At 37.3% G+C, this 72,089-nt stretch overlaps 3 protein-coding genes and 1 pseudogene across 4 annotated transcripts; all 4 read left to right on the forward strand.

Annotated features, from left to right (window-relative positions):
• Positions 1-10,113: 10,113 nt before the first annotated feature.
• On the forward strand, positions 10,114-13,590 carry LOC149832261 (cytochrome P450 CYP72A616-like). The gene is made up of 5 exons (XM_090013207.1): positions 10,114-10,381; positions 11,180-11,400; positions 12,074-12,318; positions 12,531-12,906; positions 13,117-13,590. The coding sequence occupies exons 1-5, from the start codon at positions 10,114-10,116 to the stop codon at positions 13,540-13,542; spliced, it is 1,536 nt and encodes a 511-aa protein (XP_089869333.1). The 3' UTR covers positions 13,543-13,590.
• A 6,373-nt stretch (positions 13,591-19,963) lies between these two features.
• Positions 19,964-22,046, forward strand: LOC149832262 (cytochrome P450 CYP72A616-like; annotated as a pseudogene).
• A 9,422-nt stretch (positions 22,047-31,468) lies between these two features.
• LOC149832263 (uncharacterized) lies at positions 31,469-32,713 on the forward strand. Its single transcript, XM_090012399.1, has 2 exons — positions 31,469-31,699; positions 32,522-32,713. Exons 1-2 carry the CDS (start codon positions 31,478-31,480, stop codon positions 32,606-32,608), a joined length of 309 nt encoding a protein of 102 aa, XP_089868525.1. The 5' UTR covers positions 31,469-31,477; the 3' UTR covers positions 32,609-32,713.
• Positions 32,714-35,630: 2,917 nt separating this feature from the next.
• Positions 35,631-42,441, forward strand: LOC149832264 (transcription factor bHLH144-like). 2 transcript variants are annotated; one of them, XR_016433329.1, is made up of 4 exons: positions 35,631-35,797; positions 37,465-37,604; positions 40,130-40,290; positions 41,011-42,441. XR_016433329.1 is itself a non-coding variant. In XM_090014402.1 (2 exons), the coding sequence occupies exon 2, from the start codon at positions 41,231-41,233 to the stop codon at positions 41,990-41,992; it is 762 nt and encodes a 253-aa protein (XP_089870528.1). In that variant the 5' UTR covers positions 40,130-40,290; positions 41,011-41,230; the 3' UTR covers positions 41,993-42,441. The 2 variants fall into 2 exon arrangements, 1 of the variants encoding a protein (XP_089870528.1); XM_090014402.1 differs by lacking the exons at positions 35,631-35,797; positions 37,465-37,604.
• Positions 42,442-72,089: the final 29,648 nt, after the last annotated feature.

Raw genomic sequence — 72,089 nt, forward strand, 5'->3', positions numbered from 1 at the left:
TTGTCTAACATATCATGGAATGCTAGGGGTATCAACCATTGCATAATGACATGACAATCATAGCTCTTCAACCCATATAATAGTCCCTCGTCTATCTTCAAAGTCCGAGCAATGTTAGAGATGTATCCATCTGAAAATCTCAATTGTCTCAACCATTGACATACCTGCTTTACTTAATCTGGCCCAAGCATGTACCTTGCCTTTGGTTTCAGTACTTTGCCATTGTACTCTTTCAGTTCTAATTCTGCTCTTTTACATAATACTTTTAAATTCATACGAGCCTTCGGATTATCCTTCATTCTCCCTTTCACATTCATTACCATATTGAATACATTATCAAAGACATTTTTCTCTACATGCATGACATCCAAATTGTGTCGTATCAATAAGGTCGACCAATATGGTAGTTCTCAAACTATAGATTTTTTTTGTCCAATTATGATCCTTCTCAAATCCAATAAAGGGCCTCGCACTACGGGCATCTGTCAGTCCACATGAAAAGTATCACAATCTTCTTAAAATCTCTATGCCAGACAACCTTGTGGGTGGAACTTCCATTTCAGTTGTGCCTGCTCGAAACATAGTATTTTGTCGTCAGAACGGATGATCGCTGGGTATAAATCAACGGTGACAATCAAACCAACATGACTTCCTTCCATGCATCAATCTAAACGATTTTGTATTCTCCATGCAGTACGGACATGCCAACCTCCCATGTGTGATCCAATCAGATAGCATACCATATGCAGGAAAGTCACTGATTGTCCATAGAACAACAACCTTCATATTAAATTTTTATTTTTTATGGGCATCGTACATGAGAACACCGTCATCCCACAGTATTTTCAGTTCATCAATCAATGGCCTTAAATATACATCAAGATTTTGGCCCAGAGACGTCAGACCAGGGATCAATAGAGTCAAGAAAAGATTTTGACGCTTTATACACAAGCTTGGAGGAAGGTTGTATGGGGTGACAAATAATGGTCAACAAGAGTATGGGGTTGATCTACCCCCAAATGGATTAAATTCATTTGTACATAAACCTAGCCTAATATTTCTCACTTCCAAAGCGAAGTTCTGATGAGTACAATCAAAGTGCCTCCAAGCTTCTGTGTCTACAGGATGTGTGATTCTGTCTTCATCATGTTGAACTTTATTTGCATGTCGTATCATTTGTTTAGCTGTCCTCAAAGACATATAAAGTCGTTGCAATCTAGGGGTGAGAGGAAAGTAGCGGAGTGACTTATATGACACTTTTTTTTACCTTGTGCTACCATTTCTCTTTGTCTTTGGCTTGAACCAAGGATGTCCACATGATGGGTATGATCTGCTATTTTCTTAATATTTGAAATGCAACATGCAGTGATTGGGACAAGCATCTATCTTTTGATACCCCATACCTAGAGCATTGACCATAACCTTCGCACGGTAGAGATTTTGTGGCAATTTCTCATCTTTGGGCAACATACTCTTCACAATAGAGTACAAACGGTCAAAACATGATTGGCTCAAATTATACTCTGACTTCAAATTCAGTAGTTAAAGAACTGTAGACAAGATAGTGTGACTCTCGCAACCATTCCACAGTGGCTCATCAGCATCTCTAAGTAAGTCATAAAATGTACTAGCTGCATCGTTTGTTGCTTCTTCCTCTACCCCGGTTGGTGCATCACTATGTCCCATAGCAGAACCCATTTCTGGTCCTACGACATCAAATATCAAATCCACATATGGATTATTGTGCACCACATTTATCCGTGCGTCAAAATTATTCTAAAATTCTTCACCATGGAGCATTCAATTTTGATAACCACTAACAAAACTCTTTCATTATAGGTGATGTCTAACGCCATGAGGTTCTATAAATCGATTATTCTTACACATCTTGCAGGGGCATCTGATTCGACCGGTGGGATCCACTGTACTGACACTTGCCGTTGCGAATTCAATAAAATTGTCAACACCATCCATATATTCATGCGATACCTCATTATCAACTATCCTACAGTACATTCATTCATGGTTTGCAGTCATTTTGTCCTATAATATTACAAATATTATCATCATCAGTTAAAAGAGAATCTTAATAATGCTATGATAAAACAAATATCTAATTTATCTATTAATTCTTGTTTGGTGATTGTTTGTGAGTAATTTTTTGTTTAAAGTAATACGTAGATTTTTGTGTGTAACACCATCACATCATATTTATATACATCACGAGGATATTTAAAAATTTAAAATCACATTATATAAAATGATACATTTATTTGAACAAAAAAATCATGATACAATTTCACATGGAATGCATAATCAAATAGAAAATAAGTTCATGCAAGCATTGATACAAACACATCAAACATTGCAATATATTCAAATCATTCATATTAAAACAATATCAAACATGTACCTGCAACAAACACACTTCAATATCCCGCTAACTACTACCATGCCTAACATGGAATCCGTACTCCAAAAATAAGAATACTTCTATTCTCATATATTAAAATCATACTCAGCATGATCTCCAAACTTCATCAAAGCAGTTCTAGATATCCACAACTAAGTGAGTGTGTGAAGAGAAAAGTGTTGCATCTAATAAATTAAATAACATGTGATGCGCTTGCATCAATTACTCACCACGGGTATATACCCGATTTGAATTGCTTTTGTCTTTGCATTTTTTTCTTATTTCTTTTTGCATTGCATTTTTAGTCACATGTGATGCTTAGCACTAAGCATCGCGCAATTAGCTCAGCAACATACCTGCGAAACACATATATACAAAAAAAAAGGGAGGGGGCTCAGCCCCCCTCCCTCTCATCCCGTAAGACAGGGGCGAAAAAAAAATAGGTTGGGTGCTCGGCCCCTCCCTCGCAAAAAAAAAGGCAAAAAAAAAAGGGGGAGGGGGTCGAGCCCCTTTCGGGCATCCCGTAAGATAGGGAGGGGGCTCGGCCCCTCCCTGGCGAAAAAAAAGGGGGAGGGGGCCGAGCCCCTCCCAGGCATTTTGTAAGACAGAGAGGGGGCTCGACCTCTCCCTGGCGAAAAAAAGGCAAAAAAAAAGGGAGGGGGGCAAGCCCCTCCCGCGACTTCCGTAAGACAGGGAGGGGGATCGGGCCCTCTCTAATAAAAAAAAATGGGAGAGGGCCGAGCCCCTCCCGCGACTCCCGTAACACAAGGAGGGGCCTCAACCCCTCCCTGGCAAAAACAACATAGGGAGGGGTCGTGCCCCTATTGCGACTCCCGTAACATAGGGAGGGGGCTCGACCCTTCCCTGATGAAAAAAACATAAGGAGGGGGCCAAGCCCCTCCCGCGACTCCCGTAACACAGGGAGGGTGCTTGGCCCCTCCTTGACGAAAAAAACATAGGGAGGGGGCTCGGCCCCTCTTTGATGAAAAAAATATAGAGAGGGGGTTGAGCCCCTCCCACGACTCCCGTAACACAGGGAGGGGGCTCGGCCCCTCCCTGACAAAAAAAACATAGGGAGGGGGACGAGCCCTTCCCGTGACTATCGTAACACAGGAAGGGGGCTCAGCCCCTCCCCGGTGAAAAATGTAATGGTCGGTCTGAGCATCGGGCGTCGGTGAAGGGGGAGGTCGGCGGAAAGAGACAAGAGAGTTTAGGGTTACCTGAGCGTCAGGCGTCGGTGAAAGGGGAGGTCGGCAGAAAGCGGGGGGGAGGTCGGCGAAGGGGGACCATCGGGTGACGGGGGAGCATCGGGCGATGGGGGAGCGTCGGGCGATGGCCGAGGGGCGGCGGGCCAAGGGGCCACAGAAGGCAGGCCGGGGGGACAGGAGGCGGGCCGTGGGGCGACAGGAGGCAGGCCGGGGGGAGACGAGAGGCGAGTCGGGGGTAGACGGGAGGTGGGTCGGGGAAACACGATGGAGACAAAACAGAAAAGAGAAAGAATGGGTAAAAAATTTGGGATTTACGGAGAAATTAGCGACGGATTCATGACGGCCAAATTTTGTCATTAAGTCATCGCTATTTGGCGATGACTTAGTGATGCAATAGTTCTGTTGCAGATCCGTCGCTAAGTTGCAACGAATATGGCGACAGAATAAAATCCATCGCTAATCCATCTCAACGTAGTGACGAATTATCGACAAAATATTTTCCGTCGCAAAAATCGCAAATAAATGATATTTTAGTGATGAATATCTTTCTCTCGCTACTCCATCGCCAATTTCAAATGGATTTTGTTTGTCGCAAATATCCATCGCTAATTAGCATTTTTCTTATAGTGATCATCACCTGCATCCCAATAAAATGGGGTCAGTACTCTTGCAAGCTGGTGAGATAGCCAATCAAGATATACGATTTTCAGATAAACATAAGGCATGATAGCAGGCATGACATGAATTAAAAGTAAACAGCAGGACTACGACTAACATGATAGAACAATTAACAATATGTAACCAAAATAAATGTGCATGCAAGCATATATATGTGCAACGTGCAACGAGTACGAGACTAGCAAAAGTAGAAATACAAAGCTAGGTGCATCAAGATGAGACAGTTAGAAACATACAGCCAAAGTAAAGCAACTACGGTATGTACAACGAAGAAAGTAAAGGAAGGAAACACCTTACATAGTTTTAATATAACCAAATAACTAATCAAGGTAAGTCAGCATATGATTGGTTAGTGATTATGTTCTTCTTGCTTACTCTTTTGGGTACGCAAAAGAACCTCATATTCTGTGAGACATGCAACCGACGTCTGTTATTCAATTTCTAATGTGATAACCAGAAACGCTACAGATCGATTAACCTCATGCGGCCAGCCCAAGGCTGAGAGAACCCTTGCATAGGTAATGGATTACAATCTACACTACTACAGTAGTGGAGGTACCTCAAAAGGTAACATCGATCTCCCTAACTTTGAGTGACTGAAGTCCAAAAGGACGCCTTTACTCTTATCAACGTGTCATAGTAACGACCTGTCACTCGGAGTTTGTACCACCCACCCTCTCCAAGGTGAACCGTTTTGTGAATGGGTAATTGGGTAGTTTATCTTTCTTAAGCTTGGTTTGACAATACACCTCCTTCCAAGGTGTTTGACACACATGCCTTGTGGTCCTCGCAGAGTCACACAAATGAGGTCTTGCCCGCCCATTCACGTGCTCGAGTCTTACACAGCCAAAGAAAGAGCGCATCGCCTAGGAAGGCGATACAACACCATTTTATCCTTTAGGGTATCGCAACACATGAGCTCTCTCATGAACATCGGACCATCGCCCAACAAGACTCTGGTGGAGTCGCATAACCTCAACTAGCAAATTGTGCAAATACCCTATGTGGTGCTAACTTCCCAACCCTTTATCGAGATACAACAAGTGTGTAGTGTGCTACATGCAACAGTGTAGTGATAGCGCACAAAATCTAAATACGACACTTGATGTACATAATAGACAGTTTAATTTAGTGTCTCGATGTGCCAAGGTGAAAGTGCAAAGCCATTCAACATATTTTTTATATTCTTGCACAATTATCGAATGTAAATGGCAACATTTACGTATATCACATTCAATCCATATTGAAATGTGCAAGTGAGAAGTATCATTTGGCAACAACATGTGATATATGAATCAAAATGCGTAAATCCACTAAGTTTTGTAATTATGACAACAAGGCAATATAACACAATATTCTATGCACGTGTTCATATGTGCGAGTAATGGGCGATGTTCTAAGCATTTAAAATGTGAATATACATATATATGCGTGCGACATTTCACAATCACTTCATCAAAGCTTTATCAATGACTATCGCGCTACTACGAGCGCTAACACACATACAACTTGGCATGTGTTATCGCACACAAGGGAAACTACGAACCAAGCATGACTAATCGCCAAAATACTAAAAGTAAGGGGCTGCATTTCTACAGACGTGCACATGGCACAAATGTGCAGGAAAAAGGGGCGCCAAGGCAACTCAACCTGCTGCCTTAGGCCAAACACCGCGACAATCTGTAGGACTACGAAGCACAGCAGCACATATGTTGCTAACACAATAGGGTTGTTGCCCTTCACACATGCTGGAAACGGCCAGCAGCAAGGCATGGCCTACTGCCGACACCGGTGGAAGCAAACGTCGAGGCTGCAAGGTCAACCTATTGTGGACGGTCCCAGACTGCTTCAGTCCGGGCATCCAACTTGAGGCTAATAAAAATAGGGTCTCCATCCTGAACCACACCCAAGCCTGGTCTAAACCAGGGCAATTCGGACCAGGGGGTGCAGTGCAGCCCACAGTCGAAAGCCCCGGACTGGTCTGACACCCAACACACCAGCTGGGTCTGGTCCATGCGGGACCAGATCTAGCTGGCCAACCGAAAGGGAAAGAGAGAGAGAGACCCTGATCTGAACCAGGGTGGTTCGGACCAAGTAAGACTAGGTCTCACTGGTGCAGCTATGGCCTGCACTGGGAAAGGGCACAACCCATGCAAGACCCGGGTGCAGCCTGCACCCGGTTACCAGCCTTTGCAAGGCTTACGACAAGGGGCCCTGATCGAACCTTGCTCGATCCAGGGTGACCCTGACAGAGCCGAGGACAAAAGGAGCTACAGCAGGCCACAGGTTGGGTGTTGTTGTAGCTCGACCATGGGCAAGGTAGATAGAAGGAGAAGGGGGAAGGTGGCCTCGGGCTGACCATCACTTGGTCGGCCTGGGTCACTGCTGCAACACATGCAGCCATCCCCTTTCTAACAGGCTGTGATAGCCCAAAAAAGAGGAAGGAAAAGATGGTTGGGCTGGGTTGCGAGAGAACCCAGTCTAGCCATGCAAGCCTCCTCAAACGCAACCCCTTCCAAGAAGCAAAAAAAAAAAGCAAGAACAAAGAAAAGGAAGGAAGTGCATTTGTACCAACGGTTAAGTGTGTGTGGGTGTTCAAAACGTGAACAAGCAACTAATCAAACCCATGGATGACCTAATCCACCAAAAATCCTTGCATACATCAGATGCAATGGGATTTTCGGCCTCATGCTTGAACAAATACCCAATCCACCATGAAAATGGTAAGAGAATGGGAAAATCTCACCTTGATCGGATGAAGGAAGGAGAAGATGATCCTTCTTGATTGGAATGAAGCTCCACCACACACACACACACAAATTCTTTTTGTAGAGGGAGAGAGAGAAGAGAGAAGAGAAAGAGAAAGAGAAAGAGAGAAGAGACCAATCGAATGGTGTCTTTCTCTCTCCTTCCCCTTCTCAAAAGCTTTTTAAAGCTTAAAGAAGAAATGGAGGGCTGGGATGAAGAGGGAGAGATTGATGGTTCAACTTGAACACCCCCCCCCCCCCCCCCTCCTCTTGACTTTTGAAATCCCTCCTTTAATGCTAACCACTCTTCTCTTTTTTCTCCTTAAAAATAGGTTGATTTTTGGGCTTTTTGACTTTTCATTCTTTTTCTCTTTTTTTTTTAATCTTTTCAAATTGGCATGAGCTGCACCCAAGAGTGCGCCCATGCCTTAGGAAAACGTTGGTTGTGTGCCAACCTTTCCAAGAATTCAAAAACCCTCTTTTTAATTTGTTAAATTTCATTTTAGTTCATTTTCAAAAAAACTCTTCTTTTTTTTTTGAATTTGAACCTAAAGTTTGAATACATTTCCAAACTTTCTATCCTTCTTAAATATTTAAAAGAAAAAAGAAAAACTCTTTTAATGTAATATTGTTGGTAATAAAAATCCTAAAATATTTCAAGAATTCGAATCAAATGAATATATATATATATATATATATATATATATATATATATATATATATATATATATATATATATATATATATATGCGACTACGAACGCAAACATTCACCTATATATATACATATACAGAGGCTCGTATATATATTTTGAAATTCCATCATAAATTGAATAATTTTATCAGAAAACTCGCGGGTCTTACACAATGACTTACCTTTGGGCAGAATCATTGTTTCATAACGATACACACAATCACAATACTGAATAACGCTCTCAATATAGTCCAAGAAACCCTCAATCAACATAACTCAAATCAATTTGGTGATAGCCAAAGTGAGTTGATTAAGATCTTTGACTGCAAACATATTCGCATTACAAAACATACCTATGCAATCATTATAATGCATGCACATTCATGATAAATTATATATTAATTCATTAAAAACATGAATTTATGCTACATCCTATATGCACAAATAAACTTTTGATGAAACACATCACATATGTCATGAATTTAGTCATAATTTATGGTTAAATATCGTGGATAACACAAAGTAACATCAAATGCAAGCAAAAGTCATGCATCTATAATAAAATTACACATATAAGCATAATAAAAACAACAAAGGCATGTTGTTACAAGTATCGAGGGTCCTAGTTTGAAACTGGCCATAAAATACTTCGAACCAATCTAAAACGGTTTTGAACTGGTCCTAAAACAGCCAAACCGGTTCGAAATAAGCACAAAAGCTTATAAACTCCTAAACCTGGATGAGAAAACCCTTGTTCTTTCTCAGCTATAAGAAAACATGATCTCCTTTTGTAGGAACTGGTGAAAAATATTTCAAAACCAATCAGAAAAAGCTATGAACCAGTCCTAGAATCCACAGAATTGGTCACTAAATTGATTCTGCTCCTTAAAAGGGTCAAACCGTGCATGAATCCTGTAGACAAAATTCAATTCCAAACTTGATCCAACCCAAAACTGTACGTGGGTTGGATCCTTCAATCTAGACCCGGCTCGGATCCATAACTGATTTAAATGGATCCTGATATTAAAGCTCATGGACCTAAACTCTATCTGAATCCAGACCCAAAACCATTTGGATCCTATTGATCAGGTGTAAATCTGGTCCACTTAGAACCTAGTATATTGGGTTTTAGGTACCAAATCGGGTCCTAAACGGGCCAGGCTTGGATTGGGTTGGATTGGGTTAGACTCAGTCTCAGTCCACTCGGAACCCCCAACGGGTTCCCATAACCCAATGTTAGCATAAAATGAATCGCGAAAAAGTCACTTACTGGATGTGGCCTTGAACGATCCAAAGGATGTTTCAATGGATGTGGGTGGTCAACGTTCTATTCTCTAATCGATGTCTTCAATGAGCCCATGCCAAAATGTCGATAGATGAGCATGACGTTTGAACCCAGAAAGAGAAATCACACACGTATGTGGCACTCATCAGATCTCCTATTTATATGAAGATTTGATAGAGGTTCATAATGGACACTAGTGAAGGTCTCTAATGGGCATGAATAGGCACTTATGAAATCCCATACTGTCATATAACCCCCACAACCCAAGAAGACCTATATATGTTTCTTGATGTGTCGATGTCAATATGAGTCACATTTAAGTTGAATCTGATCCAATCCAAAATCCAGTATCTCCTACTACTTCTTTCTCTCTTTAAGGTGCAGTCATCTCACCTCTCTCTCTCCTCTCTCTTTCATTTTTTCTCAATTTTTTACTCCTTTTTGTGTGCTATAAAAAAAGTGAGAATTTTTCATTTAAAAAAATCATATTAAACTTTTCATAAGAACAAAATTTATTGCTGGTAAACGTGCCTGTAAAATTGAAAATTTTCTTAAGCTCATGAACTCGATCATTATCCAAAAGATGCCACTAACGAGCCGCTACCAACTCCGTTGAAATCCGGCGCCCACAACTTTAATAAACTATATCAGAACAATTGAGACTTAGATGTGCCCATTTTTCTAGCCTTGTTATCACCTGACTTAAAGAACCGGTTTGACTTAAACCGAGACACAAGATGCAAGTATCATCTCATCATAGAGTTCACTTCGATCTCATTGTAGCAAATTCATAATGCCAAAGAAGGTTTTTTTATTTTAGGGAAATAAGAAGGTATTCTTTAAAGCACAAATTTCAATCTTTGCAAAAGTTGAGACTCAACACCAAGTTTCTGTCAGCAATTTAAGCCCAACACTTATTGGGATGCAATAAATGGCGTTCAGAACAATTATGCAGATTGCTTACCGCAGCAAGTTGAAATACATTATTCACTCAATGTTACTTGGTGACCAAGAAACTTGTACCAAATAATCCCATAAACACAAGCCATGTGGTTGTCCATTCCCATACTGCGCTCAAGCAGGGAAGACATGGTGGCAACCATTTTTCTCTTCATTTCTTCAGCACTGTGCCTTTCGTGGGCAGTGAAGATAGTATACTCAGTATGGTGGAAGCCCAGGCAGTTTGCAGAGGCCTTGAGGAGGCAAGGGATCCATGGGTACCCTTACAAACTGATCATTGGGAACATAAGGGAAGCACTGAGTATGCAAGAGCAAACATGGTCTAAGCCCATGGGCTTCTCCCATGATATAGTGCCACGTGTCTTACCCTTCTTTAATGAAGCTGTTGAGAAGTATGGTACGTTAGATTCTATTGGTTTCGTAGTCTATGCTTATCTCTGTTTTCTTATACTCCGCATGTTTCTTATTTAAGATTTTGTTTTTGTTTCATACTTTTATTCTAAAAAATAAGATCTTATTCATGTTTTCCCTTCCTCATTAAATCTGATTAGTTTGTTGAGAAGTATGGTATGCTAGATTGGGGGAATTAAAACCTACCCAATAGAAAACCTCTCAAACCTACCCACTAAGTAACATTAATGGGATTTTCGGTGTTTTTTCAAAATTCTGACCTTACAGATGTGCCCTTGTTTTTATAGGAATCAAAATACTATTTTTTTCATCCAAAGTGTCGGTTTCTAGTAAATCAATCATATTGAAAACATCTGTAAGGTCAGAATTTCTAAAAAACATGAAAATCCTATAAATGTTTCTTATTAGGTAGGTTTTAATTTTCCTGTTAGATTCTAGTAGTTTCTTAGTCCATGTTTATCTCTTGTTTTCTTGTAGTACTACTTAGGTTCCCTATTTAAGATCTTATTTTGATTCATATTTTTCTTCCAAAAAATAAGATCTTATTCATGTTTTTTCTTCCTCTTTAAATCTCATTTGTTTGTCGATTTTGACAAGCTACCATTTTAATTAGCCACTGTTTTTTGTGGATTTAAAATGTTTGCTTTTGGTGATTTATGGCCTTCAAACTGGCTTTGCAGGATTCAGGTGTGTGTGCGTATGTGTGTGTAGAGAGAGAGAGAGAGAGAGAGAGAGATGCTTATTGAGTTATATTGTGGTTAAGATTGGATTGTTAAAACTGCAGGTCGACTACCTCTCGGCTGGTTTGGAAAAACTCCACAGCTCATCGTTATGGATCCAGAGATGGTAAAGGAAATTCTTTCAAACAAATTTGGTCACTTTCAAAAGCCACCCCAACCCCCTGCGATGAAGGCCCTATCAAGGGGCATTGTTGGCTTGGATGGTGATCGATGGTCAGCACAAAGAAGGCTCATCAGTCCCGCTTTTCATTTGGAAAAGTTGAAGGTGGTTTGTTTTCTGGTTTTGTTTTTGCCTTGGCAAGTTTCCATGAAATAAGGCCACTCTTAAATTTCAGATGAACGGTAATTTTCATCATGACTGTGAAATTCATACTTCAATGCAGTTTATATCCCACCAACCCCAGAGCAATTGCAAATGAATTGGGCAGAACTCATTTTCTGACGTGGAAAATTAGTTCCATGGAACTTCTCAGAATCCAAACACAACCCTGATCAAGAAGAGCCTTGTTAAGGCTATGAAACAAAGATTCAGACCCAATTTTTTCCCCCAAAATGACCATTATCACAATTGATCCATCAGCTCCAATCATGTGGCCAATCCGTAAATGGTTGATATTAATTGACCTTAACCCATTTTCACTGTATGCCATAATCACAATCATCTTAATTTTTTTGAAAATAACGTTCCCTACTTCTTGTTTTACAATATCGTGATACACTGAGAAAAAACTTAGATGACAATTTCACGTTAATATCACTAATTTCCAGTACTATAACGATATTTCACTGAAAAGTTCATATTCAAAACATTTAGCGAATTTTCATTAAAAAATCTCCTAGCCTTCTGTGAAAAAAAAATTGCTAGATTTTTCATAGTAAGGGCCTTATGGCCATATTTAGCCGTGTTATTATGTTCTGTCACTGCTTTTGTTAAACAGGGAATGCTGCCGTTATTTTCTTCTAGCTGCAGTGAGTTTGTTCAGAGATTGGAAAAGTCCATTGAGCCCAAAGGATCTTGTGAACTGGATGTATTTGTGGAATTTCAGAATCTTACTGGAGATGTCATTTCTAAAACAGCATTTGGCAGTAACTATGAAGAAGGAAAGTGTATATTCCAAATACAGAAGGAGGAAGGCGACCTTTTCGTCCAAGCCATTCGAACGCTTTACATCCCTGGAATCAGGTAGAACATACTTGTTTGTTTTAAACATGTATCAGGAGCATACAAAGAGAAAAAATGCTTCTATACAGCAACAATGTTTTAGTATCTCTTCCATGTTGAAATATATTTTAGTCTTTGCAATTAAGCAATTGAACGCCGTGTAACTATATTTTTCTTTGCAGTTCACTATGAAAACGTAGTCCAAATTAAGTGTACATGCTACTGTTAAACAGGTTTTTGCCGACAAAGAAGAATCTTAGAAGAAAGGAGCTGAACAGAAAGATCATATCGGTTCTTAATAGTATAATTGAGAAGAGAGAGAAAGAGATGAAGATGGGGACTGCTAAAAATGATGATTTATTGGGCTTACTATTAGAATCAAATAATAACCACCATGAACATGGAAGTAAAGGAATGACAAGAGCTGAAGTCATAGAGGAATGCAGAGTGTTCTACTTTGCAGGCCAGGAGACAACTGCAGTATTGTTAACGTGGACCATGATTCTACTTTCTATGCATCCTTGCTGGCAGACGCAAGCAAGGGATGAGGTTCTTCAAGTTTGTGGGAAGAGCACTCCCTCTTTTGAAAGCTTAAGCCACCTAAAGACTGTAAGTTCCCTTCTCTTGTGAAGATTGTGAAAATAATTTGGTAGTAATTAGACATGTTAGGACGACCTCCTATTTGAATTGGTTCAGCCATGACTGCATCCAGATGACTAATGAAGCATATTGGCTGAAATGTTAGGTTGTCCAAGTTGAATCTTTAGTTCCAAACATCTTGCCAATTTTCTGCTCTGACATTGTTAAACTGCACCACAGGTAACTATGATTCTATATGAAGTTCTAAGGCTGTACCCACCTGCACCTTTTGCTTTTAGGCATACTTACAAAACAACGAAGCTGGGAAATGTCACCCTCCCAGCCGGAGTGCGTCTGCTGTTACCAATACTCCAGATTCATCACGATCGCCATTTTTGGGGTGATGATGCAGTTGAATTCAAGCCGGAGAGGTTCTCAGCAGGAATTTCAAATGCCTCTAACCATCAGTTGGCCTTCTTCCCATTTGGTTGGGGTCCCCGGATCTGCCTCGGTCAGTCATTTGCATTAATTGAGGCTAAGTTGGCGCTAGCCATGATTCTGCAGCATTTCTCCTTTGAGCTCTCGCCATCTTACACTCATGCCCCACATATTATCCTAACTGTACAACCCCAGTATGGAGCTCAAATCATCTTGCGTCGTGTCTGAGAGAAATCACCTCCCTCAGCTTTGTTTGACATAGTATTCCTGAGACTCCACGCGCGCTCACACACACACACACACACACCGGCGCAGGCGTTTGGTTGTAATATACATGGAAGCAATGTAGTCCGATATTTGGAGAGAAATTTTCATTGTTAGATCATTTGCTGTATGATTTAGGAATTTTCAACACCTTCTTGAATTGTAGGATATAATTTTAATTCACGGGCTAGAACCAAAAAAAAAAATTGTTCATGAGTGAGAGAGGAACAGGAAGAACACAATTCTTCAAAGATTATTCTCTTCAAGACTTAGTTAACTTGTATTTATTGGATAACATGGACTTTGAGTACATCTAAAGTCAAGAAAAACTTGGTCAAGTGGTAAGAGATAATTGGCCCACCTTTTCTCCATTGACTTGGTATTCATCACACCGTTTTCCTGTATCAACTTGGCCTGGTTTCCCTCTATATAAACTATTGCAATTGATAGCAATGCTTGGTTGTACTATTGGGTTTTGTCAATCAAACCAGTTTCTTCACCTAAACTTAGTCGGTCATTATCCATCTTAAAGTGAAAGTCACCGTGTGTTTGTTGAAACCTATGTAAATGCGTAGGTGCAACAAGTGTATATATACTTATTATGTATATACTATGGATATAACTGGACTTGATTAGGATTAATTGATTTAAGTTTAGGATAGAAATGGACCCTGTTGAGGTTGACTGCACCTGACACTACAGGAGCCATGTCCAAGTGTCGCACTCAGGTGTGTTGACCGTTTAGAAGAGTTAGTGTTAGAACCAGGTGTAGTGTAACAAGTAAGAATAATAAGTAAAAATTTAAAATGAAAAGTATCAAGACAAAGGTCAAAAGTAAGTAAGAATGACAGTCCAAAAAGATAGACAAGAAAAGTTGAATATTTTTTATGCTCAGGCAATTGGAATCTTGATGTATGCAATGCTTTGCATTAGACTTGATTTGTTGTAAGTCTAGTGAGTAGATATCAAAGTAATCCTAGGTTCTCTTACTGAGAAGCAGTGGAGATAATTTTTTGATATTTAAAAAGAACTAAGAACTCAAGTTATGCTATGAAACAGATAGTTTAAAGCTTGTAGGCTACTCAAATGTTGATTTTATTGGTGATAGAGATTAAGCAAAGTCTACGTTATGTATTTATGTTATGATGTGAGGTAATTGCATTATCATATAAGAAACAAGGGTGTATGGCACAACATACCTAAGAAGCTAAGTATATTGCCTGAAACATGATAGTCATATTTGGTGTGTGGATAAATCATTTCCTAAATGAGTTGAAATTGGATATTCCAAAATAATCAGGTCAACTTTATTGTGACAATAAAACTGCTATAAGACTAATACAAACATGAGCTAATAGCTCTAAAGTAAGTATATTGAAGTTAAATATCAATATATTCATAATATACTTGTGAAAAATAAAATAGTAGTGAACTATATTCCTTCAAGTGACATGGTAGTAGATCTGCTAACCAAGGCAGTCACTGGAGATATTTTTACTAGACATGTGAGTCAGATGAGACACAGATATGTCTAAATGGTGAGTGAGTAAAGATCGACAGAAAGTGTATATGAAAGTTTTGATTGAGAACAAGCATATAAACACAAAAAAATTCTTATGGTCAAGTGGGAGATGTAAGGCTATTTGGTCATAAGGTGACTCTTGGGGGCCATTCCAACAATCACAATATTCAAATACGTTGTGTCCCAAAAACTTGAACTCTTAACAACTATAAATGCAGTAAAAAATGTATGGTACAAATATGATAAATCATCCAAAGAATAATACAATCTTTCACACAAAGTAACACTTGTAGTTACTAAAGGCATTCAAACTTGTAAAAAGGTTGAGAATGTGAACTCTCCGATGATTTCGAGTGTAATGATAACATCTTCACCCCGATGCAATTCTGCATCTGTGCATAAAAGTCCCTACAACTATCAAAGCATGGTTGGTAATGTCAATTACTTGACCATTCTCAAACTAGATCTTTCATGTGCAGCAGAGGTGTTAAGTCAATTCATGTATGTGCCTTGGAGGTCACACTTGAAAGTTTTCTAAACTTTGTAAAATTAATTTTTGAGTGACATTGTAATGTCCTGTTAAATTTAAAAAAAATGCATCTTTATTCCATTGCATTTATTGCTTTGTGGATTTGTATTCTAAAGTGGTGAAGTTGGTCGCCCACAAAGGAGCCCCACACTTGACAAACTAGGTCTGTTTAAGGCGTTCAGGTTGAATGACATCAAAGGCATGTTTGGTTGCATTAAAATGTGATTTGGAATATCATGCAAATGATAGAATGAATCTCATTTGCGGAGCAAAGAAATGTGATTTGAAGTGAATTTCACAAATAACATGGTGGAATATGTGATTTGAAATAATATGACTTCAAATCACATTTGATTTCATCTCATCTTATTCCGAATCATAAGAGATGCAACCCAAGATACCCCAAAGTTTCATGCGTTCCTACTTACAGCAAAGTACAAGCCAAGAGAAAACTATCTTTAGTGGGCCGGGGAAGAGAAGTGGAGTTTTTACACCACAGACGCCTAAACATGAACGTGGTCAAGTGGCATCTCTCGGCTCCTAACTAAACATCAAAACCATAATAGTGGTTTCTCTTGATTAAAAAAGGAAAAAAAAGGGTGAAGGTGATTGATTTCATGCCTAAAAGTTTATCGAGTGACTTGGGATGCCATAAGTTTTGACTTGAAGACTGAAAATAAAAAATGCTTAAAGAGACCAACCGGGGGGGTTCTGCTTGTCTGGTAGGAGCCGCCAGTGCACGTTACCTTGTGTTGGGACGTTGCAGGTTCAAAACCCAATGGTAGAGTTGTTTAACTGGTAGGGGTCTGCCTAACCCCAGATTGCCTTTTAAAAAAAAAAATGCTTAAAGAGGCACAAGATGCAAAAGCTCCGAACTCTGAAAATTATTTGATAATGACCAAGTGATAAAGCAAAGCGCTTAAAATTAAGCATGCAAACCGATGATGTCAGTATAGGTATTGGCCCTGAATCTATTTTCAAAACAAACAAGGGAATCAGCCCATTCTGATTCTGACCTTAATCAAACTGAATCTGCCTGTTTTCAACCACAGGATGACACGTCTCAATAAAATATCAAAATAATATTTAAACAAATATTTTTAATGATTTTCTGAAAAAATAGAACCAAACAGCCCTGTTGCTTATGGTTTTTGGGCTGATACAATACAAATCAACGGATTCAGACCGATTTGCACGGATACTGACAACATTGATTCCAGCAAATCAACCCCATGTGAAAACCGTCAAAGCTTGTAGCTTCCTCTTTTAGATGCAGTTTTAGGCATATTCTCTTTTGGCTAGAAAACCAAATCATAGAGAACCGTTTTTGGGATCCATTATTCAAGTCTAAGCAAATGCATCGGACAGCAAATTTTGTGGGAAAACCCATTTAAATGAATTGGTATTAGTTCTTGAATCCTTTTTTTTTAATTTGATAGGCAAGCTGGGATTAGGCAGACCCTACCAATTTATTGAGAAATTAAAACAAAAGTATTACAAGAATCCCTCACAAGAGGGGGTGGTCTTTCCAAGATTTACTCAACCCTGCTCTTGCCAAAGGTAAGGTTGTTGGAAAAAAAAAAAAACTGGTATAAATCGATGCCTTTACAACCTGGAATTGATCCAAAACTTTAGAAAAATGAAACATGGTTATTCTTTAGAAGGTGATAAAAAACAGGGCTTTCAGGGATCCAAGAGTCGAACAAAAATTCTACCTGAACCCCATCACCAATCTGTCATCTAACTCCTTGAATTAATGCTTTAGAGCGTATATAAGCTCTTCACACACATGTGATATAGTCCTAAAGTCAGTTCCCCACCCTTAGGGTTTCCTTGTTGAGTTTCTTCCTGTTCGATATTTGGTATAATTCCTCTGAGATCATTGGGACCGGCCGAAGCTTGAAAGTGCACAACAAAAGTACAGTCTTGAAAGTGACAGTTGCCTCATCAGGACTTGGCCCTAGTACAATAGGTTTAAACACAAGCTCACTTTCGGGATACAATCAAGTATACACCTCTCGTGCAATACTAACCTCTCTTGGCACTGAGAGGTCAGTCATCACAACACAGTTACCTTGAACAACTTCACAAGCAAAGAGAGTAGGAGAGAGACTCACGAAGAAGCAAAAAAATAGAAGAAAACTCATTTTTTAAAAATCTTTTTTCATATAAAGCAATTGTAGCATACCAAACCAAGTAGTGCAAGGTAACTCGCCCATCCTTAGTTGCCACCGACCCATCTTGGGCAGCCACTGTCCCAACATGGATGCCATGTGCCACTAGCGTCCCATCATGGGTGGCCACCATCCCATCATGGATGCCACATGTCACTGTTCCATCATAAGTGACCACCGCTACAAAATAAGTTGCATGTGACATTGACTTCTCAACGTGCTTACATGTAGAGGCTATCCAAAAAGAATAGGTGTTGCCTTTCAAACAAATCATAAAAAAACTTTTGAAATCTTTTAAAGTTCAAGGTCAAGGCCAGGGCTAGGGCCATGACCAAGACCAAGTCTAAGTTCGGATCCAAATCCAAATATTAATATTTAATATTTAAAAGGTCAAGGCCAGAGCCATAACCATGACCAGGTCCGGCTCAAGGCCAAGGCCAAGGCCAATGTTGAGATTAAGGTAAGGGCCAAGTCTGGGTCCAAATCCAAATTCAAATATTAATACTAAGACCAAGGCTAGGGCCATGACTAGGTCCAGGTCTAGGTCAAGGCCAGGGCCAGAGCCATGACCATAACTATGACCAGGTTCAGGTCCAAGGCCAAGGTCATGGCCATAACCAGATCTAAATACAAATATTAATATATGAAAAGTCAAGGTCAAGGCTAAGGCCATGATCGAGTTTGGGTTTGGATACAAATCCAAATATTAATATTTAATATTTGAAAGGTCAAGGTCAGGGCCAAGGCCATGACCAGGTTTGGGTTCAAATCCAAATATTAATATTTAATATTTGAAAGGTCAAGACCATGTACGAGGCTGGGTCCAAATCTAAATATTAATATTAATATTTAATATTTAATATTCATTAGACAAGCCCAAGTTCTAATACTCTTGAGGGCCTTGCCTTCTAAGGCAACCCTTCTTATTATAAACTTATAAAGTTTTTCAACAATGATAAATACGGGACAAAATATTTTTCATAAAATGAGTTTTTTTTTTCTAAAAGATTTTCTCAAACAACTAGTAATAAGAAATCATGAGCGGCTATCGCTACAACATATGCTCCATGTGTCACTAACTTCTCAATGTGCTTACACGTAAAGGTTATCCAAAAAGAATATGTATCGCCTTCCAAAAAACTTATAAAGGACCTTTTGAAAACTTTTAAAGGCCATCGGTACAACAGTCTCAATGTGTCACTGACCTCTTAATGCGCTTACACGTAGAGGCTATCCAAACATCGGACAAGCCCAAGATCTAATGTCTTTGAGGACCTTGCCCTCTAAGGCAACCCTTCTCGTTATAAACTTATAAAGTCTTCCAACAATAATGAATACAAGACAACATTTTTCATAAAATGGCCTTTTCTCTTCAAAAAACTTTTTCAAACAACCAGTAATAAGTAATAAGAACGAGTGATTTTGCCAAAAAAAAATCTCGTATTCAAAAGGTTATATTTTGAGCCAAATAACAACACTTAGGAGTGTGATTCCATCTGTAAATGTTAAAGCCTCAAAATTTGTGAAAGTTTTATAGAAGTCTAACACTGAACAACTTGCACTTTCACAAGCATTAGATGCTTAGCTGTGAATGTGAAAGCAACGACATGACATTCTCATATGATTGATTCACAAAAGTCAAATTCACAACTACATGAGAAAGTTAATCACATAAATCACTTTATCATGGACAAAACTTTCTCAGCTGAATAACCTGTGATCAATACAAACATGCCCTCAGATGTCCCCATTTTCCCAGCCTATCTTGTTACCATCTGTACAAACATAACCTCAGATGTCCCCATTTTCATAACCTCAGATGTCCCCATTTTCCCAGCCTATCTTGTTACCACCTGATTTGTGAACCGGCTTGACTTAACCGAGACAGGAGCAAGTATCATCTGATTGTGGGGTTCACTTATTATTGTACCAAATTCATAATAATGCCAAAGCTGATATTCTTTAAAGCACATAAATTTCCAAATTTGCAGTGCCAAAATCAAGGTTTTGTCAGCCATGGAGAAACAAAAACCATTGGGGATGGAAACACTAGGTACTCAAAACAACTAGATTTCTTTGTCTCTCGTACCAAACAAACACCAATAAATACCAAGCATGTGAATGTCCACCACCATACTCTGTTCAATCTACTGGGAAAACATGGTGACAACCATTTTTCTCTTCATTTCTATAGCCCTTTGTCTTTCATGGGTAGTGAAGATAGCACGCTCAATATGGTGGGAGCCCAGGCAGGTGTCAGAGGCCTTGAGGAGACAAGGAATCCATGGCTACCCTTACAAACTTATCACTGGGAACATAAGGGAGACTCTGAGTATGCAAGAGAAAGCATGGTCTAAGCCCATGGGCTTCTCCCATGATATAGTGCCACGTGTGGTGCCCTTCTTTGACGAAGTTGTTGAGAAGTATGGTATGTTAGCATCTAGCAGTTTCTCGATCGTATGTGCTTGACTTTTAGTTTTGTTAATCTATGTAGCTTTCCTACTTGAGATTTTATTTGTTCCATTCAAACAAAGAGATCTTATTTATGTTTTCTGTTGCTCCTTGGATCTCAATTCGATTTCAGGGTCTACCGATTTTTTATTACACTAAATTTTGTGAATTTAAAATGTTTGGCAGTAACTAAGAAGAAGGAAGTGTATATTTCAAATGCAGGAGGAAGCCGACATATTCATCCAAGTCATTCATACACTATAGGTCCCTGGAATCGGTTAGAATAGACTGTTTTAAACATGAATAAAAAGCATACAAGGAGAAAAAAAGCTTTCCACACTGCAAGTTTTAGTATTGCTTTAATGTTCAAATCTATTCATTCTCTGTAATCAAGTAATAGAATGCATTGTAACTACATTTTGTTTTGCGGCATCACTAGGAAAACATAGTCCAAAAGTACGTGTATATGCTACTGTAAAAACAGGTTTTTGCCGACAAAGAAGAATCTTAGAAGAAAGAGCTGAACAGCAAGATCATGTCCATGCTTAATACTATAATTGAGAAGAGAGAGAAAGAGATGAAGACGAGGATTGCTAAAAATGATAATTTATTGGGCTTACTATTAAAATCAAACAAGAACCACCATCAATATGGAAGCAAGGGAATGACAAGAGATGGTCATAGAGGAATGCAGAGTGTTTTACTTTGCAGGCCAGGAGACAACTGCAATATTGCAAAATGGACCATGATTCTGCTTTTAATGCATCCTTGCTGGCAGACGCGAGCGTGAGATGAGGTTTTTGTGGCAAGAGCACTCCCTCTTTTAATTAAGTCACCTAAGGACTGTATGTTCGTCTCTTGTGAAGATTGTTGACATAAGTTGTTATAGATTAGACATATTATTTGAATTGGTTCAGCCATGACTGCATCCAAGTGGACTAATGAAGCATATTGGCTGAAATCTTTGGTTTGTCCAACTTGAATCTTTAGTTCCAAACTTCTTACCAATTTGCTCCCCTGACATTGTTGAACTGCACTACAGGTAACTATGATTCTTCATGAAGTTCTAAGGCTATACCCTCCTGCAGCCTTCCTTTTTAGGCAGACTTACAAAACAACAAAACTAGGGAATGTCACCCTCCCGGCCGGAGTGTGTTTATTGTTACCAATAGTCCAGATTCATCACGATAGCCAGTTTTGGGGTGATGATGCAGTTGAATTCAAGCAGGATAGGTTCTCAGCAGGAATTTCAAATGCCTCTAACCATCAGTTGGCCTTCTTTCCATTTGGTTGGGGTCCCCGAATCTGCCTTGGTCAGTCATTTGCATTAATTGAGGCTAAGTTGGCTCTAGCGACGATTGTGCAGCATTTTCCCTTTGAGCTCTCGTCATTATACACTCATACCCCCACATACTACCATAACTCTACAAACAACCCCAGTATGGAGCTCAAATCATCTTGCGTGGTGTTTGACAGAACTCTCACAATCACCTCCCTCAGCTTTGCTTGGCATAGTATTCCTAAGACCACACCCGCGCACACGCCGGCACAGGACTTTGGTTGTAATAGACAAGAAAGCAATGTAACCCTTTGTTTTTGCGAGAGAAATTTTCAAGTATTGTATGATCATTTGCGCTATGATTACTATCAGAATTTGCAAGATCTTCTAGGATTGTGGGATATAATTTTAATTCCAGGACTAGAACCGAGAAGTTTTGTCATGAAAGTGAAGAGGAACATGATGAACACCATAAATCTTCAAAGATTCAAGGAGGTAGTGTTTATGACTTAGTGAAATCAGCTTTTTGTATTTATTAGAGGGACATATTACTCAATAGCGACATGGCGACTTTGAGTGAGATCTACAAGTAAAAAAAATGACTTCATGTTGTCCCGGGTGCTTTCCATTACTTGCAAATGTAGTCAATAAATATAACATTTGAGCCACAGAAAACATAATCAGCTAGCGGTTGGTTGCTAAATCATTCAGAACTAACCAAAATCTCGATCTTGTGACAGAAATCATGGTCGAAGGGAAGGACATGGTAATGGATTTGTCTATGGAACTGATGTATTTGAAAGTGACAGTGGTGGAGGTTAACAAAAGTCTTAGTATGTTGAGACTATCAGTTTAATCAAATGAGAGGTTTGAGACGTTCATGCGATGATCATATGAGATTCGTGATAATACGCCTGTTAACGAGTGCAAAACGGAGGTGTTGACGACAACAAATGAAGAGGGCGAGAGGGCGGTCTTCGCCCCTCTTCCTTCTCCCTCTTTTCCTATTTCAATGGGTCAGCGCCGCCCCACTGGCGACCTTGCACCGGAGGGGCACCACCGACGAGAGCCAACCCCTCCGGCGAGAGGCCCAGCATCCCACATAGTCCTGCTTGAGCCGCACGACAAACGTGATCTAAACAACTCCACCGTCGGGTCGTTCTCTTCTTGGAGAGGACAACTGGTTGGGTGGGGCCCTAACACTGGCCGAGATTAGACTTGGTGTCCCTCCACTGGCCGGTTTCGGCCATCAGAACCCCACACCACTAACGGATAGCCCGTCGGGCCCCCAGCTGTGTAGAGGACGCCAGGACTCCATCTCCTCCATGGAGTTCGACTTCGTGGAGGGACAATCGGCTGAGCAGAGACCCATCACCGACAGGGATCCGACTGGTATCCTTCCGCCGGTTTAATCTGGCCGACCGACGCCTCCGCTTCCTACCGGAGCTAACACCGGCGTAGGCGATGTGATGGTTGCATCCCCCACCGTCAAGTGGCAACAACGCCTCCAATGACAGAGTCATCGTCGGTGGGATCCCAGTCGGTGTTTGTCTGCTAGACAAATCCAGTCGGTCGATGTTCGTCCACTAACCAGATCCAGCCGGTTGGCGCCCCCTATCAGAGGCAATGCCGGCGTGGATGGCATGGTGGTGTTGGAGGGTGCCTCCACTAACGATCTTAGTATCGAGAGGGCTCTGTTAAGAGACCAAACCCGTTTGAAATACTGGTTCATCCTTGTGACTGTGCCAAAAACTGATTCAGGCCAGTTTTCAATCGGTTCAGGGTTGATTCAACGGACACAATTTTCTTGATTTCTTAGATCAGAACCATGTTCAGAACCCGCTTCTCTCCCGTTTGGACCTTTTCTCACCTCATTTTTTAATCCAAAACTTAAATATGTTAGTTTTGGTTTTTCCAAGCCTTGAGTTTATTTGAAGCCCATGGACAACAACATTTCGAGCAAGAGGTCGATATTGTTTGCTTATGGACTTCTTCCTATTAGATCAATTCAGATCTAAAGCTATTTAATCCATTTGATATTTGATCTGGATCTATGTTTTTATAGATGGTTTAGGAAGAGTGTTTCGGGTTTAAAAACGCATACCAGAACAATTTTGACTATCGAGTTTATGAACCAACAATGATATTCATTTTCATATTGTAGGCACATAAATAAAAAAAAAAAAAGATGAAATTGAAAAAACTGTTAGGGAGATCCAAACTTAAGGGCAAGTCTTCTCTAACTAGTGGAGAATGATACATGAGCAGAGCCCCGAAGACCTGACACTACAAGAAAATTGTTAATTAGCGACGGAAATTAGCGACGGATTTTTTCCGTCGCTAATTAGCGACAGATTAGCTAGAGATAGAATCTGTCGCTAATTCGCGACGGATTAGCGAAGAAACAAATTTTATCGCTAATCTGTCGCTACTTAGCGACGGATTAGCGACTAAATTTTTTGTCGCTACTTTTTATTACAAGAACACCATTTTAGCGATGGATTTAGAGAGGGAACTCTGTCGTCGCTAATCCGTCGCTAATTAGCGACGGAGTAGCGACAGTATATATTCCGTCGCGGTTTTTGTATTTTGATTTAGCGACGGCTTAGCGACGGAATGTTTCCGTCGCTAAGCCGTCGCTAAATATCGCGTAAATCCCTAATCCCATCCCTCTTTCTCTTTTTCCTGTTTCGCTGTATTGCTCCCGCCCGCCGCCCTCTCCCTCCCGCCGCCCGTCGGCTCTCGCCACCGTCCGGCCGCCGCCGCCGCCGCCTCGCCGACGATCCTCGCTGCCGACCTCCCTGCTTGGCTAGCGGCTGCGCCAGGGACCCCGAGCACCGGCGACCCGCCGCCGACCTCTTCCTCCTCCCTGCTGTTCCTCTGTGGCTGCTGCCGAGAGGTGTTGTCTCCCCTTCGCCGGCGACTCACAACCGGCGTCCTCAGCCGCCGACGACCGACGATCCTCCCTGCAGCCACCTCTTCGCCTCCGCTCTGAGTTCCGGCGACCCAGTGGCCCCCGAGCTTCGCTCCAGGTCTCCCCCTCTCTGCTGTCGACTGCGCCGGCCACCGGCGACCTCGCCAGCCGCTGCTCCCCGTGCTTTCCGGCAGGGGGGTCGACCCCCTGCGTTTCCGGCAGGGGTGGTCGACCCCCTGCCGGAAAGGCATGGGGGGTCGACCCCCTGCCGAAAACGCAGGGGGTCGACCCCCCCTGCCGTAAAGGCACGGCAGGGGGTCAACCCCCCATGCCGGAACTGCCTTTCCGGCAGGGGGTTTAACCCCCTTCCCTGCGGGAAAGGCAGGTGGTTTAACTGGCTAGGTTGAGATTTAAAATTCAAAAAAAAATTTAATTATAAAAAAAAAATTCAAATCGAAATCAACTGGCTAGGTTGAGATTTAATCAACTGTGGTTAGTTAGAGTATTTCATAAATTTTTATCAATTTGTTAGTTTGTTCTAGTTAGAGTAGTTCATAAATTTTTATCAATTTGTTAGTTTGTTAATGTCTACTGGTAGTTAGTTTTACTTCAATTTGTTTTCTTGAAATCTGGTTAGTTAGAGTATTTCAATCTATTAGTCTTTTAAAATTATATTTTTCTTAGATAGATTGGTATTTAATGTTCTAACAATCAGTTAGTTAGATTAGGGCTATTTGAATTCTTTATGATAGTGGTGGTTAAACGGAGTTCACATCTTTTCTAGTAAACTAATTGATTGATTTACTATTCCTTTGCTAAGTAGTTCAGATTAGAAATTGTCTATGACTTTATGTTAGTCGACTGGTTCAACATGTTATAGCTGGTTTGTTAAATTAGCATCTTCTAGTTAGATTTGGCTTAACATATATACTATTTTTCTTTTCTCTTCTTTCAATTAGTTAGAGTTGTTTTAATTTGTTTTAATTTTTTTAGTTAGTGTTTCATCTTGTTTCATGATTAGTTAGTTTGTTACTTAATTTGTTTTGTTTTTGTGCAGATTTTTCAACGGAACCAACTCGTGCTCGGCCACCTGTGGTAAGTAAATGACAAAAACAATGCAAATCGGGTAAATACCCGTGGTGAGTAAGTGATGCAAACGTATCACATGTTATTTAATTTATTGAATGCAACACTTTATTGTTCACACACTCACTTAGTTGTTGATATCTAGGACTGCTTTGTTGGAGTTCGGAGATCATGCTGAGCATGATTTTAATGTAGAAATATGGAAGTGTTCTTATTTTTGGAGTACGGAGTCCATGTTAAGCATGGTAGTAGTTAGTGAGATATTGAAGTGTGTTTGCTGCAGGTACATGTTTGCCATTTATTTGATATGAATGATTATGATGTATTGCAATGTTTGATGTAATTGTATCCATGCTTGCATGTAGTTACTTTCAATTTGATTTTGACTTCCATGTGAAATTTTATAATAAAAGCATGCTTCAAATGATTGTATCATGTCATTAATAGTTTGCACATGAAAATATTAAGTTATCAATGCATGCATCAAAATTCTTGTTATTGTTTGACATAGTATATTGCATGATAAATTTGATATTTTCTTCATCGTAGCATTCTGATTGTTTTTTTCTTAATTCGTTAGGATACTATTCGTAACATCATACGACAGAATGACTGCAAACCGTGAATGGATGTACCGTAGGATAGTGGACAATGAGTTATCGCATGAATATATGGATGGTGTCGATAGTTTTATTGAATTTGCAACGGCGAGTGTCAGTACGGTAGATCCCACAGGTCGGATTAGGTGTCCCTGCAAGATTTGTAAGAATAATCGATTTGTAGAACCTCATGGCGTTAGACATCACCTATACAGGAAGAGTTTTGTGAGTGATTATCAGAACTGGGCGTTTCATGGAGAAGAATTTAGAAACGATTTTGATGCACGGGTGAATGTGGTGCACGATAATCCATATACGAATTTGATATTTGATGCTGCAGGAACAGAACTGGGTTCTGCTATGAGTTCTAGTGATGTAAGAACTGTCGTAGATGAAGAATCACCAAACGATGCAGCTAGTAGATTTTATGATTTACTTAAAGATGCTGATGAGCCACTTTGGAACGGTTGTGAGAGTCACACTATCTTGTCTGCAGTTCTTCAACTAATGAATTTGAAGTCCGAGTATAATTTGAGTCAATCATGTTTTGACCGTTTGTGCATGATTGTGAAGAGTATGTTGCCTAAAGATGAGAAATTGCCACAAAATTTCTATCGTGCGAAAGTTATGGTCAACGCTCTAGGTATGGGTTACAAAAAGATTGATGCTTGTCCAAATCACTGCATGTTGTATTTCAAGGAGCAGGAAAACGACATATCATGCCCGTCATGTGGGCATCCTCGGTTCAAGCCAAAGACAAGAGGCAATGGTAGCACGAGATCAAAGGAAGTTTCATACAAGTCGCTCCGCTACTTTTCTATCACTCCTAGATTGCAGCGATTGTATATGTCTTCAAAGACAGCTAAACACATGAGATGGCATGCAAATAAAGTTCGACACGATGAAAACAAGATCACGCATCATGTTGACGCTGAAGCTTGGAAGCACTTTGATCGTACTCATCAGAACTTCGCAATGGAAGTGCGAAATGTTAGACTCGGTCTATGTACAGATGGATTTAATCCATTTGGGGGTAGATCAACTCCATACTCATGCTGGCCAGTATTTGTAACTCCATACAACCTTCCACCAAGCTTGTGTATGAAACGTCCAAATCTTTTCTTGTCTCTGTTGATCCCTGGCCCGACCTCACCTGGCCAAAATCTTGATGTATATCTAAGGCCATTGATTGATGAATTAAAAGTACTGTGGGATGACGGTGTTACCACGTATGATGCCCACAAAAAACAAAATTTCAACATGAAGGCCGCTGTTCTATGGACAATCAGTGACTTCCCTGCATATGGTATGTTATCTGGTTGGAGCACACATGGGAGGTTGGCTTGTCCGTACTGCATGGAGGATTCCAAAGCTTTTAGATTGAGGCATGGAAGGAAGCCTTGCTGGTTTGATTGCCATCGTCGATTTCTACCCAGCGATCATCCGTTCCGACGTCAAAAGAATGCATTTACAGCAGGCACAACTGAAATGGAAGGTCCATCCTCAAGATTGTCTGGCATAGAGATTTTAAGAAGATTGCGATACTTTCCAGATGTATTAACAGATGCCCGCAGTCCTACACCCTTCCGTGGATTTGGGAAGGAACACAATTGGACGAAAAAATCTATTTTTTGGGAACTACCGTATTGGCCGACCCTATTGATACGACATAATTTGGATGTGATGCATGTAGAGAAAAATGTGTTTGATAATGTGTTCAATACAGTAATGAATATTAAAGGAAAAACGAAGGATAATCCGAAGGCCCGTATGGATTTAAAATTAATATGTAAAAGACCAGAATTGGAACTCAAAGAGTATAATGGCAAAGTACTGAAACCAAAGGCGAAGTACGTGCTCGGACCTGATCAAATAAAACATGTATGTCAATGGTTGAGACAACTGAGATTTTCAGATGGATATGTCTCTAACATTGCTCGGGCTGTGAAGATTGACGATGGACAGTTATATGGGTTGAAGAGCCATGATTGTCATATCTTTATGCAACGATTGATACCCCTAGCATTCCATGATATGTTAGACAAACCTATATGGGGGGTATTGTCTGAGTTGAGCGGATTTTTCAGAACATTGTGCGCATCAGAGGTCATTGTATCAGATGTAAAGAATCTCGAGGACTCTGTCATCACCACTGTTTGTCTGTTAGAAAAGATATTTACGCCAGCATTTTTCGATGTTATGGAACATTTGATCATACATTTGCCATATGAACTAAGGGTTGGTGGCCTTGTGCAATATCGATGGATGTACCCATTTGAAAGGCATATGTTTTTTTATATTTGTCTCTTTAATGACAGATATTTAAAATTTGAAATGTATATTCTTGTCAGATGCATGTTCGACCTAAAAAAAAAGGTTCGTAATAAAGCAAGAGTAGAAGGCTCTATTTGTGAGGCGTACACTTTAGAAGAGATTTCAAATTTCTCATCTATGTACTTCGAACCTCATATTTCAACACGTTACACATGCCCGCCCCGTAACGATGATGGAGAACAAGTAACTGTAGCTGACAAGCTGTCGATATTTCAACGACTTGGGCATGCATTTGGTAGTTGCCGATCAAGGCTATTGACAGATCGAGAGCAAGATGCAGCACACATCTATATTCTTTTTAATTGTTCAGCGATCGACCCATACATCGAGTAAGTATATGTATATGCAACTCAATTATAAATCCTTTTATGTTCTATATGTGGATACATGGCTCGGTAATATAAGTATTTGTGGTTTGCAGACGATTTGATCTGGAGTTGCAAAGCAAAGTTTCACATCTCACTAATGCAGAAGTACAAAAAGAACGTGAAACTAAGTTTGTGGAGTGGTTGAAACAGTTGGTAAAGAAGCTAACATAAATTTTGTACTTATAAACAACACTAAGTTACTTAATTGATCGTGATCACAATAATTGTTTATGTCTGTGCGTAGGTTCGCCATGGTGATGTTAAAGATCAAGGAATATGTGATTTAGAAAATGGTCCGACCAAAGTTGTGCAATGCTACAACGGGTATATCGTAAATGGTTATCGATTCCATACAAAAGACTACGGTATAAACAAATCAACGATAAATAGTGGCGTGTGTGTCAAGGGTAGCAGCTACGGTGAAAATGAACATGATTACTACGGTGTTATAGAGGAAATAATGGAGTTGACTTACTTAGGCATGAATAACAGGGTTACGGTATTCAAGTGTCATTGGTTTGATCCAACTGCAACAAGACTCGACAAAGCTTCAGGCATTGTGGAGGTGAATCATAAATCCAGGTTTGGAACATATGAACCATTCATATTAGCCTCGCAAGCTCAACAAGTTTATTATACTTCATATCCGAGTATAAAAAAGTCAGATAGAAATGAATGGTGGGCAGTTTGCAAGGTGAAATCCAAACTATACCCCGAGTATGATCAGTTACAAGAAGATGAGTTAGCTGAAGACAGTGATTACTATCAATCAGATGATGTCTGTGACTTCGCTTATGGTCACGATGTTGCGCATGATATGCATGTCATATATCCATTGGCTGATGAAACATTCATAGAGGAATGTGATCCAAATGATGTACCAAGTGGATGGGCAAACAATGAAGAAGAAGAAGAAGAAGAAGAAGAAGAAGAAGAAAGTCAAACTAGTGACGAGGAAGAATTCTCAAGCTAGTGAGCAAAATCTTATACTACAAACCTCTATTTAAATGCATTGTAATACTTGATGTGAGTTGTATTGCAATACTTGGTGTGAATGATTAAAAATTTTATTTCAATGTATTGTAATACTTGATACGAATGATTCAAATGCATTGTAATACTTGATGTGAATGATTTCAATTATCTGAATGTATTATAATTTATGCAATTAACGAATGATTTGAATTAGTGCAATACTTGATGTCAATGATTTGAATTATTTGAATGCATTGCAATGCTTGATGTGAATGACTTGAATGCATTGTAATACTTGATGTGAATTATTTGAATGTATTGTATGACATATGTTATTTGTTAGAATATGGTTCGTGGAGGTTATAGTGGTCGCTCATCCAGTAGTAGCCAGGCTCAACCTTCATCTTCACGGGCTCCTGTGATAGGTATATCATATAACTAATTAGATGCTTGATTAGTTCAAATGCACATTCTGAGAACTTGGTGTGTATTTTTTTACAGATGATGTTGCGCCTGTACACGACCCACCTACACCAGTTGATCGCACAAGTCAACAGCCAACACAGGAAACAGGGTCTTCTCAGGCTGACACAAGAAGACTCATTCGAATAGTGTATATCGATAATCGACCGTAAGTATTTTGTTTTCAATTATTGCATATCTTTTAAATATTTTATATTGATATTTACTGTGTAACAATTCATGTGCAGCACGAGGTTTGAGCCACAAGAAGTAGTACGGGAGATTAGGAATTCACTTCTTCAACATCTACCAGGACCAGTTGCTCAATGGAAAGAGTACCCAAAGGAGGTGTTAGACAGATTGTGGTCCTCATTCATGGTATACAGTTGTTCCTTATAGTTAATGTGTTTCATATTTAATTTATTTAAGCAATGTCTACTAACTTTCTGAAAATATTTGTAGGCTTCGAATCGCTTTGCAACTACGGTGGAAGAAAATGATGCAAGGAAGGTGTGGCAGAAGGTGGCTGCCAATCGATTTGCAGACATACTGCACACTATGAAGACTGCAGCAAAAAAAGCATCTGACGTAGTAGATGATCCATTACTGTGGAAGGGCCATGGTCCTATTACTATCAGGAGAGATTACTGGGATGAAATGTGCGATATGTGGGCGGGAGATGCATTTAAAAATCGCTCTGCGAAGGCTTCACAAAATCGATCGAAGATGCCCGAAGCCCATCTACACACAGGTGGATCTAAGACATTTGGGAGCCACCTAAAGAAAATGGTAACTCATCAATATATAATATTAATTTTATAAGTATTGTTGCAAATTTGTGTACTAAATCTTTTGTCATTTAACTTCGCAGGAAGCAGAAAAAGGAGGCAGTGTACCATATAAAGATGTGTTTGTAGAAACACATAAACGGAAGACCACGGGAGTCTTCGTATCAGAGAAGGCGAGAACGACAACGGTATGTATTAATTCTATTAATAATCATTGCAATATATATGCAAGTCATCATAATGTTATCATTAATTATTAATGAATACTTTAAACATTATTTTGTAGGAGGCATATGAGCAACAAATGGTAGAGCGATATGGCGAAGACGCTACTCAGCATCCATCATTTGATCCTACAGCATGGGTGACTGCAGCAGGTGAACCCAAAAAAGGTCGCGTATTCGGGTTTGGGAGTAATATGAACACTTCACCAGTTATTGGTTCTTCCAGTTACGGCTCACCAACTTCTTGCGCCGACATAAGCTCCAAACAGCCGACTATTCTTTCCGGTGATGATGTACGCGAGATCATTAATGAATCACTGAATAACTACTTCCAATACACCGTCGCCCCCTTTCTCCGAAATGAGATCAAGGCCGCTGTTCAGGATAGGGGATCTTCGATTCCAGGTCCCTCTCAGGTATAATCACATATATAGTTTTTTTGACTGTCTTAAAGCACATCTGAGCATGGTAGAATCACATATAGAGTTTTTCTAGATGCCTTAGAACACATATGAACATGCTATAATCACATATTCAATTTTTTTACTGCCTTAGCACACATATGAGCATGATAGAATCACATATATATATATTTAACTTTTTGTCTGTCTTAGAGCACATATGAGCATGATAGAATCACATATAAAGTTTTTTTGATTGCATTAGAACACATAAGCATGCTATAATCACATATTCAATTTTTTTACTGCCTAAGAACACATATGAGCATATTATAATCACATATTCTGTTTTTTGACTGCCTTAGGACACATATGAACATGCTATAATAACATATAGAGTTTTTTAACTGCCTTAGAACACATATGAACATGTTATATATCATTTATGATAGAATCACATATAAAATTTTTGGCTTTGCCTGCCTTAGAGCACATATGAGCATGCTATATTCACATATTCAATTTTTTTACTGCCTTAGCACACATACGAGCATGATCGAATCACATATATAGTTTTTTGCCTGCCTTAAAGCACATCTGAGCATGGTAGAATCACATATAGAGTTTTTTTATATGCCTTAGAACACATATGAACATGCTATAATCACATATTCAATTTTTTGACTGCCTTAGCACACATATGAGCATGATAGAATCACATATAGAGTTTTTTTATTGCCTTAGATCACACATGAGCACATGATAGAATCACATATAGTGTGTAATTTATTTCATTATATTTTGTTTATCAATACTGACTGTTCTTTTCTTGTGTAGGCTGCTAGCGATAATCAGGGTAGTGGAGCTGAAGGGACAGATAAAGACAATGAACAAGAAGACGCACAAAATCTTGGCGATGATTAGAGGACTGTGTTGAAGAAGTTCTATTTTTTTTATTTTTCCTAATTGTAATTGTTGAATTGTAAATAATTAAACTTCTTAGTTTTAAGGTGGAACGATTAATTATTATAGATACTTGTTATATGATTTTTTTTTGTGGTTTGTTTTTTATTTACAGGAAATATAAATTGTACAGGAAATATAAATTGTACAGTTCTCGGTAATTAATTTTTAAATAATTTTTTTTTGATTTTTTTTCGTTTTTGCGACGGATTAGCGACGGATGATTCCGTCGCTATTCATATTAATCTAGCGACGGCTTAGCGACGGAATTAAATCCGTCGCCACGCCGTGGTCGCCGTTTAGTACCGGCGGATTGGCGACGGAATATAGCGCTCGTTATTCCGTCGCAATTAGCGACGAACTTGGCGACGGAATTATTCCGTCGCCAGTTAGCGTCGAAATATTCGCGACGTAAGCATACTGTCGCCGCGTTGTCGCTAATCCGTCGCTAACATGGTTAGCGACGGATTAGCGACGGATTAGCGACGGAATGTGGTCGTCGCTAATCTACTGCTTTGTTGTAGTGTGAGTCCATAAAACTTTACTTGGATCCAATTTATATTTTATTTTTTTATCATTTGAATCTTTTATATTTGGATTATTTTAGTATTTGATTTATTTGTAATAGTATTCAATCTTTATATTAGGATAAGTTTATCTATCAAATTAGAAAGTTTACTTGAATTAGAAGTACGATCTCTTTTCTATTTAGAGTTGTTGGAGCTCTTTAGATGATGATTTGAGAAATATTGAATTTAGTTATATTCTTTTTTTAATATAATATTTTATTATTGAGTTTCAATTATTCTTGCTTTCATAGTGTAAATTCAATAAGAATAATGTAACGTAGAGTTTTCTCATGAAATCAAGGATTCAATGTGTACGTGCCACAATTCATCATTTCAACCTAGCTATGAGAAATTTGTGCAATTTCTTGAAAGAGAGATTAGTTATTTGGAGAAAACTTGGGATTAGTTATTTGTAGTTTGTTACGCAAAACATTATAAAAGGTTGACGGGACACCTTGATTTGCAAAGAGAAAAGAAAGAACAGTGACACAAAATCCACATTCTGGTTATATATCTAGAAGCAAAAATGTAAGAAACTAATACTGGAGAAGGATGAAATAATATCTAAAAGTGGACAACTTATGGGAGCATCATGTCCTGTCACAGTCAATCATGGTTAGCAAAGACTAACACTGTGACAGGATCTTTCTGAGGGAGGGTCACCTGATCACCCTCTATCTTTGAACAACCGATGGTGACTGATCTGGTGCAGTAGCACACCAAAAGCGTGCAATCCCCTACATCTTTCATCTATTTCTTCATGAACCTTGTTTCTGCTATTTAAGATAAGGACCCGATTAGGATAAATCATTTGTATCTGATGGGCATGTATGAGGAATACTACAGTTCACATTTGAATTTCATCAGCAGAGCCTTAAGTTTTATTTCACCATCTCTTCCTCTTCTTCCAACCCTTAAATGGTTCTATTCTATAAGCTACAACCTTCTAGAAGAATTCCATGAATAAGTGTCTTGTGCCGTGATTCATTTATTCAATTTAATTTTAAAATTTATTAGTATGTTTACTTCCTAAACGGTGCTCATTCTTGAACTGATTGCTAATATTCCAAATAAGCTATTTTATATTTTTTTTTCTCGATGTTTGTTTCTAGAGTTAAAACAAAATACGGAAGATGCCTTATTCAATTTTTTTTATAGGCAAGCTGGAGGTTAGGTAGACCAATGCAAGTTTATTTTAATAAAAAAATAATTTTCAAAGATCTTCTTAAGAGGGAGCTAATCCAAAGAATACATGACAATTCTCAAGAGATAACTCCCAAACAAAAATCCTAGACCCAAACCTAATATTACTGATTTACAATGGACCTTGATTTTCACTTACAACTCCAGATTTAAGATTAAGAGATGCAAGACCCATTTTAAGTTTTTCCATTAAAATCTTATCTTTTTTTTTTTTTGAGATAAAAAAAAACACCAAACTTTTCTGTCTTACACACATATATATATATGCCCACCAAAAGTTTTGGAGTTTGCAATTTCCCACCAAAGTTTCTACCAGGGTTCCAAGTTTACCTACCTTTAATTAATTCTGTTGTTCATTTATTAAAATGATCATGCTACTCATACACCTTTCTCAAACGAGAGGGCCTAGGTTTTAGGAAACCTTTCATTTAATGCACCACTCTTTACTTCTCATCTTTCTAATCCCCTCTCTCTCTCTAACTTAGATTTCTTAAAGGTATTTATAGGGTAAAAGAAATAACCCTAATTTTAATTTGGATTTGTGATAGTTCCATTAAATTTAAAAAAAAAAGAAGCTTAAACTAAAACTGAATCTAAATGGATCCCTTGAACCCGAATTTCACAAAGAATTGCTCCTGCATCAAGCAGGAAATTACTCATAATAAGTTCTAATTAGGGTCTGTTTGGAATGTGGTAGTTGGGATGGGCGTTTATGCATCTGGTGTTCACGAGACAAAATCTTGGTCAAACTACCTTGGTGGTCCCACTTAAAATCTGTTAGCTGGGATGGGCGTTTGTTTATGCATTTGGGATAAGAAGTAAAGCCCTTTCTCCTTTGTATTTACACTAAAGAATGGATTTGGCAGTTAACACTTCTTCAAATCCACAAGCGCACATGATTCCAACCCAGCTACCAGATTCCAAACGGGGACTTAAACAAGCTGACTTCTAGCTACGTCTCCTTATGGCTTTGATTGAGATCTGACGGCCAAGGTTGTGTCTGCCATCGGCGGGAGATCAAGACGATGAGAAAGATCATCCAACGGCCAATATTCACCAATCGTCTGATCTGAGGCACACAGATCGAGGGTATACACTTAAACCACTGCCTAACCACGGTTAAGTTTATCTTGGGTTCAAACCCTAGCCTAGGGTTAAGCCTTTCGCTCCACGAGATCCCTATATAGATGTGTGCTCCTCGCAGTCTCTCTCGTCATTTCTTCTGCTTCGCTCCTTAGGGCTTTTGTTCCGATCCTGGAACTCCTTTGTTGATCTAGTAATATCTCCTTGTATCTCGGATACGGCTCGATTTCTGGGTTCTTATCGTGGAGACGAGATTTAAGCACTAGTTTTGGCGAATTTCTTTGTGTTGCTACAGGTTCGGCTGAGTATCTCTTGTATTTGGATTTTTTCTGCAGATTGAAAGTGGATCTGAGCGTTTTAATGGTTTTTTCCGCTTTCTAATTCGTTTTCGTCCTTGATCTCGTCAAAATTTGGAATTTTAGTTGGAGTTTTTGGTGTTTCTAGGGTTTCGGGTTAATCGACAATGCTTTCTCTAGGTGTTCTTTGGGAGTCCGGTGAATTTTGCTTGTGTTTAGGTTTTGTATGGAGTTAAAGTAGAATCTAGCGTTCAAGTTGCTTATTTGATGGTTATTTTTCTCCTTACATTCTCCATCATGGTCTTTTTTCAAGGATTTGCATTGGTTTGTTTATTTCATTCTTTTTTTGAAGTGGCTTTCTAGTTCTGCTAATAAAATTGTGATTTTTCCAGTATGTAGGCTTCTCTTTTGATTAGAGGAGATCTAATATAATGTGTCTACTGCATATCTTCATTATGCCCTCTTTAAGTTATTCTTTTTTTTTTCATGGCCCTATTCTTGTTTTTTTTTTTAATTCAAATGATTTTTATCTATTTTCGTGGTTGTTTAGCTTTTTCGAGCCGTTTTTTGCTTTCTTGATGTTTTTTTTTCATTATTAGCTTTTCTGATATTAGAAATTAGCAATTGTTATTGAAAAGTTTAATGAATTTAATATGTCAAGGTCCATGAAGTTTATACTCGGTGCTTTGTTGGTTGCGTTTTTCTTTTTTAAATTTCCCAGTGAAGTTTGAACGTACTTTGCAGCCTTGCAATAGGAGGACCAAATATTAAGAATGTTAGTCGTCTTATTCGCCCAGGGTTATGTAGTCTATGATAGATCCATTACCCAAAACAAAGAGAGGATGGAGAGGAGGGATAAAAATGCTTTAAGTTACACTTTTTAACTTAAAGGAGGCAAGGCATGCCGACCAATTCTTCTAGGAAAACCAGCTTTTTAGATTTCCTTCTTTTTTGTCCCCTCGATTTCTAACCGATCTTATGATCTAGTGGCTTCTGCTACAATGAAATTGTTGCTTCTACTTGTTAAATTCTGTGTCTGTGAGTGTGCGTGTGGGTGGGTATGCGTGTGCGTATGCGTATGCGTGCATGTGAGTGAGTGTGTGTGCACGTGCGGATGATTGCATTCAAGTTGGTTCGTGTGTTTGCACACATGTATATGTGAGAGTGTGTGTGTGTGCACTCTCGCACTTGCACGACTTATATTAACGTCTATTTACACTATAAGCCATTCCTTTTTATAACCTTAGAGTGTGGTCTGAGAACCATTGCCTCCCGAAACCGTGTATGAAACCCTGCCCTTCCTTGACTACTTGTGTGACTGCTTGGGCTGTTGGCATTTATGCTTAATTTCTTCTAACTTAGGTTTAATTGTTAACTAGAGGACATTAAATCTTCTGTAATAATTTTTGATGCTTTTGAATACCATGCTAAGTCATTTATTATCTTTGAATATTCAGAAACTTTTATTTCAGTCGTACGGTGTCTGCTAGGTGAGATCTGAGAATATTCTTATTGTATAGTTTTGTTCTGTATTCACATATATTGTCTTCAGTATGTTCTGTGTTTATGTATTTCATCCTTTCTGAATGCATAATATCAGGAACTGCTATTTTATTATGTTAGGTGGCATTTAAAAGATTTATGATTTTTTCATATTCCTGAGCAGGTCTCTGCTTTCAAAGACAGATAAGGAGTTAAGGACATTCACCACTATGCCTTGGTTGCCTTGTTTTGTGAATTTCAGTCACCGTTCTATCCGATTGTTTGTGATCTTTCGTGTTATACTGTAGAAGTTCAAGCTTCCTGGTAAAATCCATGACTTTTAATTTTATCTGATTTTCTGTGACTTTGTCATCAATTAGTTGTTATGGAGGAGAAGAAAATAAAAAATAAAGCTCATCTTTATAATCTTTCCTGTTTCTTGAGTTTGTAAAGGTTATAAAATTGGCTTCGATAATATTTATTCATTTTCTTTTTCGTTATTTATGACACATTATCCTCAATGCTTTGGTGAAAATTGTAAACTAGTTTCTGAAGATCAAATTTTTGGATATATAACCGTCACCCTGTTTTTGCATATTGTTAGATGATACCCCCCCTGTGTGGCCTTTGGCTGCTTTACTGGTTTGTGTTTTACTTTTATCTTATTTGTTTTTTTCACCTAAATAAGTTGGGCTGCCAAAGAAGGCGAGAAGGATATTTAAGGAGGTTTATGACAAGTTGGATACCAAAGAAGGCGAGAAGGATATTTATAGGCTTGCAAAGATGAGAGATAGGAAATCGAAGGATTTGGGTATGGTTAGATGTATCAAAGATGAAACGCAAAGGGTTTTAGTCAAAGATGAGGAGATTAAGGAGAGATGGAAAGATTATTTTGATAAGCTATTTAATGATAGTCATGCTCAAGATCTTGGAGCCTTCTCCATTCCTTTTCATGAGATAAATCGTGACTTCATGCGCAAGATTCAAAAGAAAGAAATTGCAGAGGCTTTGAAGAAAATGAAATCAAGAAGGGCAGTTGGCCCAGATGGTATACCTATCGAGGCTTGGAAATGCTTGGGAGAGAAAGGTTTAGAATGGTTGACAAATCTTTTTAACTTGATTTGGCGAACAAATAAGATGCCTAATGAGTGGAGGAAGAGTACTTTGGTGCCTTTATATAAGAATAAGGGTGATATACAAGATTGCACAAACTATCGTGGTATAAAACTCATGAGTCATACTATGAAACTTTGGGAGAGGGTGATTGAGTCTAGGTTGAGGAAGGTTGTCATGATATCGGAGAATCAATTTGGTTTTATGCCTGGAAGATCAACTATGAAAGCTATACATCTTCTTAGACAACTTATTGAAAGATATAGAGAGAGGAACAAAGATTTGCATATGGTTTTTATTGATTTAGAGAAGGCATACGATAGAGTACCTAGGGACGTTCTCTGGTGGACAATGATGAAGAAAGGTGTTTCTCTCAAGTACATTAGTATAATTAAAGATATGTATGAAAGAGTAGTAACCAATGTCCGCACTTGTGGAGGGGTGACAACCAATTTTCCGATAACGGTTGGGTTACATCAAGGATCTGCTTTAAGCCCTTTCCTATTTGCGATAGTGATGGATGAGCTTACAAGATCAATTCAAGAAAATGTACCGTGGTGTATGTTGTTTGCTGATGATATTGTTTTGATTGATGAGTCTAGAGCTGGGGTTAATGCTAAGTTAGAATTATGGAGACAGACATTGGAAGCTAGAGGTTTTAAGTTGAGTAAGAGTAAGACTGAATATATGGAATGTCGGTTTAGTAAGCAACGAAGTAGTGATGGGAGTGTAGTGAAGCTTGGTGAGCAAGATATACCGGTGAATGATTATTTCAAATATTTGGGATCCATCATTCAAAAGTATGGAGAAATTGAGGGAGATGTAAATCATAGGATAAAGGTTGGGTGGATGAAATGGAAAAGTGCTACTGGAGTGCTGTGCGATCGTAGAATGCCATTGCGGTTGAAGGGAAAGTTTTATAGGACGACTATTAGACCCGCTTTACTATATGGTACGGAATGTTGGGCTGCCAAGAGACATCATATTCAAAAAATGAGTGTAGCTGAGATGCGGATGCTTAGATGGATGTGTGGAAATACAATAAAAGATAAGATTCGGAACGAAGAGATACGTAAGAAGGTAGGTGTTGCACCCATTGAGAATAAGATGCGAGAGAATCGTTTACGGTGGTTTGGACATATTCGGCGAAGGCCTAATGATGCTCCAGTTAGAAGGTTGGAGAAATGGGAAAATATATTAGTTAAAAGAGGTAGGGGTAGGCCTAGGAAGACTTGGATGGAGATGATAGGAAAGGATATGAATGCTTTGAACCTCACCGAGGACATGGCGTTGGATAGAAATGATTGGAGGAAAAGGATTCATGTGGAAGACCCAAAATGAATTTCTTTTTTGGTTCATATCGCTGACCCCAATTGTTTTGGGATGAAGGCGTAGTTGTTGTTGTTGTTGTTTGTTGTTGTTGTTTTTTTCACCTAAATGTTTAGTATCAACCCTGCTGTCTCTGGCGTTTAGATTTGTGCATTTGCATCAATCATATATCTGATTGTCTATATCTTAATTTATTTCAGCTTGGTCCATCAGTACTCTATTATGGTGGGGTTTAGTTGCCCTTTTGTGTTGGGTTTCCATGTCTTCCATTTCTCACTCTTTTTCTTCTCTTTTTAGCACATCATGCAAGTTGGTCCTGAGGAAATTGAACTACATATTTCTTATGTTACATTTTTTTCCTTTTTCATAAAAGAATTATGTTGCAAGTATTGATCATTTGTTTGCAGATTCGGGTTGTCTTACTGCCTCAAATCAAAGCAACAAAGGTGAAGAAGTTATAATGTACATCATAGTCAATTTAAAGAGATTTCAAACAGTGAAGTCAGTCAAGAATCCTATGATGATTGTCACTCTAATTTCATGTTTCCAGTCACTTCAAATTTTCCAGGTAAGTCTCCTTTCAGATTACTCTTGCATTTGATCATTTCTGCATTTGTTGGCTCCTTTGTAACATGGGTACTTCTACCAGCCTCTTGTGCCCATGTCATACCCGTGTTGGTACTTGGATACTTCAGGTATGGGTCAACTGGGTTGTGGACTTGGACTTAACCCATTTTATTTATTTCATGATCCAGTCAACATGTAGATAACACTCAGAATCAAAAGAGTCCAATGTTAACTATATACTTTTAATTGTTAATTATTAGTTAATTATATATTTTTAACATGTTTTGGGCCTTTGGTTTGTATTAGCAGCTTCCAACTTCATGTGTAGAGCATTTTGTAAGATATAGTATGGTTGTGCTTCTCTCTCTCTTTCTCTCTCTCTCTCTCTCTCTCTCTCTATATATATATATATATATATATATATATATATATAGTCTTTTTAGAAAATCTTGTCATACCCATTATTGTACCCTGTACCCGCACCAGTACCTATGACATAGGTTGACTCTTTTGTTAGCAGAAATCGACACATCTCACTTTGGTTCACTCAAGTTGGAGTTCGACTGTATATTGAAATTTGGATTGATACTCACCTTGTGAATTTTTACATTTTGCCCATTCATCAACTAAAACTGATAAAGCAAACTTGTTATGGATCTGTTCTTTATCAAGCTGCAATTGGTCCTTTTCTTAAGTTCAATTTCTACCTTTTCTTTTACAGGCTGAATACTTCCGTCATTTGCTGAAGCCGATTACGTAGGTTGAGGCATAATGACCTAAATCTCTTTTGCTTGTTTTACTCATTACACAAACTTGTGAAAATGGAAGCATTAGAATGGTTATGATGGAGTAAGTGAACATCCTCTTTCACAGAAGCAGTACAACCATCACTTTTCTATTCTTGTTTAGCAACAGCATTATCATATTCTGTTTAAGCTGGTATGAATATGAACTCAACGTCTGAGCAACCTCAATATGGATTTCCTGGAGTGCTGGATAATAGGCACAATGTCTACACCGAAAAAGATTGTGCCTCTGCACAATTGCATGCAATGTCCTCACCTGGGCAAAATAAGGGCAATTGCGACATGCCTATGAATCACGGTTTGGAAGGCATAGCTTGTGACATTACTTGTGGTGAAAATGTAATTGGTGCACAGAAAGAAAATGTGGTTCATGAGGTTGAATTCCAAGCTTGCAACATCTGCCCTAAGAATTTCATTGTTTTCGACCAGACTGATTGTAAGAGCAGGATGATGTTCCATCCTTCACTGTCTGGGAAAATTGCAACTTTGGGCTTTCACAACATTTACTCCCATGAGAATCATTGTGAAAGTAAGGAAAGCTCTTTCAAAGAAGACACTAGAGATATTGACGCATTGCTGAGCTCCGATGATGAAGAAGAGGAGATTAGTACCGGTCGTAGCCCATGGGACCATCAAAGTGGCCGTTCAGCCGATACTTTGTCCACTGCAACTTCAAGAGACACCTCCACTTCTGAAACATACGAACCTTATGAGCAAAATCCTGAAACTGCTAGTGTTGATCCAGACTGCACACGTCAGAGTGTGCAAAATATGATAAAGGTACTGAGGGAAATTATACCCGGTGGTGAGAGGATGGATACAGCAGCAGTTATTGATGAGTCTCTTAGGTATCTGAAATTGTTGAAAATGGAAGTGAGAGAGCTTGGGTTGGGGTGATGCAGAACTTCAAGGGAGAAAACTACCAACCCTCCAGTATAGCATCCTCCTCTCTTTGTCATTTTGTTGGTACGATACTGTGCCCACCATGAAAGGTTTAGGAAAGGTGATATCTGATCACAGGTTTCATCATAGTATCAGTGTGTTATTTTAGGGTTTGTGGAGTTTTTAGTCCCAACAAAGGTCCAGATATGTGAGTTTTTATGGTTTCCTTTTACTGCATGTGATTCCAATTGAAAAGTTGAAGCTACCTGTGCTGTGTGCCCAATTCATGATGCTGCTGAATTCGAAAGAAGCTCAAACCTATCCAGTGGACCGACAATAATGGATTCTTGGGGCATATTAAGCCTTAAAACTCTTTGCCTTCAGTTCAGACTACTGTGTAGGAAGCTTATCAAGGAACTCGTTTTGTTACAAATCATTTTATTTTAATGTCTTTTAACTATAAAGTTCTGTATTAGCATGTATGGGTACTGCCACTATATCGACCTGATGACACAAGTAATGCTTTCGGTGCCATCAAGCATGTCTAGCCGCCAAATAATTGTTAGATGTGTTTGGCCAAGGCTGATTACTGTGTTTGTTGAACTGCTCTGCTCTGTACATATGAGAGTATTCAATCTTAAATCTCATAGTTATTCAAAGAAAAAAAAGGAGAAAAAATCTTAAATCTCGTAAAAAGTTAATGGGGTTACAATTAATTAGATAAGAGGATGATTTATAATGGCTCGAAAAGAAAAACAGGCAACTTTGCTTATATGAAAATCACAAGTATACCATGGTAAATTTTACTGATTCATGACCATAATAGTTGCTTTATAAATGAAAAAGACTATAACAATTATGAAATAAGATAATCATGTGCTAATGGACTCTGTTGTTTTCTTTAATCTGGCCTCCAAATGTTAGGTCTAGTCTTAGTAGCCGGCGTTTTTGAGTTACCCATATTGAAAGAATAATTGTTGGGAATAATCTTGTTTCAGCTTTGGTATCCTTATCTTTGGTTAGTTTGGATCAATTAGATCCTTGAACTTTGCACATACCAGCTAGCTATCAAGGGTCTATAGCTCCTCACAGAGTTTTCATCCTACAAACCAAACCGTTGAGCCCCTCACAGAGTTTTCATCCTACAAACCAAACCGTTGAGAAACTCATGAAGCTTGTCTAGAAGCTTTTTTACTTCCTTCTCACGGATCATGTTTGGAGGTTCCTTCCTTGGAAGTCAATTGGTGAGATATGTCAGATGAAATATGTTAGAATATGATGCAAAAAATTCAAGTATATGATGATTTAATAAAATAACATGGTCTATTGTGCACGTTATGTTATACCATAGGGGATTATCGCATTTGGCTGTTTGATTTGCCAGATTTCACTGAATAAATGCTTTCCAAACTAAGTTTAGCTAAATATGGTATGGAGAAGCCAAAATCTAGCGTGAACCAGACATATTTTCCGATGCTCATAATTCTCGAAAGGCGTTTGGTCGTATGAACTTGTCCAGGGAAATTGCTGTGGTGCGCATGCCAGCAGTAACTTTTCATCAATGAACCGGTACATAACCTCAGCCCCCAACAGGTAATAGCAATAGACATTAATACAGATGCACAGAGCTGGTTTTACAATTGGTTGGATCTATAATTTGAAAGAAAAATGAGGTTCTCACATTTTGAGAATGTCCTGACCTTAGCATGCAAATATCCTAACATATTTAAGAACACTGTCCTGCCTATGCCCCTTATGCGATTTTAATTAAACGAGGTTTGCAAATTATAGGGACCTTCACAACAATGAGTTGCGAATGTCTCAAAATGTGTGAACCTCCTTTAACTAAATGCTTTCACATTTGCAAATGTTTTTACCTTCACATGTTAATATCCGCACACATTTTTAAGCGTCCTTATCTGCACACATTTTTAAGCGTCCTTAGGGACCTTCACAACTATGAGTTGCAAATGTCTTCAAAATGTGCAAACCTCCTTTAACTAAATACTCCCACATTTGTGAATGTCCATGTGAATGTCGTCACACATTTGTGAACATCCTCCTCCATCTGCCCTTTATGTGATTTTAGTAAAACCACCCATACATCATAGTTGAGATGCACTCACATATGCCTCCACAAGGGACCTCAGCCATCCCTTCTTGAACTGCCTTACAAGATGTAAAAGTAAAATCACCGGGTATCCTGTTTGTGCCTAGGGCTGGGCTCAGTTCAGCTTGAAAATTGAGCTCGGGAAGCTGAGCTATGAGCCAGCTGGTTTAGGTAAATGAGCCAAGCACTAACATGGCAGGCTTGGCTAGGTTCAGTGGCTCTGCTTGTATAGGCTCGTTTTACATTATATATATATATTATATCTTTAAAATGCATATTATATATGTTTTATACATGTATTATATTTATTATCCATATATTTATTTTTTAAAAACATTTTTTTTAGAAAACAAGCCAGCTCATTATCTGTTTGTAAAGCTTGGCTCACAATGAACTCGGGATCACTACAGAGCCAGAGCAGAGGTGTACCCTTAACGAGCCAAGCCTGAGCTACCCAAGCTCGGTTCGTTCCTGTGCCCACCATGAACGTCTTAATTCCCTTTGCTTTTCACATCCTTCAACTTGAAGTATCTTATGCTGACCTAATGGACAAGTGTGTAGCCCTCCCTCTTGAAGAAACATTTTCATATAATGTTTTCTGGGCTTTGTGGATTTCAAATCCCTTTTTTGTTAGCGCTTGTGAATGAAACAAACGGGCCCTTAGAAATAATTATTTGCACAAGCGTTACTGATTCATAGTGGAAGTATGTTTCAGAAATGCAATGAAACAAAACAAACTATTGGAAAGTGAGAGAAACGATGACACTGATCTCTACACAGATCAGTGGGGGGAAAAGACAGCTTTCCCTTTTTTTATTGTTTCATTCAGTTTGGTCAAATGGGGGCAAGTAAAATGGCCCCATCACACCACAATGGCAGTCCAAACACTTGCAAGCCACAACAAAACTTTAGGGTCATTTTTGATAATTCCTATCATTGACTATTGAAACCCACAAGCCTGCTGTTGTTTCCCATGACAATTATTACCATGTTGAACTAGTCATTGCTTTCAAGAAAAATATTAAAGTAGCACTAAAAGTTTGGTACCTTTCTATCATGAACATTTACATATTCCCTTTGAAGTGGTATGTGATGTATCCATGATGAAATATTAGAGGAAAGTACACGTTCATCAAGCTAGGAAATTATGGAGATTTGAACCTAATTCATGGTCATGTTTATGAACAAGAAACAGTAGAAAAGATCAAGTCGTGTCAAGATTATGGGGAGAATCAGCACACGAATTATAGGTTTTTTTCTTCCTCAAATTAGTTTCTGCCTTATTTTTCCTTTGCAAAACCTTATCTGCCTGATGCCATTTTGCAAATTGATTCCTCTCTTTTGCTTAACCCTTGCAAAATTGTCCTTGGGGTTAAATGTTGGTAAATGACCATTTCACTTTTATTAAGAGCTCAGTTTGAATCCCCGTTCGCGGGACACACCCAGTACGGCCCAATGAGCATTCGCGCATCCACGCAAATATGTAGGACGCATGGATGCCATATTGGTGCATTCTGCGGATGGTTATTTGATGTCCATCATTGTTATGTGCTCCATTGGAACAACGGATCGGAGAACAGACACACTCAAACACAAAAAGTCAATTTTTGGGTGCATGGTCAGGGCAAGATTGTGCGTCCTTTCCACGCATTCGCAATTCAAAGGCACCCTAAAGGACCCCTTTGCAAAGCATCAACAAGTTACATTTATTTGAATATAGGGGTCTAAACAATCATTTTAGAAAGCACCCAAATCATAATTATGGTCTCTCTCATATATATATATATATAATCACTAGAATATGAGAACTAATGTGTCAACCACTGTTTTCATAGATTTTTTGTTTATTTTTCTTGAATCTAACCATACAAATGTGATCTACATGCTTAGATTTATAAGAACCTGCTCTTGAATCATCTGATTTTGATGTATAAACATGATTTTTTTAAGGTTTTAAAATAAATAGCTCATAATCTTCATAAATATTTAAGCATTCAAAAATCACATTTTTTTCATCCAAAATACATCATCCAATGATTGATTCCTAGCAAATTCACCATGCCACATCCACGTGGTTGGATTTGAAAAAAAAGTATTGAAAATGCCCATATTTCTAGTTCTCATATTCTAATTACTATATACACACACACGAGAATAGGAAAGGAAAACCTCCTTAATGGAAAACCCTCCCAAACCTCCTCAATGGACGTTTTATTAGATTTTTGTTATTTTTTTTTTATTTTGACCGTACAGATCTGATCTATCGGCTTGCTTTTATAACACATTTGTTTGGTCAAAATTTTGAAGAAAACACTAAATTTTTTTTATTAAGGAGATTTGGGAGGGATGCTATGGTGCTTAAGGAGTACCTATTCCTACATACTAGAAATCATGGTTGTAGGTTGCATCTTCTCAATTAAACCTTATGGATGTACTCAATATAGTTTATTTGACAAAGTTCATGCTTTGGATTGTTTTTTAGACATAAAAATAAGGTTTTTATGTCATGACATTTTGATACATTGTGAGCCATTGATTTTTAAAGGTCTTTAAAAAACAAACATGTATGCTATAATCACATGGTAAAAAACTTGTTTTCTACTAAATAATGTTTATAGACCATATTTATAAGGTCTGATCAACAAAAAAAACTCTAAAAACTAAAAAATCTAAAGCTTTTATTAGGTGGAAGTAGTAACTCAGGGAGCACCTTTATCATTACCATTATATATATATATATAATGACGAAGCTGAGGAATTAAGGCACATTCATTTCCCGTAGACAAGCCCTACTGGTTGCTAAGCAACTATGCAGTTATTCAACTACCCATACCAATTGAGTTCCAACTTGCAACGTCCCATCACATGGTGACTTGGACAAACTCCTTCTACCAAACAGACAGAGCCCCCCAACCATAGATCACTCTTTTAAGAGGACCTCTTTGCACAAACATCAATTATGATAGGGGACAAGTTTGAAAAAATGAGATGAGTCGGGAACTTTTTTGCAAATTGCCAATGTCAAACTATTTTGCAAAAAACCCTAATCATAATATGTGGATGTGATGGTAGAAACAAGCACTATGCACCCATTGGTCTTGCTTCCAATTACTCTCTCCACAGCAAACCAAAATCATCAATCAGTGGGTTGCTGATCAAGCTACGACCATGCTCTGGGCAATTATAAAGGAATTCCACCAGAGCTACTTGAATTTGAAAAGTAATCACCAATGCACACCAAACTGATGACTTCAGGGACAAAGTGTACCTAATGGGCAGTTTCCTGCACTGATGAACTTTTTTATGGGTGTTTTTTTTTTGTGGCAAGCATAGTCATTGATGCTTTCTGTTCAGCTAGTTCAGAGAGCTTTATACCTTTAACTAAAAAGGTGTCCCATTGTTGATTCTTTTTTGTTCTGTTTTTAAGTTAAGGGAGCTTTCAAAATCTTAGTTGGCTAATTATATATATTTTTAAAGGTATTAAAAATAGGAAAGAAGAACCTTAAAACGTATATTTAACCCATAAAAATGAAGACAAAATTTTCTAAAAATGCCACCACACTTGTTTAGTACGACTAAAACCCAAATTAAAGAAACAACTTTTATATCATGTTTAAGATGTTCTATTTGTTCCTTTCATCATTTAAAGTCGACTCTAACCTAGGGGTGACAAAGGGTCGGTTTTACCTGGACCTGGACCTGGACCTAGACCAAACCTTATAGGGTCCAGGTATTGTGACAAATAAGAAAACCGGATAAAGACCCGAGTCTGAACCTAAAGGTCCGATTAATACATGGACCTGATTATAGTTTGTGAAATTTTATATCAGACCAGGCCTGACCCGAGTTTTGATTAAGACCTGCAATTTTTCAATGTAAAAATGATAAAAAGTATTATTTTATCGGGTATGGTCTGGGTCTTATTCATGTAGTTCTTATCGGGTTCAAGTATGGTTTCTCTTATAGTAGACCCGATTAGACTCGGGTCCGAACCCGATACCATACCCAAAAATATGGTCCAAGTCTGATTCCACCTGGGTCTGAACCAAACCAAACCAAACCCATTGAAATGGCTACTTTAACCTGATGTCTTATACCATTTTTGAACCCCATTGATTTTTCACCATCTCATAAATAAAAAATTTAGGTATATATATAATCATGATAAAACCTTCCTAAATAAACCATAATTAAAGATATTTGTATAGTATTTTTTTTATGGCGAGGAACCCTAGCCCTAGTAAGAAAAACCCCAGGTGGGGCCCCGGCTACCTTGCCTTGCATGACCCACCTCTAAAAGCTAGATAAACACATTCGTATAGTTATGTCTAACATTTGGTGGCTGGATCCATGCAAACAAACAAGTGTGTACCATAAGCTATCATGATTTATAATCATATATATAATAGGTAAATATTGATTACTAATTAAGGTAAGAAACTAATGAATAGAAATCATTCTTTTCTTCAAATTTTTTTAATTTTTTGTAGATTAAATGTTAGGGATGTGGTCTACATGGTTTTTTTTAGTAGGAAACTTGTTTTGAATAATGTCATTATGACAAGTAATTAGGTTTTTAAAGGGGTCTAAAAATCAATGATCAACAATGTGCCAAAATTTCATAACTCAAAAAACCTCATTTTTGCATCAGAAAAGCACAATCCAAGGCTTGATCATTCAAACAAACTATCTATGTGGTTAGATTGAGTCGATACAACTTGCACCTATGATTTCTATCTCATTAATTTCTTACCTTGGTTAGTAGCAAATATTTTCCATATATATATATATATATAGGATAATATTAGCTACACTCATGGGTAAGGACCCTTTAGTAAAAAACTATAACAAATTTTATTTTTTAATGTTTTTTGCACATCTGACCAAAACCCATATGATCTACATGTTTGAGTTAGTAGAAATCAGTATTTGAATCATGTTATTCCACCATCTATGTAAGAATTTGCAGGGGTTAAAAAATCAATGGCTTAAGGTACCAATTTTTTAACACTCATAAAATTATATTTTTATGTTAAAAAAATATTATCCAACAGTCATTTCCTACTATTTTGACCATGCTGAACCCATGAATAGGGTTAGATTTGAACAAAACAACTTCCTACTATGAGTTGCAACCAGGGGCTCCTTAGCACGACTGTAGCCAAGATTATCCCTATATATATACACTCGATTGTATCATATCCTCTAGTAGAGACAGTCCATTCGGTCACATTTTCTTAATTTTTTTCATGGAATAAATATGACCTAAATGGTTTGTTTAGTCAGAAACATATTTTAAATAGTTCGAGTACATAGTGTAAGCAAATCTTTTAAAACTTTCAAAATTCAGTAGTTCATAATGTGTGAAATTCCATGATCCTGATAAAACACCATGTTGAATGCATCTACGATATCAAAATTGATGAAATACAACTTGTCCCTAAGAGTGTGATACAACTATCTCTCTCTCTCTCTCTCTCTCTCTCTATATATATATATATATATATATATATATAGTAGGTGGTAGCTGCACAATCATTAGAAGCCCAACAAAAAAACAGGGCGACGTTGAGGCCCGATGGACGCTCAGCATTTTTTTTTGCCCAAATACTTTTAGCAGAAATTTTATCGCTGCTAAAAGTTTTTGGCGGCGACAAAAGTCCCTGCTAAAGGTCCCAGATCTTTAGCTGACTTTTACCACCGCTTAAGGTCTTTTGAAAAAACGCTGACGCTGCGCAATGAACGCTCAGCATCATGCCTATAGCTACACACCTAAGAGTTGCGCAGCTACCAGTTTATATATATATATATATATATATATATATATATATATATATATATATATATATATATATATATATATATATATATATATATATATATATATACTAAAACATGCCGCAATTTAAGACATCTGCCGCCAAATTCAAAATTCTAGATGGTGCATTTAATTTGCTGACCAATGATCAAAGACAGCAATTTTCATTCAAATCTTTTAATGCAAATATTCTATGAAAGGGTTCAAAGATAATCATGGTCTTTTTGACTTGTACAGATTGTAGTTTAGCATCATTATAGTTAGTAAGGATATAATCACTGTATTCCTTGGATCCATACATGACACTTGCATGTATTTTTATTAGACAAAAGAGTCAAGCCCATAACTGACATTCATAAATTTTAGCGTATTATATTGTGAAGCATGGATGTATTCCTAGGATCCATACATCAAAATTCCTTATGCACAATTGGTGGAAGAAGAGAAGTCAAGCCCACTACTGCAATTATTAAGTACTTTATTAGGCATTAACCCCCAATATTTCAAGATTGTTTAAGGGTGTATTAAACACAGCTTGTAATGTACATTGTTAAATAAATAGTCAAACCCAATTTGCATTTTAAGCAATTAAGTTATGTCATCAATCAGTCAGCCCAACTATCCTTGGTGAGATAGTGTGAACTTGGAAGAAATTGGCACATAATTCTTTGGCTTCAAAGTCTCAAAAAGCGATCCCTCTTAATTTCCATGAAAGACAAATATTGGACGTAATCTGAAAAGATATTGGGTCTTAATTAATTATCAAGGTCTAAAGTGACCCAACTTTCTTTCTTTAGTAGGTCAGCAATTTTTTTAAGATTTTATGGAAATTGGGCTAATAAGATGTTGGGATGTTTCTTTGACAATTGTAAAAATTTTAGACAGAGAAAAAAGTCTTATGGAATTTCTTCATTTATGGACGACGAACGCCCTGCGATATAGGAAAAAAAAATGTTCAAATTGTTTGACACTGTAGTTGCGAGCACATGGTTGACTCCCATTATCCTTATTTGATCAAAATTTTCACCTTCAATTTTTTATGGTAAGGAAATTGGGAATTCATATGTGGGCACACTAATTTCCTAGGCATTTCCCTTTAATTTTATCATTTTTTTATGCACACTTTCTTTCTCTTTAAACTATTGTGTACCTCACCAAGATGTAGAATAAGCATATTTTGTACACGTGTGTGCATGCGCACTGGCACACACCTGCGTGCATGCACCATATTAATTTTTCGAGTAGGTGTATTCTACCTATGCCTGCCCCGCGAGCGCGCACACACACACAAGCATGCGCATGTTCATACACATAAACGTGAACACTACATTTATTTAACAAAGTTTCATTAGATTGGTTGGCTTCATGATTTATTGAAGTACATTGTTGGACTCATGATTTTTTTTATAAGAATAATAAAGTGTTTAGAGTTTCCTACGCACTTGAGCCTTGATTGGTGGTCTTGAATTTGAGAAATAGAATCTCTCTCTCTCTCTCTCTCTCTCTCTCACACACACACACACACACACACACACACACACGCACACACATACACCCACAAATCCTTTTCTGAATATTTTTCAAATGCCTGCTTGAGGTATAAAAATCACTTTTTTTTTGGGTACTCATGTTGCCGTTAAAGAAATAAATATCAAGGACATCTGATTCATTTTGTTGATTAAACAATGGTCAGCTGAGTGATTTTAGGATCAAGTTTGACTTTGAATCTTTTTTTTTCACAAAAAAAAGTGGCTAAATGAGAAAATGAAAACGATGAGGATGTTTTTGGAATAGCTGATTTGTATGATTTACTCTAAAGATAAATAGGTGTGAAACAGAGACTATTGATTTAGTCTCCGCTGGATTAGGCATGCAAATATTGATTATGATAATGGTGATGATGATGATGATGATGATCTTCTAATCTATGGTAAAGTATAATTCCAAGATAATGGTTAACCAGTCAAGTTAGAATTGGTCTAGTCTTCATTTAGTCATGTTTGAGTCCTTTGATTGGATGATCTTTATAATTAAGAAATGATAATTGACCAGGTAATTAATTAAAGAAAAGCAAAAAGTTACAAGACTTAATCTGCAGGTATATATGTCTTAGCATGCATTTGAGCTTGACCAAGTTCTTTGAAGATTCAGTGATTCTCAGTCTCATTATTAGGATACAAAATTGACTTTTATAATTTAGGGCTTGAAATGGAAAAATTTGGTTCGGACCAAAATGAACATAAACCACAAATTGCATAAATGTAAACAGGATAATTCGGTTCCGATTTCCAAAGGGGTATTGTGTTATCCAGTCTGCAACAAGATCCAATAATTATGGCCCAAATCTTATATATATATATATATATATATATATATATATATATATATATATATATATATATATATATATATATATATATATATGATACGGTGCCCCCGGAGCACCTACTCCTACCTAATAGAAGCTTTAGATTTTCAAATTTCTTGAACTTTTTTTGTTGATCAGACCCTATAGATATGATCTACAAGCATTATTTGGTAGAAAACAAGTTTTAGATCATGTGATTACAGCATACATCTAGGGTTTTTAAGACCTTTAAAAAATCAATAGCTTGCAATGTATCTAAATTTCGTGACTTAAAAAATCCTATTTTTATATAAAAAAACATGATCCAAAGTGTGATCCCTAACAAATAAACTATCTTACGAAGATCCATGTTCCCAGGGCTTACGAAGATCCATGTTCCTAATCCAACTCCAATGCCTGGTACAGAGTTGAAAATGCAGCTCTGCGATCTCATAAGTTGGATGTGATCCATTGAAAGCCCCATCTGGATCCAATAAAATTCTATCAAACCTCTGTCGAGATTAATATGTATATATAGACAGTCGGTTCCAGATTTTGATCCAGATCATGCAGTTTTACATGGATGTCGAGATTAATTGTAAAAATTTTTACCAAACAACTTTTTTTTACATACAAAAATTTAGTTTTTTATGACACACTAAAAAGACAAAACAGACTTTTATAACATGTCAAACTTATTTGTAGAGTCAGATTTACTCAAATATTCACAACAACCCAATATGCAACAGTCATTCGGTTCAGATTCAAATTTTATAGTTCCAAAACAATGATAGACTTTTGGGACAGCATAGGCAAAGTTCCGGTGTTTTCTAAACCTCTTTTAAGACATATATAGTCACATGAATGGTTCTGACTTATGTACTCATGGAGAATATATAGAGGCTCTTTCCTTTAACCCAAGCCATCTTGGGTTCAGCTCGTTTGGCTTGAGCCCAGCTCAGCTTGAATGAGCCAGATGGGTTGAGCCCGAGTAAAGTTTATATGTAAATGAGCTGAGCCATAATAGTGCATATTCGGTTTGTTTGGCTCGTTTACCCAGCTCTAATTAGTACCCAAATTTGAGGGTATTGTATTAGGTCCAACAATTGATTCGGTTCCAATCAATGAAATTTATGGCAAACTTTTTAAGGGGTTGTTCCATTATCTAGCGACAACAGTCACAGATCTCGTTTTCAAGATTTTCTAGGAAGCAACATTTTTCAATTACTTAAATGTTATATTTTCCTAAAAATTAAGAAAGTTTGGTCCATTTTAAAATTTAAAAGGATAAAAAAAAAAAAAATTAAAAAAATGAAATCACACTTAAATGACAATATATTAGGAAAGATAAAAACTTCAGATTTACCATAATCATATCATCAATTTCAATTTGTTTGAACATTTTGCATTAGAACCTTGGTATATTCAAAATATTGCCATAAATGTGACATAGCTAGAGAGGTGGGATATATAAGCTATGAGTTATGCCCCAAGTTGCAATAACAATATCCCAACTTGTTCCAATCTTCAGTTGATTGGCTATTTCCAGATTCCCCCACCATAATAGTAGTACATCATACAAGAGTCATGAACAAGTGATGTTTTGTTTGTTTGGCCGTTCAAAGTTCAAGTTTCAAAGTTTGAATTATGTGGCTATTTTAGATCATTGTGGGTCATATAGTTGGAAAACAGGGCCTTGCCCCCACCTCCGCATAAATTACTCATGAATACCCAACTTAAGGTAAAGGCAATTTGCACTGGCCATGGACCATGCACACTTGTTAGGTACATATATAGCTCAAGGACTAAAAGACATGGAACCTCGACACACAGCTGACCTAGGACGCCTGGTCTTGGTCTCCAGGATCAAGTGAATCCAGAGTGACACACTAGACCACCAACTAGCAGGGTGAGTCCGGATAACCGAGTCCAATGAATATATAATTGAAGAATCTTGTTCGGGATATAGTAGACATCTCGAGCCTAGGTCAGCTGACCATCAACTAGCAGGATAACCGAGTCCATTATATGTAATTGAAGAACCTATTGCTTGGGACATATAGTAGACACATCTGGAGCCCAGGTAAGTTGATCTAGCTCAAGCTAGGTCTGAGCCAAGCCTGGATGCTTTCAATCGCCATCAAGTGTACTTATGAGTAATGACTAATAGAGTATGGCTTCAAAATATGAGTTATTCAGATTCAGGTTTGTTAAACCAAAGTCCTACCCTTAAATAAGCTGGGAAGGTGCATAAATACCACTTTTTGCACAGATCTTACCTACCATGTCAAAGTGTTTACCTAATTGGTCTGGAATATTTTACACCCAATATTACATGTGAAGTGGGTTGGACCTAGGTTGGATCCAGATCAAACATGACAATGTTTACATTCAAAGCAACAATTCAACCCCATGATATATATGAATTGATTTGCTCTCTCTCTCTCTCTCTCTCTCTCTAGTTGGATGTGCCAATTCTAGGACTTCAACCATGAATTACAACAGCTGGAATCTTTCCCTTTGCCTATGGGCTTTCATATACATTTGAATCTATCAAACACAAACTTTTTCACCACATGGGTCCAGGAGGCAGGTTTTGCTGACCCGATTCAGGAAGATTGTGGTCTTCATCTTGGTGATCTGTTTCACACAGTCTATGCAAGCTAGATGAGGTTTCAAAGTTAAATGCTCCCCCGCACTCATGTGTTGCACATGCACGTGTATATGCACACGTGCATGTGTGTGTGTATGCATGCATTCTTTAGATACTGCAAGTAGTTTTGGCTGCATCGGTTTCATTTGAATGGATCCGACCCAAAATAAACCACAAGATCTAGCCTTGTGATAACAACATAGTTGGCCTGCCCAAAGTCTAGACGTGTTCATATTGGAACAGGCATGTTGGCAAATGTCCATATGGTCCAAATAGATTATTGCGGTACAGTTTGGTCAATGATTATGATGGATCTTGCAAAGCCTACTATGTTCAGTCCAAACCTACCAAGTAGCAAGCTGAAAATGTTAGTCTAATCCAACCAATTTTGTGGTCGTTGGTGTTGACTTCCAATATGGAGAAACACCCAAGGGGGATTGAATTGGGTTTTAAATCTTTTTGCTGCACACAAGTGAAATTGCAAGAGACAGGGAGAAGAAGATAATTTAAGATACCAATTTTATAAATGTTCGGCCAATTTCAGCCTACATCCTCTCAGCCTCACAATTAATCCACTAAATCCACCAGCTTGATAGTGCTAGTAACTAATACAATTGTTTCACACCCCTTATCAAACAACAATGTGAACTTTCCTGGTTCACAATAGCTCAACCCTAGAGCTTACAAACAAAACTAGGTTGAAAGCAAGTCACTCTTTTAAAATACAAGTTTTGTATGAAATATTAATCAAGAGTGAAATAAACCGAAAGGCATAATGCCTAAATATATATAACACAATCGAAGGGATTTAAGATAGTTTGTTGTTGGTGATCTTTGAAGAGCTTGAATCTTAAAAGCTTTGAATCTTTGATAAACTTGAAGGTGTATGTGATTTCAACAATGCCAAAACACTCCTCCATCTTCATTTTATAGCAGGGGATAAAATATGATTGCTGGAGAGTTGTTGGGTTGAAGATCTCCTTTATCCAACGGTTAGAATTAGATAATTAAAATTCATCTGTTGTGCCTTGGGGTCGACACTTTTCGCCCGAAAGTCAACTCTTCATTTTGAGGGTTGACCATTTAACACATAGTATGACTTAGGCTTACCACAAGAGTCAACTTTACATTCTTGAAGGTCAACTCTTTTTCTCCAAGGGTCAAGTCTTTATTTGGAGGGTCAACTCTTTTAGTGCACAGTCAAACAACATGCATTTGGTTGCCTGAGGGTCGACTCTTCCTTTTTGACGGTTGACTCACTATACATTAAAACACGAGTTTTAAGTTTTTATAAAAGTCGAATCTTTGGTTTAAGAGTCGACTCCTCTGTGCCTTATTTTATGAGACTTTGGAGTTGATTCTGAAGCCATTCAGGGGTTAACTCTTGCTGCTCAAGGGTCGTCTCTTCTTTTTTATAAGTATGTGTATTTCTTTCAAAAGTCTTTATTGAAATATAGTGATCTTTTCTCACTTTTCAAGAGAATTTTAATCTTCAAAAAATCAATATAAGTAATATTAACTCTCTATACACTTGAAATTCAATAATTAATCCTTGGATAGTTTTGTAATCATCAAAATCAATCTAAGAGCTTAACCATTTCTCCCTTTTTTATGATGACAAAACTTTTTCAAATTTAATGCAAAACGATATGCATAAACAAAGAGAATCCACACACAAGAAAATCAACTTCAAATACATATAATAATTCTTCTAATATATAGTTGTGCCTTATACTTCATAGTTATACATTATTCTTCTAATATTTTTAACAATTTTCTCCCTGTTTTGACAGTTATTGAAAAGACTAGTCATCCAATCATGTAAAAGAAAATATAAAATGTCTTGCATTCATATAATGTTTGTCAAGGAAGCTTACAAAACAAAGAGTATAAGGTCATTGAATATATGTTATAAAGAGTTTAGTTAGCCAAAAGAGTAACTTACTAAAGACAAAAAAAAGCCTAAAGCAATTCAGTCGTCCACCATATTCGAACGACCATCTCAGTTCAGTCGTCTGACCCATAATGACTACTCCAATTCAACCATCCAACCAATCCAATATTTAGATTATCCTCTGCAGTGGATGGTTAAACCTGTTTAGTGGTCCATCTCATGACGAACAAACCAGTTTAAACAAATGAAGCACATTTGCCTCATCTCCAATTACTTTTGCATGATTCTGAGAGAATATTCTTCCTGTATAAAACCCCATCTCTTATTTGAGATGAGCATGGATCCATTTGGATCATATCTAAACCCAAAAATTCTCATGATCTAGATTTGTTTCAAAATCCTATAAATAGAGGCTCACCCCTATGCTTTAAGGGATCTGAAAAATCTAAAAATTCTACACCTACGTGTTGACTCTGCGCAAATATGACTACTAAACACTGCCAACACGTTGTCCAGAAGCATTTGACGAATGCTCCTATCTACGAAGGTGCTATGGACAAAATACGAGCCAAAACGATCAAACAAACCCCTGCGTTCTAAAAAGGTATTTTTCCCATATCCCTAATCAAGTTATTTCAATCTTATTTAATCTTTGATTAAGTATTTATACACAATTTTATATATATTTTTTGTATATTGTAATCCATGACAGAGCTATTCAAGCTATGAGGATTGAGAAAACTTGTTTCATCTTTACTTTTTCGCAAAGCGAAGGATTGTTGGAGCTTTTAACGATGTCCCTATATTTTAAAAAAGAATCCAAGAAAGTTCCATCCTTTCACGTACAAATTTAATCATCAAAACTACTTGACCTTTTTGTAAATCCTTCATTTAACAAAAATGTATTATGCCTTTCATACCAAGCACGAGGGGCTTGTTTCAAACCATAAAGAGCTTTCTTTAATAATGTGATTTAAAAAATGAGGATCTTCAAAACTGGAACGTTGTTTTATATATACTTCTTCTTTGATAGATTCATTTAAAAGTATATTTTTGACATCTATTTGATATAATTTGAAGTCTAGTATAAATGCTAATGCCAATAATATTTTAATTACATGTAATCTAACTACCTGTGCATATGCTTCATCAAAGTTAATTCCTTCTTCTTGGCTATATCTTTGGGCAACAAGTCTAACCTTTTTTCTAATTATTTTACTAGATTCATCAAGTTTGTTTCTAAATATCCATTTTGTCCTAATGACATGATGATTTCTAGACTTAGGAACTAAATCTCAAACATTATTTCTTTCAAATTGATTAAGTTAATCTTACGTAGCTATTATCTAAGATTCATCATTAAGGGCTACATCAGTAGATTTAGGTTCTATTTGAGAAATAAAACCAAGAAACTTGCGCATATTATTCAAATAAATTTGAGTTCTTACCCCTTCATTTGAATTACCAAGAATGTTTTCCTTTGGATGATCCTTGGCATGCCTTCATTCCTTGGAAAGATTATTGTGCTGAATTCTCCTCTTGCAAATCTTTCAAAGGCGGGTTTATCTCTTCTTATGCACTCTTATCTTGGTTCAAGTTTTTACCTTTCTCTTTGCTTTAAAAAATACATATTTCATTATTAATATTGTTTTCATTTGGAGAGAGGTTAGCTTCATCGAATATAACATGAATTGATTCTTCAATAACAAGAGTTCTTCTATTAAAAATTATATAAGCTTTAGAAGACAATTAGTATCCAAGAAATATTTCTTCATCACTTTTGGCATCAAACTTGTCCAAATTATCTTTACCATTGTTCAAAATAAAACATTTGCAAACAAAATGTTTAAAATATGAAATGTTGGACTTCCTTATCTTGTAAAGCTCATATGGAGTCTTTTTAAGAATAGTCATTATCATAACTCTATTTATAATGTAACATAATGTGTTTACAGCTTTGGCTCAAAAATTACGAGGAAGATTTTCACAAAGCATAGTTCTACTAGTCATGTCCTCTAAGGTCCTATTTCTCTTTTCAACAACTCCATTTTGTTGAGGAGTTCTAAGTGTTGAAAAGTTGTGAGAGAATTCATTCTCATCACAAAACTTTGCAAACTCTAAATTTTCAAATTCTCCACCATAATCACTTCTAATATTTGTAATTGAATAACTCTTTTCTAATTAAACGTGTTTACATAATTTAATAAAGTTATTTAATATATCATTTTTGTTAGTAGAAAGAATAACCCAAGTGAAACGTGAAAAATCATCAACAATTACAAAGCCAAATATTTTTTCACCAAAACAACTAGTCCTAGTTAGACCAAAGAGATCCATATGGAGAAGCTCTAATGGTCTAGAAGTAGATACAATTTTTTTTATTTGAAAGAGGATTTCGTGTGTTTACATTTTACATGTTCATCACACATTTTATCTAAAATAACACATAGTCTAGGCAAATCATTTACTAAATCATTCTTGATTAACTTGAATATAACACTAGTGTTAGCATGTTTTAACCTTCCATGCCAAAGCCAACAATCATCCTTGCTATTATATATTAGACATACATTTTTCTCATATAATTTATTTAATTTAGTGACATACACATTTTCAAGGTGATTTCTATTAAATTTCATAATATTAGATGTTTTATCTATTATTTTATAATATGATTTATCAAAGTATATTTTATGTCTTTTATCACATAGTTGGCTAATGCTAAGAAGATTGTGTTTAAGTCCATCTACATAAAAGACATTCTCAATAAAAGTGGAGCTTTCTTTACCAATAGTTCTTACCCCAATGATTTTTTCTCAATTATTGTCTCCATAAACAATTGATCCACCATCTTGCATAATGAGAGAGTTGAAGTAGGATTTATCCTCAGTCATATGCCTCGAGCATCCGCTATCCAAGATCTAAGCATCACTATCATCTTTGACTCCAAGGCATACCTACAAGAGAAATAAGTTTAAGTGCATGTTTTTGGTACCCAAATTTATTTGGGTCTACCGGTGTTAGTCCATAATTTAATTTGATTTTTAGGAACCCACATTGTTCTTCCTTTGCGACCATTTTTTTGGAACCAACAAGCTTTATACACATGCCCTTTTTTTTTACAAAAAATATAAGTGACAAAAGAAGTACTAGATAGTTTAGTTTTGAAAAATATATCTTTAGCATATACATTCTTTTTTACGAAAGAATCATTTTTAAGAGTATATCCTATCCCTTCTTTTTTAAACACCCATTTTTTGAGACCCAAGTATTGCATCTAATTTTACTTTGCCTCCTATAACACTATAAGGAAAATGCGTATTGGCGACAGATTCTATACATCGCTAGTTCGTTGCTAATCCGTCGCTGTACATCTTTGCAATGCATTTTGCAATGGACTAGCGACGTATATCACCCATCGCATAACCCTAGTCGCTAAATTGTGACAGAATTTATTTGTCACCAATCCATCACTATGTTGCAACATCTTAGCGACATATGATGTACGTTGCAAATTCATCATTCAATGGAGACCGATTTGGTTATTCGATAGAATTTAATCTGTCGCTATTTTAGTTGCTACTATTTATCGACAGATAAGTATCCATCGCTAATTTCTGTCAAAATGTGGTGACGAACATTAACGATAGTTTAAATTTCGTCGCAAACCGATGCCTGCTTCAAATTAGCGACGGAATAGCGATGGATAATATTTGTCGCTACTCCGTCACTAATTTATAATAAAAATTTAAATTTTTTTGAAATATTTTGAAACTCGAGAAAAATTTCTCGTACAATTCATATATATCCTGCTTATAAAAAAATAGTACACATAAAAAATATATATAAATTAAACACAAATGCTAAGTTAAGAAAACTTTAACAACCAAATACAGTCCTTGCGAAGTTCTAATTAGTTACAAGTTTGTCAAAAAAATTAAACAAAAAAATCTAATCCTTGCCAAAATTTTGGGCATCATCCTCTTTATTTTCTCGATCTGCCCTTCCCTCCATGCCTCCATCAGCTCCTCTACATTGATCATCTCCAACATCCTACAAAAGAGAACCAAAATGTTAGTATTTATAAACAAAACATAATGAAATAAATTATATGTAATCCACCTAATCTAATACAACGAAGTAAATGGCTGAATGAATGACACAGAGACTAGTAATAAACTGAAGGATATTAACAAAATTATAAGCAAAAATTTATAGTAATTCAATCATGCATACCTGACGGGCACCTGAGTTCATGTTGAATGCAGATGAAGTTCTTCTGTCATGAAAAAAGTTGCACAACTCATTACGGACAATGTTGGAAATGGCTTCATTTAAAAAGTGTTGCATTTTGTTCTCATGACACTGACAGACACCATCCCAAGACATAGCAGGGTCAATAAAACATTGGGAGATGCTGGCGGGAGAACTCTGTGAGCCCAGGCTGCAGGGGGCAACGACTGGTGTGATGTTTATTGTTACTCTAAAACTCGAACACACGACCCTTTTTGGGTTCACCTGTAGCAGTCACCCATGTTGCAGGATCAAAAGTCGGATGCTGAGTGAAGTCATCATTATATCGCTGTATCATTCGATGCTCGTATGACTCCTACAAAGTAATAATTAAAATATAAATTAATAATTAATAATTATAATATTTATGATAATATAATTCAAAGTAACTTGTATATTATAATATTTATTAATACAATAAATATATACCATTGTCGCTCTTGCCTTCTCTGATACAAAATCTTTCGTGCTCTTACGTTTATGTGTTTCAACAAACACATCCTTGTAAGGCATAATGCTTCCTTTTTCTGCTTTCTGCAATGTTACATGATCAAAAAAATCAATTAATAAGTATGCAGAATACAAATTTGACAATATATATATATATATGAGTTAACATTTTCTTCGGGTGGCTCTCAAAAGTCTTAAATCCACCTGTGTGTAGCTATGCATCGAGCATCGCTGCTCGGTTTTGTGCAGCCCTTGTTGAGCGGTTTCAAAATTCATTGCTCGCCCACTTGTTGTACATGTCCTCCTAATAATCTCTCCTGACAGTAGGAGGCCCATGGCCCTTCCACTACAGTGGATCATCTATCCCACTAACTGTTTTTTTTTCTATAGTCTTCATATTGTGCAATATGTCGGCAAAACAATTAACAACCACCTTTTGTCACACTACCTTGGCATCTTTTTCCTCATTTTCAGTCGCGAAGTGATGGGAAGCCTACAAATACATTCAGGAAGTTAGCACACATAAATATAAAAGACTTCTTGTTATGATAAATGATTGCATACCATGAATGAAGAAATTAATCTGTCCAACACCTCTCTCGGGTACTCTTTTCATTGCATTATCGGTCCTGAAAGATGATGCAGTAATGACTTCGTAATTCCTCGTATTACTTCTTGCTGTTCAAACCTCGCACTGCACATGAAAAGATACACATTAACAATCGACTGTCAATATACACTTTTTATAAGTTAAATATTGAACAAGTGACAATGAAATACTTACTGTCGGCCATCAATATATACTATTTGAATTACTTGTCGTGGGTCATACTGAGAAGACTCTGCATCCGGCGTAGGTGGGTCATGTGTAGGCAAAACAACACCTACAGAACAATGAGTTAGAAATTCACATAATGTATATTTCAACTAATCAAGTATATAATTATTTAAATGAATATACCTATCAAAGGAGCCCGTAAAGATGAAGGCTCAGACTGGCTACCACTGGGTGCTCGACGAGTGTGTCCTCCACAAACCATATTCTAACAAATAAAAATGTATTAGCAATACATTCAAACATTATAATACATTTCAATATATTCAAATCAATACAATACATTTCAATATATTTAAATCATTCTAATCATTCAGATCAAATTGAAAAAAACTTCATGCAAGACATTCAAATATTGCAATACATTTCAATATATTCAAATCAATACAATACATTCAAATCATTCTAATCATTCAGATCAAATTGAAAAAAACTTCATGCAAGACATTCAAACATTGCAATATATTTCAATATATTCAAATCAATATAATATATTTCAATACATTCTAATTATTCAGATCATTCAAATCAAATTGAAAAAAACTTCATGCAAGACATTCAAACATTGAAATACATTTCAATATATTCAAATCAATACAATACATTGTAATACATTCAAATTATTCTAATCATTCAGATCAAATTGAAAAAAACTTCATGCAAGACATTCAAACATTGTAATATATTTCAATATATTTAAATCAATACAATACATTTCAATACATTTAAATTATTCTAATCATTCATATCAAATTAAAAAAAACTTCATGCAAGACATTCAAATATTGCAATACATTCAAATAATTCTAACACGTTACATGTGCATTCAATTCATAACTCTATACCTATCGAACATACATAATCAATTCAAAAAATATTCGAGACATGCAATATATTCAAACATTGCAATACATTTCAATATATTCAAATCAATACAATAGATTGCAATACATTCAAATCATTCTAATCATTCAGATCATTCAGGTATGTATTATAAGATGTATTTCATTAGCTCGTGAATGATTCATCATCACTTGTCTGACTTTCATACTCTTCTTCTTCCTCCTCTTCGTCATCATATTCTTCTTCTTCATTTAGCGCCCATCCACTTCATATATCATTTGGATCACATTCTTTCATGCATGTGTCATCAGATGATGAAGATATAACATGCATACCATGTGCGATATCGTGACCATAAGAGAAGTCATACATATTATCTGATTCATAGTAATCACCCTCTTCAGCAATCTTGTCTTCCTGTAACTGATCATACTTGGGGTATAGTTTAGACTTCACCTTACAAACTGCCCACCATTCATTTCTACCTGACTTCCTTGTACTCAGATATGAAGTATAGTAAACTTGTTGAGCTTGCGAGGCTAATATGAATGATTCATATATTCTAAACCTTGATTTATGATTCACCTCAACAATGCTTGAGACTTTGTTGACTCTTATTGTTGTAGGATCAAATCATTGAAAATTGAATAAAGTTAAGCTATTATTTATACCTAAGTAAGTCAACTCCATTATTTCTTCTATAACACCACAGTAGTCATGTTCATTTTCACCATAACTGCTACCCTTGACGTACACGCCACTATTCATCGTTGACTTGTTGATACCATAATCTTTTGTATGGAATCGATAATCATTTATGATGTACCTGTTGTAACATTGCACAACTTTAGACAGACCATTTTGTAAATCACATATTCCTTGATCTTTAACATCACCATGACAAACCTACAAGCACAAACAATGACTATGATCATGACAAATTAAGTATCTTATTGTTATATAAAGAGAAAGAATGTATACAATCTTTCAACCATGCCATAAATTTATTTTCACGTTCTTTCTGTACTTCTGCATCAGTGAGTTGTGAAAGTTTTCTTTGCAACTCCAGATCAAATCATCTGCACTTAACATAAACTTATTTTACCAAATCATGTACGCACGTATCAAATACATTTTTTTCATATGCATGGCATTCAAATTATGTTGTATCAATAAGGTTGGTCAATATGGTAGTTCTCAAAATATAGATTTCTTTGTTCAATTGTGATCATTCTCAAATCCAATAAAGGGCGTTGGCCTACGGGCATCTGTCAGTCCACATGAAAAGTATCGCAATCTTCTTAAAATCTTTATGCCAGACAACCTAGTTGGTGGACCTTCCATTTCAGTTGTGCCTACTCGAAACACATTTTTTGTTATCGAAACGGATGATCACTGGGTAGAAATTGATGGTGACAATCAAACTAGCATGACTTCCTTCCATGCATCAATCTAAACAATTTTGTATCCTCCATGCAGTACGGACATGCTAACCTCCTATGTATGCTCCAAGCAGATAACATACCATATGCAGGAAAGTCATTGATTGTCCATAGAACAACAACCTTCATATTGAAGTTTTATTTTTTGTGAGCATCGTACGTGAGAACACCGTCATCCCACAGTATTTTCAGTTCATCAATCAATGACCTCAAATATACATCGAGATTTTGGCCTGGAGACGTGAGACTAGGGATCAATAGAGATAAGAAAAGATTTTGACGCTTCATACGCAAGCTTAGAGGTAGGAAGTATGGAGTGACAAATACCGACCAACATGAGTATGAAGTTGATCTACCCTCAAATGGATTAAATCCATCTGTACATAAACCTAACCTAACATTTCTCACTTCCAAAGTAAAGTTTTGATGAGTACGATCAAAGTGCCTCCAAGCTTCTACGTCAACAGGATGTGTGATCTTGTCTTCATCATGTGGAACTTTATTTGCATGTCATATCATTTGTTTAGCTGTCCGCGAAGACATATAAAGACGTTGCAATGTAGGGGTGAGAGGAAAGTAGCAGAGTGACTTATATGACACTTTTTTTGACCTTGTGCTACCATTTCTCTTTGTCTTTGGCTTGAACTGAGAATGTCCATATGATGAACATGATCTGCTATTTTCTTGATCTTTGAAATACAACATGCAGTGATTGGGACAAATATCTATCTTTTGATACCCCATACCTAGAGCATTGACCATAACCTTCGCACGATAGAGATTTTGTGGCAATTTCTCATCTTTGGGTAACATACTCTTCACAATAGAGCACAAACAGTCAAAACATGATTGACTCAAATTAAACTCGGACTTTAAATTTAGTAGTTGAAGAACTGCAGACAAGATAGTATGACTCTTGCAACCATTCTACAGTGGTTCATCAACATCTCTAAGTAAGTTATAAAATGTACTAGCTGCATCGTTTGTTGCTTCTTCCTCTATCCAAGTTGGTGTATCACTATGTCCCACAACATAACCTATTTTCGGTCTTGCGGTATCAAATATCAAATCCACATATGGATTATCGTGTATCACATTCACCAGTGCATCAAAATTATTCCAAAATTCTTCACCATGAAGCGTTCAATTTTGATAACCACTAACAAAACCCTTCCTTTATAGGTGATGTCTAACGCCATGAGGTTCTACAAATCGATTATTTTTACACATCATACAGGGGCATCTGATCCGACCAGTGGGATCCATTATACTGACACTTGCCATTGCAAATTCAATAAAACTGCCAACACCATCCATATATTCATGCGACCCCTCATTATTAACTATCTTATGATACAACCATTCACAGTTTGCAACCATTTTGTCCTATAATATTACAGATATTATCATCACCAGTTAAAAAAAAATCTTAATAATACGTAGTTTTTCGTATGCAATACACCATCACATCATATTTATACACGTCAAGAGGATATTTAAAAATTTGAAATCACATTACATATGAGAATACATTCATTTGAACAAAAAAATCATGATACAATTCCACATGAAAGGCATAATCAAATAAAAAATAACTTTGTGCAAGCATAGATACACAAACATCAAACATTGCAATACATTCAAATCATTCATATCAAAACATATATCAAACATGTACCTGTAGCAAACACACTCTAATATCCCACTAATTACTAACATGCTGAGCATAAAATCCGTACTCCAAAAATAAGAACACTTCTACTCATACATTAAAATCATGCTCAGCATGATCTCCAAACTTCATCAAAACAGTCCTAGATATTCACAACTATGTGAGTATGTGAACAAAAAAGTGTTGCATCTAATAAATTAAATAACATGTGATGTGCTTGCATCACTTACTCACCACAGGTATTTACCCGATTTTGCATTGCATTTTTAGCCACATGCGATGCTTAGCACTAAGCATCGCGTGTCTTTGGCTCAGCAACGTACCTGCGAAGCACAAATATACAGTACAATACATGGAAGCGGGTTAGGGGGTTACCTGCGAGGTCACCGAAGATGGGATAAAAGTGTCAGGGATGTCTATAACACAAGCGAAAAAGAGGGGAAAAGGGGATGTCTGGATGGGAGTGTCGACCTAGGTCGAGTGCACGATGAAAGGGGCTCGACAAGGATGTCGGAGAGGGGGGGGGGACAGGAGGTGGGCAGGGGGCAAGAGGAGGCGGGAAGGGGGGCCCAGGGAAGGCGGGCAAGAAGAGGCGGGAAGGGGGCGGCGGGTCGAGGGTTGACAAGCAGCGGGAAGGAAAGCAACGGGTTGGGGGTTGACAGGCGGCGAGAAGGGAAGCCAAGGGAAGGCGGGCTGGGGGCGAGAGGAGGCGGGAAGGGGGACAGCGGGTCTGGGGTCGACAGGCAGCGGGAAGGGGGGCGATGGTCGGCTGGCCATGGGGCAATAGGAGGCCAGCCGGGGGCCGATGGGAGGTGGGAAGGGGGGGGGGGGGGGGGTGTTTGGGGGCAGGCCAGGGGTCAACAACGGCGAGAAGGGGGGCGACGACCGGTGGGCCGTGGGGCAATAGGAAGCCGGCCAGGGGCCGACGGGAGGAAGGTCAGAGGCGACTGGAGGCGGGCCCGGGAGATGCGGTGGAGAGGAAACAAAAAAGAGAAAGAAAGGGGAAAAATTAGAAACTTAAGGGAAAATTCGCAATGGCCAAATTTCGTTGCTATTTGGAGATGACTCATCGACAAAATAGGTCTGTCGTTAATTCACCGCTAAGCTGTAACAGATATGGTGGCAGAATAAAATCCATTGCTAATTTGTCACTATGTTACGAAGGATTATCGACAGAATATTTTTCGTCGCTAAAATCAGAAATAAACGATATTTTAGCGACGAATATCATTCTCTCGCTAATTCAGCAGTACTTTGCGACGGTTTTTTTTGTCGCAAATGTCCGTCACTAAATAGGTTTTTCTTGTAGTGCAAATTTTGCAAGACATTTGTTCAAATCAATAATTTTTTCTCAAGCAATTTATTTTTGTTACAATAATTATTTTTCTCTATCCTTAAATTATTTACTTCACCTTGCAAGCTTTAGTTGAGTTTCGTTAGCCTTTTAACATTTTTTTTAAAGTCTTTGTTTCTACTTTGAGATTTAACAATATTTTCTAATAATTCATTGAATGCTTCTAAAAGTTTATTAAAGGTAAAAGAAGAGTGATCAAGATCAGTTACCTCCTCATGATCATTCTTGTTGACCATAAAACATATGTTTGCTACTTTATACTTACTTTCATCGGATGATGAGTCATCTTCATCACTCCAAGTGGCCATCATAACTTTCTTGCATTTTTTTAATACATTGATTGTTCGTTTTTAATATAGGACATTCTATTATAATATGTCTCAATTTATTACACTCAAAATAAATGATTTCTTCTTTAGCTTGCATATTGTGGGGTGATGATTTCTTCATGAATCTTCTATTGTTTCCTTTGCCCTTCTTTTGTAGTCTAAAAAATTCTCTAAACTTTCTTGACATCATGACAAATTCTTCATTTTCACTCATCTTTTCTTTCTTACTACTTGATTCAAGAAGATTTGATAACTTTGCTTTTAAGACAAATGTCTTATTTCCTTTTATCTTGATTTCATTCTCATCCCTTTTTAAGGTGATTTCATGAGTTATTAGAGAACCCATGAGCTCATTCAAAGACAACTTGTTGATGTCTTTAGCTTTCACAATAGTCATTACTTTCGGGCTTCAAGCTTTGAAAAGTGACCAAAGAACCTTACTCACCAATTTCAGGCTTAAGGAATTCATAATCATGTACCAACATGTTTACTTTCAATTGGTTCACTTGAGTAGTTCGTTTATGGGTGTCTTTAAGCTTATCACATATTTTCTTAGCGCTTTTACAAATAGACACAGGATTAAATTTATTAGCATCAAGAGCACAAAATAACAAATTTATATTTTTAGCATTGATAGTTTTTTAAAATTAGATTTTGTCCATTTTGACTCATCCACCTCACTTGGTTTGAATGGTCCATTCATAATAACCTTACATACCTCATAGTCAATAGATTGAACAAATATGTTCATCATAATTTTTCAATAGTTATAATTTGAACCATTGAATAAAGGAGGTCAGATGGATGAAGTTCCTTCACCAAGAGGAGTTCGTACAATGTTTGTCATAGAGATCTTCTTCGAATGGTGAAGCTCTTAATGAAGAAACCGAGCTCCGATCACAATTATTATGTCCCAATATGTCGAAACAACCAAGAGTGGCGTGAATTGGGTTCTAAATCTTTTTGCTACACAAGTGAAATTGCAAGAAATAGAGAGAAGAAGATAATTTAGGACACCAAATTTATAGAGGTTTGGTCAATCATGGCCTACATCCTCTTATCCTCACACTTAATCCACTAAATCCACTAACTAGAAGTTGCTAGTAACTAGTACAACCGTTTCACACCCCTTGTGAAACAACATCGTAAACTTTTCAGGTTCACAATAGCTCAACCTTAGAGATTACAAATAAAAATAGGTTGAAAGCATGTCACTCTTTTACAATACAAGATTTGTATACAATGCTAATCATGAGTTAAATAATTCTAAAGCAAAATGCCTAAATATATCCAACACAATCAAAGAGATTCAAGATAGTTTGTTGTTGGAGATCTTTGAACAATTTGAATCTTGAAAGCTTTGAATCTTTGATGAACTTGAAGGTATATGTGATTTCAACAATGTTAAAGCACTCCTCTATTTTCATTTTATAGTAGGGGATGAAATATGATTTTTGGAGAGTTGTTGGGTCGAAGGTCTCCTTTATCCAACAACTAAAAGATAGTTAAAGTCTATCTATTATGCCTTGGGGTCGACTTTGATCTTTCAGGAGTTATGGGGGGTCGACTCTTTAAAACATAGTATGACTTAGGCTTACCATAGAAGTTGACTCTTTCTTCTTGAGGGTGAACTCTTTTTCTTCGAGGGTCGACTCACTATACATTAAAACACGAGTTTTAAGTTTTTACAAAGGTCAGCTCTTTGGTTTAAGGGTTGACTCTTTTGTGCCTTATTTTATGAGACTTTGAAGTTGATTCTAAAACAATTCAAGGGTCGACTCCTCTTCCTTATGAGTTTGTGCATTTCTTTAAAAAATCTCCATTGAAACATAATGATCTTTTATCACTTTTCAAGAGAATTTTATTTCTCAAAAAATCAATGTAAGTAGTATTAACTCTATGCATACTTGAGATTCAATAATTAGTCCTAGGATAGTTTTGTAATCATCAAAATCATCTAGAAGCTTAACAATTGAACCTTTTCAAATTAAACACACTACACAATAAGGTATCATCCAACTCATTCTACAATACTCACTGCCAGCCACACATGCACGCGCGCACGCACGCGCACACACACACACACACACAGAGAGAGAGAGAGAGAGAGAGAGAGAGAGAGAGAGAGAGAGAGAGAGAGAGACTAATTCATGGTTTTAAAATTTACCATGAAACTTTGTTCATGTAAACATGAAGTTTGTGAATTACGTCTTTGTTGTTTGGTGGTTGTTGCTTGATTGATGTGCTGTTTGCTTAACCACCAGCCCTTTTTGCTCTCTCTTTTGCTTTCCAATGTGTTTCTTTTAACTTCAAGAGAGAAAAGAACTAATTTATGAACTTGGTCATATCGCATGTAAACGGGACCTGGAAATGAGTAGAGTAAATTAGTTGGGGTTGCATCCTAACTTGAATAACACCATCCTTAGACCAGTGATCTCACATCACAATCTAAGATTCAAACCTTGGGATTATTTAGTTCACCTAAATTATTGATTTGTGTAAAGAATAGTGCATAAAGCAACTTGAATATGGCCGTAGTCATCAACTATAATTTGGCTGTATTGTTTCCATTTGATGAGTCGTACCAATTTTGGGCCCCTTAGCGTACCAAATCTTCAAATAGTGGAAACACATCCATTCACAATAAAAAAAGGCAGGACCTACCCCTTCGAGCCACAAATTGTACCTTGTCAAGATTTTGAACGACTTCCAATTGAAAAGAGAGGAATCTTTCAATGTTCCAACATTGAAAGGGGCTTTCCACACACAAAGACAGGAAACAAACTGTTAGTGTCTCCATTTGATATAATCGATAGAAACCCTAGAATTTAGCAAAGAGTGTAGAGACCCTTCTATCAATACCTCCATGCTAGAACAAAAACAGAAAAAATATTAAAGAAATCAAGAAAGTAATGATTAGGGTGTTGTCTTTTCCTTACAGATGTTAGGAATATAGTTGACTCATGCAATAGATTCTTGTAAACATTATGAAACAGTTTTTCCATAAAAATAATCTAAATTTTAACATTATTCTTAATATAGGCCAAGGTGGGAGTTGTTGTGCAGGTATGACTGACTTTGAACAAGGTGAATTAATTCATAACCAAATGTATCTAACGTTAGATGACAAAGCCTGATGAGTTTTCTTGTTTATTTGTTTCTTGCTTTGATCACAAGAAGGCGTGCTATTCCATACATTTAAAAAATGCTCATGCGCTTAATTTTTATTATTACCAATGATTCACAATCAAGATCGGGTCCTAAAATTATACATATAAAAAGGGGTGCCCCATCCCTATCTTCATCAAAACAAAAAAATGAGTTCTTTAAAATAAATAATCAATTAAACCAAATTTGTTTGATGTATAAGCATCTGTCTTCAAAACCCTACCTCTAGAAAACAAAGAACTCCAATCAAATCTCCTTAATAGCAAGAAGATGTGAGGAGGTGCCATCATTCCCCTCTCTCAAGGTCGAAAATGCCCTAGGAGCAATTGAGCAGAGAAAGGAAGACCATACTAGCGTATGTTTATAAAAACATACAACCTCCACAAAAGCAAGCTAAGCGAACCAACCTTTCTTTTACAATAAAAAGAGCTAGGCTGCTCATCTGGCAGGGGCGAGTTATGAATGTCACCAAGTTGACCGGACATCGCAAGTTTGAAACTCACGGCTGGTGTCCCTTGCCGCAAGGTCGAAGCAGGGCATACTCCTCAGTGGGCAGGGAGGAACTCAAAGGTTTTACCAACCAGAGGCCAGCCAACGTTCCGTGATTGAAGGGTTTTCTCTTGAATTATCCAAACAAAAAAAAAAATCAATAAGGTCTGGTTCATTATTTAGAGTTTTTGAGATAGGAACAAAAGGTTTATATATGAAGAGTTATCCTTAATCCATTATGCATGAATATGAACCAAATTATTGAAAAATTGTGCTGACGACAAGTCATGATAACCTGATGATCTGTGGGTCATTCTTGACGACAAATGAGCTTCTAGTAAGCTTTTTGAAGGACATGGTAGAGCACTAGGGTGCAAATAAATCAAAACCCTTCAAGTTGATTTGCAGAATCGCC

This window comes from Nuphar pumila, chromosome 7, assembly GCF_984573655.1.
Source record: "Nuphar pumila chromosome 7, dmNupPumi1.hap1.1, whole genome shotgun sequence".
NCBI lineage: Eukaryota > Viridiplantae > Streptophyta > Magnoliopsida > Nymphaeales > Nymphaeaceae > Nuphar > Nuphar pumila.

Excerpts from the sequence above, each read along its gene's own strand:
- LOC149832263 (XM_090012399.1), top strand. The coding sequence starts at position 31,478 with ATGAACACTTCACCAGTTATTGGTTCTTCCAGTTACGGCTCACCAACT. Across the intron at positions 31,700-32,521 it reads CGATTCCAGGTCCCTCTCAG|GCTGCTAGCGATAATCAGGG; the intron begins GTATAATCACAT and ends TTTCTTGTGTAG.
- LOC149832264 (XM_090014402.1), top strand. The coding sequence starts at position 41,231 with ATGAATATGAACTCAACGTCTGAGCAACCTCAATATGGATTTCCTGGA.
- LOC149832261 (XM_090013207.1), top strand. The coding sequence starts at position 10,114 with ATGGTGGCAACCATTTTTCTCTTCATTTCTTCAGCACTGTGCCTTTCG. Across the intron at positions 10,382-11,179 it reads TGAAGCTGTTGAGAAGTATG|GTCGACTACCTCTCGGCTGG; the intron begins GTACGTTAGATT and ends TTAAAACTGCAG. Across the intron at positions 12,907-13,116 it reads GCTTAAGCCACCTAAAGACT|GTAACTATGATTCTATATGA; the intron begins GTAAGTTCCCTT and ends ACTGCACCACAG.